This window comes from Cucumis melo, chromosome 11, assembly GCF_025177605.1.
Source record: "Cucumis melo cultivar AY chromosome 11, USDA_Cmelo_AY_1.0, whole genome shotgun sequence".
In the NCBI taxonomy this organism is placed as follows: domain Eukaryota; kingdom Viridiplantae; phylum Streptophyta; class Magnoliopsida; order Cucurbitales; family Cucurbitaceae; genus Cucumis; species Cucumis melo.
In genome coordinates, this window is record NC_066867.1 from 10,507,706 (window position 1) to 10,579,794 (window position 72,089).

The 72,089-nt window shown below is 32.8% G+C and overlaps 1 protein-coding gene across 4 annotated transcripts; it reads left to right on the forward strand.

The window, feature by feature from the left end:
• Positions 1–20,650: 20,650 nt before the first annotated feature.
• On the forward strand, positions 20,651–35,745 carry LOC103495961 (NEDD8-activating enzyme E1 regulatory subunit AXR1). Of its 4 annotated transcripts, none has more exons than XM_051079655.1 (15): positions 20,651–20,753; positions 21,044–21,171; positions 21,797–21,969; positions 22,334–22,497; positions 24,058–24,168; positions 24,716–24,795; positions 24,989–25,139; positions 25,213–25,306; positions 32,484–32,572; positions 33,382–33,455; positions 33,540–33,702; positions 34,240–34,325; positions 34,694–34,777; positions 34,881–35,061; positions 35,360–35,745. In XM_051079655.1, exons 2-15 carry the CDS (start codon positions 21,134–21,136, stop codon positions 35,441–35,443), a joined length of 1,572 nt encoding a protein of 523 aa, XP_050935612.1. In that variant the 5' UTR covers positions 20,651–20,753; positions 21,044–21,133; the 3' UTR covers positions 35,444–35,745. The 4 variants fall into 4 exon arrangements, with proteins under 4 accessions (XP_050935612.1, XP_050935613.1, XP_050935614.1 ...); XM_051079656.1 differs by having other exon boundaries at positions 32,490–32,572; XM_051079657.1 differs by lacking the exon at positions 21,044–21,171 and having other exon boundaries at positions 20,664–20,753.
• The last annotated feature ends 36,344 nt before the right edge of the window (positions 35,746–72,089 follow it).

The window sequence follows — 72,089 nt, forward strand, 5'->3', positions numbered from 1 at the left end:
AATGATTTTCTTTTGTTCAGAAGCTTAATTTTGGAAAATGATGCATTTGTTTTTTGTTAAATTTCAAATGACAGTCTTATTGTTTGGTATGATAGTTTTTTATGGTCATTTCGTAATTTGTATATTGCTCAATATGAGTTTGGAAGTTAGGAAAAAGATATGAATTATTATTTTCATAAATTGAAGTGAGTGGAAAATACAATGATTATCTAAGACAACTACTTTGAATTTCCTATGTGCATGTTTTAATATATTTACGTTCATGAAATAATTTATTCTTAAGGTACATTAACATGTGAATGAGTGCAATTTTGATATTTTTAAAAAAAAATTAAGCCATCACATGAAGTTGGAGAAATACAGTAGTAAATATCAAATTGGTTGAAATCATAATAGATAATGTGTCCATAAAATTACATAATTGAAAATTCCTTTGTTTGTCAGCAAAATGAAACAAAAAACCGCATTAATACAGACAATTTAATTTACACATAGAAGGAAGACATTAAACCCTCTATTCTAAACGCATACTAGGAAGAAAATGGAAAATGGCATATGAAGAGCAGACTATGTTACCTCACAAGACAATGGAGTTAGCGAATGAATCCTTGAAAATATGAAGACGAAAAAATGAAACAAGTTAGGTCGTACAACATAAATCTGTAAATAGGAAGGAAAGCAAAAGTTTGGGAGACGTACCATTTTCTTAACCGAAGTATATATATAAGCATATACTACGAAGGACGAACACATAACTAAAAAAAAGTTAAGTAGTGGAATGGAGAAACCTCAGAGTAAGTAAGTTCGCTATCGTGGTCAAACTTCATTTTTATGTTCATGTAGAAGACAAATTATGCTTTTAAGCAAGGCACACACAATATGGGAAAATACAACATTGTTTCCTAAGTATAGGTGTCAAAAGAAATAATGTGAAATGTGTATGAAAAACTAGGAGAGAAGTAGAAAAACAAAATTTGCATAGCAGGTCAGCAAGCAAAGTAATTGCATTCAGTGGAGGTAGTAGCAAATATGCATAAAGAAGGAAGAAAGTAGGAAAAGGAAGGTGATGAATGCAACATAAAAGTAGGAAAAAGTATTTTAGTGTGCACATCAAAGAAGGTAGAAATAACAGAAAAAAAATGGTGATCAATGTCATTAGTGAAATGTATGTATAAGTGGATGTATGCAGAGGAACAAAGGACAACAAGCAAATTGAGAATGGTGACAAGGAAGCATGGTGGGCATACCAACGAAGTGAAGCCGTGCATAAATGAAGAACAAGTGAAGATGCACCCAATACAAATGTGGGACAACAATTTAAATGTAGAAAGGTAGCAATTAATGATGCAAAAAAGTATTTTCATCAATAAAGAACCAACGAGATCTTAGGAAAAATGGTTAAGTCATCAAATCGGGCAAGACATATGAAGGGGAAAACACAATTAAAATATGGTACATCTAAGGAGTGCAACATAGGTGTTTAAAAAAATCCAGCAGGGGTCAAAGGATGTGAAGAGTATGTTATGATATTAGAAGAATAAGAAGTAAACATGCAATGACATACAGTGAACGAATTAGCCATGATAGGGACTTAAAAGAGGGGTCGCATTGATACTTCATTCAAGTTTTATACATGATAATGTTTGGTTTCATAAAAATATAGAGAGTATGGAAACAACCAAATACATAGAACACACAAAATTATTCATAACAACACAGAGAACAAAAAATTATTCAGAAGATTATTCATAAGAACACAAAAAGAGCTTCATAAGAACAGTATAGAAAATGATTCATACAAAGTATTTCATAACAACTCAGATAATTTGCAAATAAGTTAAGAGAAATGCATAAAACATCCAGATAGGAACCTCATCATCGGTTTAAATGGGAATTTTAGAAACTAGATAGAAGATCGGCCACTCTGTTGTGCTCCACCGTTACCTTTACTAGACTCACGTGTAGCAAATGTTCTTTGAGGGCTAGATTGGAATAGGTTATTTGCATTGAAGGTCGTTTCGATCCAAATGAAAATTGAGAAGATGGACGTTGGAGCAGCAAGGGCATCAAAGCGGCTAGGGGAAATCGAACCAGTGTCAAAACAACAAAACCATGCAACAAATGCGAGAGTGGAAGGGGAAAAGTTTTAGAGGCTACGCATTTCACACAACCATTCAACAAAACTTTTTAAATCGGAACCCTAAAATCTTTTGAAGGTAGCAACAAAATGCAGCCATCAACAAAAGGACTTGTGGTTTTCAAGATCTGAGAAGTCGAAAAAGAAAAGAAGTTCGAAGACAAAGATATAGAAAACAATAGTCGATTGAGAGAGAAAAAATTGGGGAAAATGTTGATCTATACTTTTTTCTGAGAAGAAGAAGACAACTGAAAGGAAAGGACGACGACGATGAGGGAAGACGATGATTTGACAATTGAGTATGAGAGAAATTGAGATGAGTTACGACTGACCAAAACAAGGGTTATGGAGAAGAGTAATAAGGGAGTGAACGATGACTTGAGGGGTATTAGGGTAAGGGTTATGAAGGAAATAAAATGGGGTAAGAGGGATTAGGTAACCTAATCCCCCTCTTATCTTTACCCTTGCTCCAAACAAGGAGTGTGCTAAGCCCACTTCTAACTCCCTTAATCCCTCCCCTAAACATACCCTTAATAGTTATGAAGTGAAGAACAATCATTATGCTACAACCATACTTTGTTTGAAAAAAACATATATATATATATATATATATATATATATATATATATATATATATATATTGTAATCTAACACTTCAAAATTTATATTAAAATACAAAAATCAATAATGTGAGAAGACATGTGCTCCCGCGGCCTCTTAATAAATCCACCCATGTATACAGGGCACTTGAGCTTGAAATTTCTTTAAAGCATTTTTACGTATTCACTGAATGATGGTGTGTTTATTGCAAAGAATGTTTAGATCATTAATATCCCAACCAAATCCATTCCTTATCCCTGCTTACTTTTAATATATTGTATTCCCTAAAAACTATTATTAATTTATGTTTAATTTTCATAAATATAACAGAACACTAAAATATTTACGGTTAGTGTGTAACAAAATCGAAAAGATTTTGAAGTCAGCCATTTTTTAAAAATTTCTCAGGTTTTCCCTTACCGCTTTTGAATTTCCACGACTTCGATTTCTTCCTTTCCATCTTCTTCCTTCTCTTCTTCTTCTGCAATATTTCTTTTATATTTTTTTAAAATCACGATCATTGTTCTACAATTATTATTATTCTTTCTTTTATATCTTTCTTTTTTCACTTCTTTAAATTCCCACTTGGTAACGATCTTCATCGTCTCTCATGTATTTCATCTTCCAAATCTAAAACGATCGTGTATCAAAGTTAAACGAAAATCTTGGTACACGATATTTAAACAAAAATCATTTAGAGCATGGTATGCGATCGTGTAGGACTTGATATACGATCGTGTATCAAATCTAAATGATATTGGTACAATATCGTATACCAAATGTTAAAGATCTTCGTAGAGTTCCAATTATATTTAAATCATCAACATATACAGTTATAATAGCAATCTTGACTATGATTTCTTTATAAAAATACATGGACATATTGGATTATTTTGATATCTTTCTTTCAATAAATATTCGCTCAGACAATTGTATCATATTCGTCCTACTTGTTTCAATCCATATAATGATTTCTATAACTTTATTAAATATAGTTCTCGAGAACTTGATTTATATGTTTCAGGTATCTTAAATCTTTCTAGGACTTTCATGTAAACATCATTATCAAGAGATCCATATAAATATGTTATGACTACATCCATAAAATGCATGTCCAGATTTTCATACATAGTCCGACCAATTAAAAATCTTAATGTGATTGCATCCACCATTGGGAATATGTCTCCTCAATTAATATCATGTCTTTGTGAAAAACCTTGTGCACCTAATCTTGCTTTATATCTTGTGATCTCATTATTTTAATTTCTTTTTCTCTTAAATATCGATTTACATCCTATAGATTTGACACATTCTGGTGTTCGGACTACTAGTCCAAAAACTTGACATTTAGAAAGTGAATTTAATTCTGTCTCAATTACTTCTTTCCAAAAAAACCAATGTTTTTTCTATTGACATTCTTCAATAGATTTTGATTTAGAATCCTCATTTTCGAATATAATATCAAGAGCAACACTATATGCAAAAATGTTGTCAACAACTACATCAGTTTGGTTCTATCTTTTTCCTGTCATGACATAGTTTATCGAAATCTCATTATTATTCTTGGTTTTTTATTTTCTCCGACATTTTTGTCAGAAGTCAAATTTGGATTCTTCTGGAACATCCACATTTTTAATCGATTTATTGACTCGATTTATTTTTTGAGGATTTTTATCTTTGGAACCAATTGGTGTACCATGCTTCTGGCATGTTCCAGATTCATTAATGACAGCATGTTGTGTAGGAATATCAATCTTTGATCAGACATTTGTAGCTGCTATAATGTGATTTAGTTATTTTCTTTGCATCTACAAATGCATTTAGTAATTGATTTTCTATATTTTGCAAATGAATTATTTTATGAACTTTAATTCACATTGATTTATATGATGATCTAAATGAGACAATAATGATACATTTCATGTAATTTTTTTTCCAACTTCTTAATTCCTCCCTATAATGGTGGAAAATTTGTCTCATTAAACTGATAATCAACAAATCGTGCAGTAAACACATCACTTATTAGGGGTTCAAGATATTTAATAATTGATTGGGAATCAAATCCAACATATATTTTTAGCCTCCTTTAAGGACCTATCTTAGTATGTTGTGGTGGATCAATTGAAACATATATTACACATAAAAAAAATCCTCAAATGAGAAATACTTGACTCATGACCATATGCTAATTGTAATTACGAGTATTTGTGATAAGTTACTGGCCTATTAAGCACAAGTGACGCGCAACAAGCAAAATAGCATGTCCCTATGCAAATGTAGGGAGTTTAGCTCTCATAAGCAAGGGTCTCGCAATTAATTGCAAACGTTTTATAAATGATTATGCTAAACGATTTTGTGTATAAACATGAGCTACATGATGTTCAACAATTATCCCAATAGAGACATACAATAATTATCAAATATTTGGGATGTAAGTTCACCAGCATTATCAAGTTGAATATTCTTAATTGTATAATAAGGAAACTGTGCTCTTAACTTAATTATTTAACCAAGTAATTTTGCAAATGCAAGATTTCAACTTGATAATAATCACACATGTGACCATCTACCAGATGTACATTAAGACCATAAAATACTTAAATGGTCCACTTTGTGGGTTAATCGGTCCACAAATATCACCATGAATTCGTTCAAAAAATGTAGGTAATTTGATTCCCACTTTAGTTGGTGATAATTCATTAGATTGAAGAATCTTCTAGTTCTTCAATAGAGATCCATGTAAATTTTCAATGATTCTTCTTATCATTATGGATCTTGAATGATCCAATCGATTGTGCCAAATTTCAAATATGTCTGGACTCATGAGAAGAAGAAGCATTTGGGTCTTTGATTTTCACAAAATAAACTCCAACACCTTCCACCCACTTCACCCCCTTTTCTTATCCAATTTGTAAGCTCTACCTTTGTTTCCTTGCTTCTTTCTTTTTTTCCTTTGATCATTGTTGTTTTCTTTTACTTTGTAGTTTTAGCCTTATGCTTTTCTTGGCACCCACTCAATTTTATGGTTTGAAATAATTATTTTTAGAACAATCTTTATCAGAACAATACTTCAATTAGCTTGTGATAATCTTTCCAGAGGATATTCAAGTTTTTACTTTTATAAGTGAGTGGTTATTCAGCTTCTACACTATATATAATGGTAGCATAATAAATTAAGCTAACAAATTCATTTTCAGTTTCTCTAACAATAAGCAAACAAACATTCAAAACTATGATTGTGTCCTCACCACCGTTGTTAAATCATGCATAAAAAAATGAATAGTACCTTTGCATAGTAATGTCTTGATTACTGTTTAGAAATTGAAAGATGAACATCTTCTTCGATTAATAGCATAATTAGCTTCAATGGAATTTTTATTATTCTTGTTGTTATTATGTTTTTTTATTTTTTTTGTTATTGTGTTTTCACTTTCATAAATGAAGTTGTGAGTTTAGATTGGCTTCAATTATGTTTTTGCATTTCTTTGTTATTGCTTTCTGCTACAACCCTTTTCCCCTTTTCGATTATTTATTCATGCCTATGCTTGACTTGATCTAAAGATCTTGATTTTAGGTTTTGGCAATTGTTGTTTTGATTGCTCTTTCTCTCTGTAAGTGTAATTTTCGTTCTTTTGGATGTGTTATTGATTGTATACTTACTTATTAAGCAATTAACATATGACTTTGATTCTTTCACTTGGATTTCTAACTTTGGTACTTTAAGCGTTGTACTTATTATGGATCGAAGTTGGATAAATTTAAAAGATCGAGCTTGTAGTGAATATTCTGATGGTGTTTTTAACTTTATCGACATTGCAACTAATCATTTAAACGAAGAGTAAAGAGTAAGATGTCCTTGTTCAAATTATTTGAACATCAATTGGGTATATTAGATGTCATATAATGTCATTTGTATAAATATGGTATGTCCCCGACTTATAGGCGATGGATATTCCATGGAGATACTGTTGATCTTCTCCATTTTTAAGATTTTCTCCATTTTTTATTGTGCTTTATTTTGGAAAGATTATGCATCACTTGGATGTCCGCATTATGGAGAGTCTAGATATAGGTTGAATGATAGAAAGGGAAAACAAATTCCATATAAGGTGCTAAGATATTTTCCACTAAAGGCAAGGTTGAAAAGATTATTTCTTTCAAAACATACCGCAATGGATATGAGGTGGCACAAAGATAAGAGGTGTGAAACTGAACAATATCCTCTTGATGCTAAGGGTTGGAAACATTTTGATGAACAATATCCTTATTTTTCTTCAGACGCTCAAAATGTCAAATTAGCACTTTCTTCTGATGGGTTTAATCCATTTGGAAACATGAGCACATCATACAGCATGTGGCCAATTATACTCATTCCATACAACTTGCTTCTTTGGAAGTGTATGAAAGCACCATTCACTTTTCTATCTTTACTCATCCCTAGTCCAAGGTCTCCTAGTAAAGAAATTGACATTACTTACAACCACTGATAGATGATTTATCTAGTTGGAGGACAAAAGGTTATAAAGCATGCTCAGTTTACAATGTTGATACAAGCTCAATGGGACTAAAGAGCAAAATTTGTTATATGGGGCATCGTCGATATCTACCTTTTAACACATGCATGGCATAAAAGTAGACAACATGATAGAAAACACGAAATATGAGCAGCTTGAAATATTTTATCTCGACAAGATATTATAAATCAATTGAATTCTAGGAGTTTTCCACTATTAAGCAAAAATCCTACAAGACATGATATCAAAAGAAAAAAAAACAAATATTGAGCACATTTGGACTAAAAAAACATTTTTTTTTTCAATCTTCCTTATTCACAAAACCATAAATTACGTCATAAACTCGACGTGATGCATATTAAGAAAAATATTTGTGATAACTGGGTTGGTATGATATTGAACATTGATGGAAAGACTAAAAAAACTATTAAAGCTCGTGAGGATCTAAGCTAACTTGAAAATAAGAAAGGAGCTTCACATACAAGATATTGGAAATAAACGTGTAAACTCTCATGCTTCCTACATGTTAACTGTTGCTGAAAAAGTTCACTTTTGTACGTTCTTGAAGTCTGTGAAGTTTCCAAATGGTTCTGCATCCAACATATCTTGTTGTGTTAATTTGAAGGAAGGAAAAATATATGGTTTAAAGAGTCATGATTGTCATGTTTTATTACAAAGACTTTTCCCAATCGGTATTCAACCTTATCTACATAAGGACATTTCTACTACTATATCGGAGTTGTCAAATTTCTTCCATGCTCTATGTAAAAAAACTTTGAGCATATCAGAATTAGACAAAATGCAAGATGATATAGTAATCATCTTAAGTAAGTTGGAAAAGATCTTCCTGCCAGCTTTTTTGACGTGATGGTCCATTTGCCGTAGGAAGCAAGAATTGTTGGACCTATTGAATATAGTTGGATGTATCCAATCAAAAGGTATATGAATTATTTGTTGTCATTACTTTTATGATGTAGGATTCTGACAGATGTAATTTGGTTCATGTTGTCTCAGGAGTTTGCGTTATTCGAAGCAATATGTTAGAAACGAAACTCGACTTAAGGGTTCAATTGCATATGCTTATTGTCATAAATGAATCCTTGAACTTTTGTTCTATGTATTTACTGAAGGAACAAAAACATCAGAGAAACATGCAGTGGAAGACTATGATCATGCTTTACTTTATATGCATCTAAACGATTTAGAAAAAAAAACATGTTGCAACTAAATGACTCACCTAAACGAAGAATAGAGAGGGTAAACAATGAGCTTACCTTTGTAGTTCTTAACTTCTTCTTACCTGAAGATCACAAGCAAAGGACAACTACTATGTTGACCTACTAATCTCAAGACTAATAACCGAGTTGTGGGACTCATTTTTTGTGAAGGAAATCTTAGAGAGATGGATGGAGGAAGGTGTATCGTTTAAAGATTTTTCATGAAATTTTCATCATCATCTTCTCATTCTGTAAATGGGAGTTTATAAAGAAAATTTCATGCAAAATGCATGCAATTTACTGTATGAAATCTCAACACCTAATTAATCCATTAACTATTAATGGAATTAGTGGCTTATAAATTCATTACAAGCTGCCACATTTCCCACTAACACTTAGTAATAAATATATTAGTCAAAAGGGCAATTTGGTCATTTGACCAATTAAGTCAAAGTCAAACTTTGACTTTTCTTAGTCAAAAGTCAACTTTTTTGACTTTTTGCTATTTTATCTGTCTTGAATAATTTCAACCTTCCGAGTATGAATCCGCATTTATTTTTCTAAAATTCAAATCATATTTGAATATAAATCCGGTCAAAGTTTTGTTTTTCAAAGTCAAAAGTCAACATGTTGACTTTTACAACTTTGACCGTTTCAAAACTTTCCAAGCTTCTAAATATGAATCCATATTCATATTTTTATTATTTAAATCATATTTAAACATAAAGCTTAAAGTTTATATTTACCGACTTATATCATATACACTTGTCGGTTTCTCTCTATTTACCTAATTGGAACAATTCGAGTTATTCCAACATATTGTTCTAAGTTGAATCCATATGAGCTAGTAGGGGAACCTAATGGACCTATAGATCATGACCTCCAACGATTCAAGATTAATTGGCTAAACTCTTAGACGAAACTTAATCAACATTTGTTAACCAATGAGTCATTCCACTAAAGACTCGTAGTTGCACTCCCCTCACTATAGATATATTTCTATCCACCTGATATAACCATGATGGGTAAGTCGATCCTTCACAGGTTGTTCGTAATCTTGGTTGGGTCAAAATACCGTTTTACCTCCGAGATTACAGCTTACTCCTTAAGACCCACTGATCCACTATTGAACAATTGGTTTAAGGTCCAACCTATAAACCTAAATCCTTCTCGGGCCAATGAGAAGGTGGGACCCCTTGTTCAAGACTTGGATTTAATCCTTAAGGGAACAACCTATCTACTATCCCAGAAGTGGGTAGGAGTGAGTTCCGTCTTGCATCCTATGTCTTTAGCTATCCACTCGGTCTTATCCATAAAATGGGAGGCTTATTGGGCCAGTGATGATGAGCTGCCCTCACTTATGCACATCTAAGGATACTACCGAATGAACAAAAGTTCATAGTTAGCTCAGGATTAAGATCAAGTTACGTAGGTCATTATAATTGAAATAGTCAGTTTATATAGTTTACGGCGTTATAACTAAAAGTGACGATTTCGTGGTTCCAACCTTATGCAAATCATTTACATAGGATGCCCCCACTTCTATGTCTCCACATGAACGATTCAGGATTACATTGTTTGTACTAACTACGGAGCGGGTTGCATCCATAGTGTTTCTCCAAAATAAGGCGCCCAACCTTATACATACACTATAGACTATATGGGCTATTAACTCGAACTTAATCCATGTTTATGTCTCTACATAAAGTTCAAGTGTATTGACAAACTTAGTAAAATAGACTCTGGACCTTAATTTAATGGTTTTAAGATTATAGCATTCAATAATAAACTTATTGAATCAAATAACAAAGTACAAGTTTTAGGACATAAATTCCAACATTTACGTGGCATTGAAACAAGGTTTAATAGAGAGGATTGAAATAATGATGACATTGATGATAAGGAGATATACAATTGTGGTCTATCAATTTTCTCTCAACACATAAGGTGGTTAGGTGGTGCCTTATTTTGACAACTAACCCCTGATGAGTTAGAGAAATCACATTGGTTTATTATAAACAAGTGTGATGAAGTGGAACCTTATTTCTAGTATGTATCGCTTTGCTTATATTCATTTTTAATATTTTATATATGACTAAAAAGTTACACAAACTTGCAAAAAATAGGGAGCATATGAGAATCCTAGAGTCAAGTAATGGACATGGTGATATGCATAAGAGATAACAATTAGAATTTCCTACTTGATTCAAAGTAAAGGTATGTCTTTTTTTGTGGTCGTACCTTGCTTTATACAATTTTTTTTTTTTACATTTAAGCATTTCCTTTGTGATTAGGCCCAAAGGTTGCATTGTGATAAATCCATATCCGATGATTTGTATGCCCTTGCGTATGGTCCAAATGATTGTGCTCGCTCTTAAGCGGGTGTATAGCAAATAGAGTTCGATTTCACACTAAAGATCGCGATAGTCGTCGGACCACTCAGAATAGTGGAGTAATGGTGCTAGGTGATGATGAAACAGAACAAATCTCTTTTTTTGGTGAACTACATGAAATTATAAGGATACAATATATTGCATGAAGGCAGTTGTGCTTTTTAGGTTTGAATGGTATAATACTAGTTCAAGGAAGAATAGAATTAACATAGTTAATGGCTTTACATCAATAAATACTCGTAACCAATGGTACAAAGATGAACATTTCATCCTTGTAAGTCATGCAGCACATGTGTTTTACGTAGATGATTATAAACTTGGTTAAGGTTGGAAAATAGTTCAACAAATTAAACCAAGACATGTGTTGGATACTCCAGAAATAGAAAGTAATGAAATAGAAGTAACATTAGATGAAACCATATCCACATGTTATCCTAGAGTTGAACATAACCTTGATTCATAAAATTTTAATAAAGAAGATGTTGAACCTTTGATAATCGGAGACCAAGAAGACTTTACTGCAAAAAGTAATGAAGAAGCATCAACCGATGAAGCATTGGTTGATGAAAAAGATTTGTATTCATTACTATGTTAAATCTTCTAGTTTTCATACAACATTAGATTTATTAATATCTAAATTTCTTATGTAGGTTCTAGTACAAAAATAAAAGGACGAGGAGCAACTAGAGAGGTTGGACTTGAGAAATATGTCCAAGCAAATGGTTCCATTCCAATTAGAATTGACTTTGAAGATAGAAAATTGATTTGTAAGGACTCCTTATAGTTAAACTCTCAAATTGGAAAAGAGGTACGAGTGATAGTACCTCTTGAATGTGAACGTTGGTCAGATGTATCGAAAGAGGTGAAAAGGGAGATAGTAGATAAACTTTTGGTAAGCTATTTAAGTTTAGTTTTAGGAAAATACTATGTAATTTGTTTTAGACCAAGTACAAACTAACTTGTTTTATTTCTTAATGCTAGAATTACTTCATTCTAGACATAAATGAACCTTTGGTACAATATTATCTTGAACATGAGATGAGTGTGTTGTATAGAGATTTTCATTTGTTCACTACACACTAAACTTCCATTCAGTCATCAATGTGGAAGTTCAACATTTTTACGCCCTAAACATAAAATGGTGTGACACTTATTTTTATATTGTACTTATAAATACTTTTCATATCTATAATGTTGGTTGTCATGTATAGAAAGAAGAGGGTAAGGAAGTAAGTGAGTTTGAATTATTTCAATTCACGCATTCCAATGAGAAGAAGAGGTGGGTGAATAAGGCTAAAGTGAAATATGTAAGTAAAGTTGTATGTTCATTGTTGAAATTTTTCTTAACCTAGAACGAATTGATATATTATATAATTATGGTGTAGGATGAAATGATGGAATTAAAAACCACTTCATCACAAGAAGGGAGTGAACCTCTTCTAGAAAGAAAAATATGTGAACGGATATTAGGTAAGTGGTCGGGACATGTGAAAGGACAAGGTTGGGGACCAAGACCCAAGAATGCTAGAAATGAAGCAATTCAATAAAACACAAAAGAAACAAATGCACAGATTGCCTACTTGCAAAATGATAGTCAACATGTAGTTTTTTCAACTTAATTAGTTTGATATGAAATGTAAGATTAGAGTAGTATATAGAAACATAGTATATTGTGAATTGATATGACTATCCTGCAGTTATGGTAGTCATAGATTCGTTCTTGTGATGATTTTGGTCTTTGTGATTAGAACGACGTTATGGAGTGTCATTATGATATTGTTGATTGATGTAGAAATGCCCCTCTAATCATTGTTTGAGTTTTTAATTTAGACAACCCCTCATTCTTTTAGCTTAATTAGTTTGATATAAAGTGTCAGATTAGAGTAGTATATGCAACCATAATATATTTGTTCTTGTGATGATTTTGGTCCTTGAAGTAGACATGCCCCCCTCATTGTTTTAGGATGTTTGAAATTTCATCTTAGACATGCCCCCCCCTTTCCGTCATTGTTTTAGATTGTTTGGGTTTTATCCGTTTGAGTAGTGTCATAATACTTTGAAGCCGTTTATTAAGTTCAATCATATTGAATTTGTCGATTTTGATGTAGACATGCCCTATGTCCTCATTATGGAGTTTGTTCCTTTCGATTTAGACATGTCTCCCCTCCCCCCCCCTCCCCCCCCCCCCCCCTTCTCTTAGAAAGTTTGAATTTTATCTATTTGAGTATGTCATATTTAAAGTGCCTAAGTTTCATTTTTTGCTTACATGTTTTACTAATTTATTTTGTTATGTTGCATTTCAGATTTGACGCACAAATAGACTTCAGATGAATATTAAAAGAGTTTTTGATTCGTATCTTATAATTTTTTGGTATGCACATACTTTTAGTCCAAGACTTGTAGGAATTTTTTGTTATGCACGATACTTTTGGCCCGATGTAACTTCTTGATGTAACTTCATGGTTATAACTTGGAACTAACTTTGGACATCCATTTACTAGATGTAACTTCGTACTTTATAACTTAGGTTGACATTGCTTGAACTATTTATGAAGTTATTGAAGTTTCTTGACATATATTTCTTCTAATGAAATTGATGTTATTGCATGTTGCTTAGTGGTAAGTTTTTAAAATTATTATGTTTGCATTTTATAACATGTTTATATAATTAATCAATTGGATATTATTTTTTTTATGTAATAAGATTCTTTTACTGGCGCTTTCAATAACGTCACAAAAGCATTACTTTTTTTAAAAAAAAATTGTAGGACTTTTTAGTGGCGCACTTCAATACGTCGCAAAAGCTATTTGTAACAGTCACAAATTAACTTTTAGCAACAATAATATTTGTCACTAAAACAACACCTTTAGTGGCATGTTCAAAACATCACTATAGAAAATAAATAGTGACATAACTTATGTTACTAAAAGTAAGCCTTTAGTAACGCGCAAACGTCACTAAAAGTATATCTTTTGTGGTGCAAACTCTTGCGTCGCTAAAACTTTAACCAACGCGAAATCGGCAACAGTCCTAGCGACGAATGGCTCTTCGTCACTAATACTTTTAACGATGTGTTTTTGTCTTTTAGTGATGTTTTCTGTGTGCCGCTAAAAACGCAATTTCTTGTAGGGTGGTCATTGTTGCATATGTTTCAACTACTCGTATATGAGTATAATATAATCTAGAAGATAAAGTAGGCAACTTTTCTAATATACGTTTTTCATTTGAGACAATAGATATAATATAAAGATATTCTATCATTTTTTCTGTGAGTCTCAATAGATTTCTCTTTGATTGACTAGGGAACAATGTACTATCAATTGTGAATTTTGTTCCTCTAGACCAAATAATATTTGTTTTTCCAAACCCTTCAATTAGGTTTGCAAAACCTGATATTGTATTGACTTTTGCTTCTAGCATTGTCGATGTGGAAAAATATTTTTTACTTGTCAGTATTGTGTGCGTAGTTGCACTATCTACTAAACATAAAAGTTCATTACTCATTTTTAAGTTATTAAGCATAAGAAAATTATCCATGTTTCTTCATCAAACAAAATAATTACAATTAGAAAAAACTTAGAATATATATAAAAACGAGAGATAAAAAAAAAACTTTAATTATTAATTCATAAATAAAGCACTTGGTATTTTATCAAATATGATAATCTCTACAGGAGATTCAAAACTTTACTACATCCAAATTTGTCATATTTGATGGACCAAATATATTATCAGTTTGATATGCAAAATCTGCTTCCACATTGTTCTTTTTTTTAGTGGAGTTTTTCTTTTATGATCATCATTTCATGCAGTTCTTTTGAGATTTTGATGATTATAATAACCAACCACGAAAAATAATTACTCCTTATTTTAATGTGGTTATAACAATCGTCAAATTCACAATATTCGCTTCAGGGAATGAGATTGTTCCAGTTGGTCGAGATTGATTATTTTCATCCACCACTACTAAAATTTACAACATTCACTTCAGGAAAATGTTGATTTTTTCAGTCGACTGATGTTTATGATTTTTCAGTCAATAACTCATTATATCATTCAACCACGAGAAGAAATAATTAAGTACATAATATTCTTAAAAAATTTCTTTTGATATTGCTACTGTAGGAGCATATCCGAAATATAGAATAATTGCTTCTTGATGATCATATTCTTTATGACATTTTAGTGTATCAAACTTTTAGGATAAATAATTACTACTATTAGTATCAAATAATAGATATTTAATATATATCAAACATGCAAAATAATATTTCTTTTATTAATTATAACAAGTAGGGGAAAACTGACATACCGTTAGGACGATCATAGAAGGCGACCTACCTTCGACGAAGGAGACGATCGAAGCTCGTTCTAATAACGTGTGGTAAAAATGAGGCACAATCGAAATATGGAAACCGATAAAATATAATATTAAAGTAATAAAGTAATAATATATAATATAAATAATATAAATAAATAAGAAAGTTAAGAAAAAAATCTCTAAATTTTTACTTACTCCACTTTCTCCAATTTCTTTTGGAATTTTTCCCAATATTAGTACTTCTTACAACTCCACAAAATGCAATTATTTATAGGCAATTTGACAAACATGAGGTGGGTCACATGGCCACTAAGAACTCATGTTTACTTGACACATGACATGCGTGTTGGATGATAAATTGGTTGACATGTGTCTGTGACTACTAAGCACACTAATGGATAATGGAATGGACATCTATATTTCATTTTAATATTTATAATATTCTATTCATCTAGAGGCCACTTATCAAACTTTACTAGATCATTACAACACTAATTACCAAGCAACTAAGACAAAGTATTATGCCACCAGTGACTATTAAGTCCCATTGATGATTCTGGATGTCATATTGATTGTCACGATGCCATCAACTTTCTATCTCCTAGTTTGACACACATATCAACCCATGGGCAACTTTCCTACTGGGGACTTACGAGACATCCATCTAACCAAACATATTGAAGCAAGAACCCTCTCGTGTCCACAAACGAGTCAAAATTGCTTATCAAATACTATTTTTTTTTTACTATACCAAAACCTCTTACCTATGGGAAGGGGCATACTGTTGGTATCTATAACATCCGATATTATCCATAATATCTCATTCTTGATGGAAGACACCTAATATACTTTTTCTGTAAAGTTCGTAACACTTTGACGCACGCATGCGTCATGCAAGAGCTCACTTAGAACATGAGGTCTAAGGATGGTGGAGAGCTGGCACCATGTCTCCCCATATATACATTATGAGCAAAATCACTTGTGGTAACATTGCACATGAATTTAGCAAGGAGTCACTTATCAACATAATGAACCTATTTGAACTTCAATTGATATGAAATCTATCGTGCATGCTTATCTCATCAATATACATCTAACTTCAAAGTAGCTCATCAAAACTCTTGACAAAACCTTGACTTCCAAGATCATGGCTTGGGGTCGTATTTGGCTCCACTAACTTTGTGAGTAACACCATTAATGACTCTTATGCTTGTATAGCTCATGTTGGGATATTTGTTTAATTATTTTAGGTGAGTTAGATGATGTACCATCCTCTTGTTGCACCATCTCACTTTTCTTTAGTACCCCTTGCCAAGGACAAGAGCTCTTGATTGAAGGGAGAGAAAGGATTTGATTTGCCTGGCATGCTGGTACTTGCGTGTTGCCACTGTGTATTAATAGGTCACAACTCACAATCTACTACTTTCAAGTGATACACTTTAAGCTTCTGTCGCTTCATATTCCAATTTCAAGTAGAATTCTTCACGTTTTCCTTCCATTTTCTACTTTGTTCTCCTTTCTTCGTATTTCGATTTGGTTTTCTAGTGCCGGTACTGGTGCCTTTCGCCGCGCTACGCTCTCTACTTCATCTTACAGACTTCTTTGCTTTGTGTTATTCATTTCGCTACGTTCTCCACTCCACCTGTACAATCATAAGTTATTTGCTTTTCGTTTGAAAAATAGTAAGTTATTTTTGTAAGGTATCTTTATTTTCGTTTGGTCATAACCTGTTTGAAGTAGATTTTCTTCTTTTTCTATTTATTTGAAATTGATTCCTTCATTTTCTGTTTGGTTGTGCTCTATTTTTCAATTTGTGTGTTGTTACTTCTTAGGGTTAAGGTTTATCAATGATATGTTTATATATCACTGATCTATTTAATTGGTTTCTTTGGCATGCTGATTTATTTAAGGTTTGTGTGTTATTGTTTAGGGTTAGGGTCTATCAGTGATATGTTTGTATCACTGATAGTTTTGAGGGGTGTTTAATTTGTTTGCATTGGGATGTTAGTAGATAATTTAGTTTAATGTATATTTTTATGTGATGTTGTTTATGTTCTATCAACTTGAATGATGTTTTATTTGTTTGTGTTTGATTGTTATTAGATATTTTAGTTTAATGTGCACTTTTTATATATTGTTGCCTAGGATCTATCGATGATATGTTTCAATCCCTGATAGTTTTAGAAGATGTTTAGTCCGTTTGACTTAGGAAGTTAGTAAAAGCTCAAGTTTAATGTGGATTTTGTGTGTTATGTTGTTTAGGGTCTATTAATGATATGTTTATATCATTGATCGACAGATTTAGAGGATGTTTAACTTGTTTGTGTTGGAATGTTTAACTTGTTTGTTTGGCATTCTGATCTGTTTTAGGTTTGTGTGTTAGTGCTTAGGGTTAGGGTCTATTAGTGATATATTTGTATCACTGATAGTCTTGAGGGATGTTTAGTTTGTTTGCATTGGGATGTTAGTAGATAATTTAGTTTAATGTATATTTTTATGTGATGTTGTTTATGTTCTATCAATGATATGTTTCTATCAACTTGAAAGATGTTTTACATGTTTGTGTTGGATTGTTATTAGATGTTTTAGTTTAATGTGCACTTTTTATAAACTCTAATTCAATATTATCATTTCAGGTTGTTCAAGAAAAGAAAGAAGTGAAAACTATGGAAATAGCGAAGAATGTTAAAAATGTTAGGCCGAAGAGACAACTTAACCGATAAAAAAAAATGTTGGAGAATGCAAAAGACTAGAATATTGCACGAGACCGATTGATTTATCCCTAGTTTTGATTTGCAACTCTCTCATTGAGTAAATTTATATTGTACTATATTAGTTTGTGGATATTTCATAATAGAAAAGACCAATGATAGATTTCACATTTTATTTGATTTTGTTCTATTGATACAGAAAAGTGTTGGACCACAAGTTGAATATTGCAAATTATTCCCCTTTACATTATTAGATAATCGTGACTCTTCAATGTATGTTGAAGTTTATTAGTGATAACGGTGAAAAACTTCATGGTGACATTACCTCTTCACATTTAGTTATGTGCCTTTGTGTTTCCATTGAGAAATTAGTATTATACATGTTGAATTACAGGTTGAATAATTGCAAATTAATATTAATTGGTGCATTTTATCGAAAAAAAGTTTTGTTAATATACATGTAAAGTCTATCATTGATAGAAGCTATCAACAATGGTTGACTAATATCAGTGATAGAAGTTATCAACGATAAACTTCATAGTAAAGTCTATAATCGATAGAAACTATCAGCTAAAAATTAAACTCCATTATGACATTACTTCATATTACTACTTAATAAAGTCACCTGAGTCAAACAAATAGAAAGTATTTACTGTTACACTCATAACATTGATTAATCATAATTTTGAATTACTGCAAAAAGAAAAATATACAGTTATCATCCTAGTGTTACACTTATAGCATTGATAGAAGATATAGTCTATTACTAATTGACTAATATCAGTGATGGACTAGGATACGAGTCTATCATTGATAGACTACTATCAGTGATAAACTAAGAATAGTACAAGTCTATTACTAATAGACTACTATCAGTGATAAACTAAGATTAATACAAGTCTATCATTGATAGACTAATATCACTGTGCTCATATTAACTATAGTCTATCAGTGATAGATTTCAGAAGAAAAAAAACTCAATTTCTTTTAACCTAAAAACGTAATATTGATAGAAAAATTCATAATATGTTCAATTTTGACGAAGTCCAATACAAGTAAAATAAACACATTTTTTACTATAAAATTCTAGTAAAATCATCAAATTGAATTGAACAAAATCAACCTACAGAGATGAAACTCAAATTGTAAAAATGGGATGAAGTCAAATGAAAAATTTAGGGACAAATTACATTTGAAAACAAATATCAAACTGAGATGATGAACATAAATTGAATGAAAAAACTAAGAAACAAATCTCAGCTTTTTTTTAAAGAAAATTTGATTACATACCAATAAGATTGATATGAAAACCCTAACATTGACCTAAAATAGAAGCAAATGAAAAATTGTTGAATGCCGAAAATTGTTGAACGGCCAAAATTGTTGAACGTCTAAAATTGTTTAATGCCAAAAATTGTTGAACGCAAGACGAATGGTTGGAGGAGAGAATTGAATGGAAAATCGACCCGTTGGAGGTGGAGACAAAATCACAAAAGGAAAAGAGAGAGGATGAATCATGAAAAAAAGAGAAAATTGTTTAGATTTGAGAGAATGAAGAGGATGATATTAGATATTGAGGAAAAGATCATATAGAAAACAAATGTAGTAGAGAATGAAGAAGATCATCGTCAAAAGGGAAAAAAATCCTGCGACGTACTTTCCATCTAAACTGAGGGCATTTTAGGAATATATAAAAAAGAAATAAAAAATTTGCTATATTTGCAAATTGTTTAAGAAGTTGCTATAACCTTATTATGTTATGCCAAAAAAGTCACCCATTATAAAAACTCTAGATTATTTGAGCGTTTAGTTTGATAAGAAAAATAGTAAACACGAGCAAAAAAAAAAAAAAAATGATAATGTCAAATAGTAAAACCAATAATCTTTGCCCCAAACGACCCTTAGACTTATTTTTTTTATCAAGCGTAAATATAATTCATTTTACTTTTTAAGGGATTTTTTTAAAAATATAACAAAACGCGCGAAAATATTTACACCGTATAAAACAAGTTTAAAAAAGGAAAAAACTTACAAGCTCACAACGTGAAATAACAAAAATGACAATCAGTTACAAACACGTGAAAAAACGATTAAAAATGATTTTGTACCAAGTCTAAATGATCTTATACCTATTTAAACGATCTTGTACTTATGTAAACGATACCCTTGTAACCTGTCTAAACGATCTTGTACGTAGTCTAAACGATTTTTTACCTTGTCTAAGCGATCTTGTATCTAGTCTAAATAATCTTGTACCTAGTCCAAACGATTTTATACTAGTTTAAACGATCTTGTGCCCAGTCTAAACAATATTGTACCAAATTTAAATAATCTATTAGTGATATTGGTCTATTTTTATTTATATGAGATAGGTAGCTGATCGTCTAGTCTAGATATTGGTACACGATCGTTTAGATCTTATGCCAATATCGTTTAGATCTTGTACTAAGAAGAAAAAAGAAGATAAGAGATGAAGAAAAAGAAAATTTTTTGGAAGAAAAAACGAAGAAATCACAAACAAGAAGAAGTAGGAATATTAAGAAGAAGTAATAATATGAACAAATTAATAATATAAAATGGATAAGAATAAATTGCAGAAAAAAAGAAAAAAAAGTGAAGTGGATAGAATGATCTTCCGATGCTAAAAACAAGAAAAAGACAAATATGAAATTTATAAAAAATAATTTTTTTTACAGCGTCGTAAATATTTTTGGGTTATATTTACGTAAATTAAACTTTTTTACTCTTTCCCCTAAATTAAAAGTAAAAATTTTAGTGAAAAGAAGCAACAAAAGGCAGCGCCACAGCTAGCACCGACCAGTTGCGAACCAGCCTGAGTCGGGTCGTCGTTCGCCGCCGGTAAGCTCCTCCTCTCCGTTCTCTCTTCTCTCTTCTCTCTCGATAACCAACAACCGCAACAACTCAGCCCGCCTTCCAGTACTCACCCACTCCTCTCTGCTGACCGTCGTTCCGTGACACTACTCCTCTTTGAATGTTTTTTCTACCAATCTCTCTCTCTCCCCATCTCTTTTGATTCCTTTTTTCCTGCGGCGATGATGGTGAAGGTCATGCGGTACTGTTCACTTGTTCTATTTCGTCTAAATTGAACTAACTTCTTCACCTGTCTTCACTGCGTCGTTCCCACGCAGATTCAGAATAGCTTCATTGACGCCAAGATTAAGAAACAAAGATTATAACAACAAGGGGAAAGTGAATACACAGCGTGCCAAGCAAAGAAAATGGCGGAACCCAAAGTGAAATACGATCGCCAACTCAGGTCCTGCTCATTATCTCTCATGCCAGTCTCATTCCTTGATGTTGAACTTCAGTTCATGTTTCGATACTTTGTATCCATCTTCTTGGTCCGTTTTTTGTCCCAACTCTGTGCCAGTAGTATACTATTACTCCATCTTCAAGTCGTTTCTACTTCTCCTCTCGGTAATTTCTGTTTAGGTTTATCTGTTTTTTCGTCTACGGAAAGAGAAGAACCGCTGATGTGTAAGAACAAGTCCGCATTTGAGTTCACGCTCTTTGTAATTTCTTGACGTCATAGTTGCTCAACAGCTGATTAACTACTGACATTCTGTTTTTCCTGATTTCTTGATTGGAATTGCTGGAGTTTCCGTGATTGCAGATTTTTTTTTTCCTTTTATTGTAGATATATATTGCTCAACGATGTCTAACTTGTTGGATAACGAATTTACTTCCAAGCTTAGGATTTTCCCACTTCATTACGCCACTTGGTTTTTATGAAGTATTTTCTCTTTTGAGAAATGGGTTATCTAGAGCATTTCTTTCTTTCTTTTTTGGGGCAAAGTTATCTATTAGATAACTCATTCGACTAACTTTAATCATCTTTATTACCTTTAAGTTCTGAAAGCTTTTATCCCGTGATATTGTAGGATATGGGGTGATCAAGGGCAGGCAGCCCTTGAAAAAGCGAGTATTTGTCTTCTCAACTGCGGGCCTACAGGTTCCGAGACATTGAAAAATCTTGTTCTTGGAGGGATTGGAAGCATCACTATAGTTGACGGTACAAAGATAGAAGAGGGCGACCTTGGCAATAACTTCATGGGTACGTTAATAGTATGCCACCGTTGCTTTTGGCAATGGAGCCCTATTCGTTACTAGTAATTGCCTATGGATCTAGGATGATTTTTTATCTTAATTTAACCTGCTCAATAAATCTGAATGTGAATCCATCATGCTGGAGCCTAGAGCACTATCAAGCATTGAGAAATTGCCTTTCCGAAGTAACTTTTTGAAAAATCATTTTGTTAACAATAAAATGAATCTTCTCTCCAGTTCTGCAGTCCATATGTATTTGAATAATTTACTGCAATTCTAATTAGTACTTCTTGAGCTGTCTACTTTTGTCCGGAAAGAAAACATGAGTTATCAACTAAAGCTTCCCTTGTTTTGTGTAATTATGTTTCTAGTGGATGAATCAAGTATCGGGCAGTCGAAGGCAAAGTGTGTCTGTGCATTTCTTCAAGAGCTAAATGATGCTGTAAAAGCAAAGTTTATAGAAGAGTATCCAGAGGCGTTAATTGAAACAAGGCCATGGTTCTTTTCTCAATTTACATTAGTGGTTGCCACACAGGTGCTGTAATATTCATACTTATTATTTTTATTGATGTTGCTTCGTTTTGCTGGATTTTTTGGTTTTTCTCACGCCTGTGACCTGTCATCTTTATAACATTTCCTTGGTGATAGTGGTTTTTGATATCACTCAGATTGTGTAAGAAACACAAAGTTTTCAAGGATGGAATACCTTTGGATAGTTTTGGGAGAGACTGAAAAACTGCATAAACCTTTATTGGTTCAAAGCTTTCTTCCCAATGTTACGTTTTTTTTTTTCCATGAGAGATGTTTTTCTTTCTTCCATATCAAATTCCTTGAATCATAAACTTAACAATGTGAACCAAAGGGTTCTTGCTTCCCCTCCACATGATTACAAACAAGAGGGGAGATAGTTTTATCTTTGAAATTAGTAACCCAAGACCACATAACAAATTCAAACCTGTACGGTGGATGTTTTTTGGTTGAATCTCTTATTAGCAAATTGAAGTTGATTAAAGGGCCTTGGAGTCGATTCTTTTTCCTTAAGGTTACGCTTTTTTTGTTGTGGCTGGCACTCAACAAAATTTCATTGTCTCTTTTTGATGTTGTTAAAGAAATTCATCATTTATCCCCTCTTGTTGATCTAAGGTTGCTTGGAAGAGAGTAGTTCTATTCTTGTTTGCTGTTTTTGGAAGATCTAAGTGGTTGCGGTTTACTATCTCTTGTTGGGCTTTATTTCGTTCTCTTGTTGGAAGGTATCTTAGCGTTAAGTAGGAGTTTCTTTTCAAGATTCTTGATGTGGATTCTTCAAAAGCTTCTCTTCGGGTTTTTGTTTCATGCATTGTCAATGTGTTTTTAGTTTGCTCTTTGTTGGTTGATGGTCTTTGTTTTTGGGTTTCAATGGTAGTTTTGTAGTAGCCGTTGTTTGTCAATATTTGAAGGAGACATATGGTTTGTAGTTGTTTGTAAGCTTATCTTTATGGGAGTGTTTGCCCTCAACTTCAAGTGGATAGAGCGGGTTAGCCCACTCCATGTTTGGGGCTCCTGTTGTAATAGTTGGTGTTTGCAACTATTATTACCTCAATTGACTTCAATGTTACGGTTTCAAATCTCTCTTTGTTACTGTTTTTACTATATACTACTCATCCTCTATTTCTTCTTTTATTATGGTGTTTACTATTTCTTATTTAGATTAAAATAGTTTGCATCTTGAAACAGACTATTACAACCTACTGACTATGATATTCACTGACACACTATGTGGTTGTATTTGTTGTTCACATCTTCTCTCTTCTTTTGGGAGCATGTATCTTTTAGTTTTTTAATCCTCTTCATTACATTAATGAGAAGCTGTTTCTTGTTCTTTTATAAAAAAAATAGTGAGTTTTTGGGTTATTCATGTTCTCTTATCAGTTATGGTATGCAAAATTTTTCTAAGGTTTTATTGGGAAGAAAGTCGTATATGGGGTAGTTTTTTAGGATTTGCTTGTATCTATGTTGCAAGTTTCCATCTTTGCTACTTGTATGTCAGGTAGAAACTTATATAGCTCTTCACTATCTTAGATTGCCCTTTTTAATGGTCACTTTTGAATTTATTCAGTTGGTTGAGGAGTGGATTGTGAAGCTAGATAATATCTGTAGGAATGCAAATGTCATATTGGTCGTTGCACGCTCCTATGGCCTCACTGGGCTTGTCAGAATCAGTTTGAAGGTAAAGTATTGCTAATGGTATTTCAGTTTCCCAACCTTAGACAAACTGCGATCAATGGGAAAATTATATTAGATACACAAAAAAATCATGTGGTATGTGTAGAAGTGATCAAAGTATTTACAATAACATCTATTGGATAAAAGAAAAAAAAACTGACACATGATAGTTAACTAATCTGGGTCCTTTACTAGCCCTTCTTGAACTTATCATTTTCAATTATTATGTATATTTACCTAATTTGTGGCTAAATATCAAATAACTAGTTGTGAAGCTTAGCTTGAACTTGGAGAAATAGAGGCTCATGATTGGGAGCTTTCCAGGTCAAAATGGTAAAATGCTGACCCAAAACAGCTTAACTGTGACTTCTTTGAGCGTGTATGTGAGCTACTTAATATCTATCGGGTCTTGTCTGTCACAAGTTTCAATATGGTTGTACTTACACAAACAGTTTCGATGTTTAAAATAAGTTCTTCATACACGATTTCAAAAGATAAAATATTGTATGTTCAAGTGTGCTAAATTGAGATATTTTATCCATGCACATCAGGAGCATACTGTCATTGAATCAAAGCCTGATCATTTTCTGGATGATCTTCGGTTAAATAACCCATGGCCAGAGCTGAGGAGGTAGGGTTTTTAGTCACAGCCTTTCCATCTTTTTAATATGATGGCTTTCAAAATGTGAATATTGTCTGTTTGTATTGGCTTTTGGTTTGTTAAGCTGTGAAATTTACTATCAAGTATGGCCACTGGTCGGAGAGCTGTGAAAATAGAAGTTTCACTCTCAGATATAGAATGTACTCACCTATGGCTATGACAGGTTTGCTGAAACTATTGATCTCAATGCTTCCGATCCTGTTGCTCACAAACACACCCCATATGTTGTTATTCTTGTCAAGATGGCTGAAGAGTGGGCCAAAAGCCATGGTGGCAGTTTACCATCAGGCAGAGAAGAAAAGAAAGCGTTCAAGGTTTCCTTTCCTTTGGCTTTTTGCAATCGTTGATTGGTGATAGTTACTGAAATTGTTGGCTCGGACATTGTAGGATCTCCTCAAAGCCAAGATGATTGCTATGGATGAAGATAACTACAAAGAAGCTATTGAAGCTTCCTTCAAAGTCTTTGCTCCTCGTGGAATCAGTAAGCAGCCATTTCTTAAGCATTTAGGCTAATTAATCTAGGAAGTCAAACCTGCTCTTGGTCTTAGATATTGATCTGTGAAAGATGTTCTATCAGTTCTTTCTTACTTTTGTGTACAATTTCCTTTTGGAGTTGTTTCACATTCTGCGTCTTTTGTTGAAATTTCATCTCTTTTTGTTAAAGCAGTGTCTAGAAGGCTCGAGGTCAAGATGGGTTATTTGCTGAATTATTTAAAACATGTTGAAACACTTACAAGCATGATATTATGGAGAATGGTGACTTTTCAAGATTGCTTGAGAGTGGTGTCATTCTTCTAGTCCTCCATGGAATTTTCAATTGTGCCATTCTGTAGAAGGTTGGTTCTGAAATGGTCTTCAACTTCATCCCTTATTCTCACTAATGCTTAGAGACATTGCCAAGTCCGTTAGAATTCTTAAGAAGGCTCTTCTTCAACGTCTATCCCCCAATTTGCTTTTGTTGAAAATCATCAAGTTTCTCCCTATAGTGAATGTAATTAGCTTATCTTATTGATGAATAACAAAGAACTAGAACGAGAGGTTTTTTTTCCTTGATAAATTAGACCTCAAGCCTTTGGTAATGTAGACCTGTACTTCTGAGAAAAAACCTTCAAAGTTAAAAGTTCCAGTCATTGCTGGGAGAACAGAGAAGTGAATTTGTTTCATTCCTTTGCATCAATTGTTCGATTATCATTAATGGTAGGTGAGGGAAGATAAAACTGTGGTGGAATTGGAGTGTGGATTCTCTCTCTTCTGCTTACGCAAATTGTCTGAGTTGATCTCTTAATGGAGGGGCTCAATTTGGCTTAGTAGAATGGTCTGTTTTGGGCAGAAATTTGGACAACTTTTCCGGCATTTCCCCATCTTGGTTTTCCTTTAAATGGTAAGCCAGAACCTTCATGGACTCTGTATTGGGAAAAATTGTGAACAAGCTCCAATTTTCTCTTACTAAACTTAGCTCTTATATATCTTCCCTCTTACTTCATGTGTCTTTTTCCTATGCACGTTGAAGTTGCATGGGTTATTGGGAGACTAGAAAATTTCTGTGGAAAGGCATCTCGTACAGTGTCTCTTATAGAATCCAAATGTATTGGTAAATAATGGATAATAACTTAACAGCAAGATTAAATGTTCAAGGTACTTGAACCCTCCCTCTTTGAACATTCTTTCAAGCCCTGAGTCAGTCGCCAAAATATCCCCCTTTTCTCAATCTTTAGTCCCTCTATTTATATCCAATATCCTTACAACTCCTTCACTAATTACTAATATATCTTGAATAATGTTTCCTTTCTATTATGAACCACCCTTAGGCACACCTTTTCCTCGAGGTGTAGTTAGAAAAAAGAAACAACCGTTAGAAATAATAGGCTTAGTTCATGTTAAAAGCCCAAGGGTAGTTACATAATTTACTTTGCCTTATTTTTTATTATGTTAATTAGACTTGTGTTGCCTATAAATATTTTCCTTTTGTGCCTTTATGAGTATTAGAAAATAATAAAATTATCAGCATTGTGGTTTTTTTCTTGCACTAGGGTTTCCACGTAAAATTGTGTTTGTTCCTCGTCTCTACTTTCAATATGGTATTAGAGCACGATATTGAAGAAACTCTAGATGATCTTACTCATAATGGAACCATAGTAGAAGAGACAGCCTGCAACATTAGCGCCATTGTCGCCGCTACCATTGAAGCCTGGATTAGTGCTGCCATGGACGAATGGTTTTGGCAGCTACATAACTCACTGGTCAACCTTACTCAGCCGTACTCCTTCGACAATTCCATTTGATTAGCCGCACAAGATTTGCATGCGCCGCCAACTCCGATTCCTCCATCAAACGCGCTGTCAGCTCCGGCCCAGCCCAACCCTCATGCAGTGCCACCTGTATAGTTGCACTCTTTATACAGACCTGCTTTTGGTATTGCTCAGTCAGTCCACGCACTACCACACAGGCTATCGCACGCTCTGCTATCAGGTTATGTCGAGTTGCCAACTTTTGGTTTAGTTGCAAATCTCAGTGTTTGTCCCGAGGCTGGAAACCCTCAAGCCCACTTAACTTTTGAGGTAAGTGAATCCTCTGCGTAGTCATGACCACATGTACAAGGTTCGTCTCCCAGTGTTGCTCAACATCAATTGGACATGCTTCTGCACCAAATTGCAGCACTTGAAGCACTAGGGGCCCCTTCCACCACCCATTTGACCCCACTAATGTATTTTGAGAATCCAATAACCTGCTTTGCCCTCTTCTTATATGTCTAATATAGTGGCATAGTCTCCAGGGTACTTTTTAGGGGAGAAACTAAATTATCAAAACTATTTTTCATGTTCACAATTCATTAGAATGATTCTTGAAGGGTGCCACAAGTTTGAGTTTTTAATAGGAGAGATATTTTGCCCCTCGCCAGGAGACCCATAGGAACGATACTGAAAAGGGGAGGACTCTCTTATTCGGTCCACCCTGATCAACAGGAGCCTCAGATTGGCAAGCGATTACTGTATGCTGCAACTGCCAAAGATATTTGGGACACTGCCCAGACACTATCTCCAAGCGTCAGAATGCCTTTTCGCTTTATACTCTGCGGACAAACAGGGGACGATGGATGTGACTTCTTATTTTAACAAATTCTCTCTTATCTAGTAAGAAATGGGTATGTGTTGGAAAATTGTCTGGAATTGTTCTTGTGATGGCATACAACACTTGAGGATTAAGGAAATTTATAGGATCTATGACTTCCTTGTTGGTCTCCACTCTAAGTTCGATGTTGTACGAGGGCATATACTGGGCCAGAGACTTGTTCCTTATCTAATGGAAGTTTGTTTTGAAGTCAGTCGTGAGGAGGATCGTACAAGTGTCATGAGTATTCTGCTAACCCCTGCTATTGATTCTGCTACCTTTAGTGTGAAGACCCCCTGTTCTTGATAGTGAAAAGAATAGTGGAAAACCGATCCCCATTTGTGAAACATTGCAAGAAACAGTGGGATACCATACTTAGAGACAATCTTCCACCGACGAACAAAACACAGGATGAGCCTATATGAGTGAGACTGCTAGTTCGACCATACTTTATTGTCTAGTCAGGTGTACCTCAATTATTTAGTCTCATTAGTATCGATGGTAAGAATCCCCGGATCTTGGACTCTGGTGCCATAGATCATTTAACTGGTTCCTCTGAACACTTTGTGTCCTACATTACGTGTGCTGGGAATGAGAAGATAAGAATTGTTGATGACTCCTTGGCTCCCATTGTCGGGAAATGGAAGATTTCTCCTTTTGACGGGTTATCATTACACAAGGTGTTGTACGTGTCACAAATTTCATATAGTCTTCTTTCAATAAGCAAGATTACTCGTGAATTAAACTGCAAAGCAACATTCTTACCTAATTCTGTTTCTTTTTAGGACTTGAGCTCGGGGAGGATGATTGGCACTGCCTGACATATTAGGGGACTTTACTTGCTTGATGATGATGCTTACTGTAGTAGCATTTCTAGGACTAGTCATTTATCTTCCTACTTTACTACTTCCGAAAAAGACTGTATGTTGTGGCATTTCTGTTTAGGCCAATCCAAATTTAAATATATGAAATACTTATTTCTTCACCTTTTTTCTAAAGTTGATTTTTCTTCTTTACCTGGTGATGTGTGCATACGAACTAAACAACACCAAGTCTCTTTTCCCTCGCAATCCTATAAGCCAACCCAACCTTTTACTCCTGTCTACAGTGATGTTTGGGAACATTCAAGGTCACTATCTCCTCTGGGAAACGATGGTTTATGACCTTTATTGATGACCATACTCGTTGCTCCGACAAATCTGAAGTCACTTCCACATTTCGGAACTTCTATCACACCATATAAATGCAATTCAATACAAAGATAGCAATCCTACGGAGTGATAATGGTCGTGAGTTTCAAAACCACCCTCTTAATGAGTTCTTATCCTCTAAAGGAATTGTTCACCAAAGTTCCTATGCTTACATCTACCAACCTTTTGTTTCCTTCCTTTTTTGCTTGCTAAAAACCCTGTAAAAGAAACCCACTAAGCCAGCCGAAACCCAATATGGTATTATTGCCATTTTTCTGATTTTGTAGAACACTGGGCCTCAAATAATTCTTTTTTAATTCCAGCCTAAAAAGATAGTTGTCAACACACTTTCTTCTTCCTCACAACCCATGGGTTTTCATTTTTTTGTCCTTACAACCAACGATCCTCTTCTTTTGTTGTTTACATCAACACCTCTCAACTGTCCCAAATGTGTCACATGTCTGAAACTAAAAATAAACAATTGAAAACAAGATATGAGAATTTGTGTGTCAGACACATGTCCAGAGTGTGATTGAACGTGTCTGTTTCTGCCATGAACACTCTCCCTTAAATGGAGTATTCTGTAAAGATACTACAATAGTATCTTAATATATCGATATTCCTCAACGATTACAATATGAAAATATTCAAAAGATAACTGAACAATGATCAAGATTGATCAAACAGCAAGTCAGCAACAATAAGATCACTAATTACTCCAAAGGAATAATAATGAAAGCTTCAACGCAAGAACCTGAACCACTGCCTTCCCTTCCCACACAAGGAAGAATGCTGCCACCCTTCTTCTTCAGAAAATACTCGATACCTCCTCCTTTTCTTTCCCACCTTTTATTCTGTTTTGCTAACTAACTAATGGGCCACACCAGAGTGGTCCCCAACTTCATTGCTACCTCCTGCACTCCCATGTGTGGCTTCACTATTATTTTTATTTCTTCTATTATATGTAAATAGTATTGGAGGTCTAGCATATTCGTGGTTCATAGGTTGCACGACTTCATCTCCAACCAACCAACCCTTGTTGCTAACAATGGCTTTCGTCCATCGTTTCTCTCCTCAACTTTACCAAATCTGCAGCACCTTTTCCAAATCTTCTACTTAGTTCCTCTCCTCGAACGTTGTCGATCAAGACCTCCATCAGGCACTTTCTCCTTTTAGTTCCATTTTCTTCATAACGATACACCCTCACATGAGCTTCATGACTACTGAAATGCCTCCTTCCAGAATTTTCACTTCACCAAATTTACGATGTCTCCAGCAATTCCTTTTTTTTGATCATACTTGGGAATTGTTGTCTCCCTCGAAGCTTCATCTCCAGGCATACGCATGGGTGTCATTGGTAAAGACCTCTATTGATTTTTTTTTCTTTTCTTTCAAACTTTCCTTTTGTTTTCATCTGTCGCATTTTTTCTTCCATACATGTTGAAGCTAGAACAAAATATGGAAGAACTTCTTACCTCATTCTATAAAATAGAATTTAATATATATATAGGCATATATGGAAACCCTAAATAAAGACTAGTAAATTACCATTAAGAACTTGACTAACAAGCTCCTACAATTACATATATGCTATAACTCTCGCATATATATCAATCATGGCCAACTTGTTACCCGTGGCGATGGATCCTCATATGCTTATCTTTGGATTGGTCTACAGGTGCAAAAGAGTGTCTCATCTTTTCTCTTTTTGCCTGTTTGCTAGTGAAATCTAGGGGATGACCCTTTCTGTTCTTTCTTTGGGTTGCAGCTATTCCAACTAATATCAACACCATGTTCTTGGAATCTGTTCTTTTAAAAATGAGAGAAAGATCTCGTACATTATGAGAGACTCTTTTAAGGCTTTGTAGTAGAATATTTAAAAGTTCGAAACATCTTTTTATGGATATTATTATTATTTTTGCTCTTACTTAAATTCTACCATCTGTTTTGTATTTAGAGCTGTACAATCTTGTGCCGGTTGGAACTTAAAAAGGATAATATAAAAACAAATTATAGGTCTTTCTTGGAAGTTGGAGCTGGATTTAATTTCTCTAGCTCTTCTGAGAGTTAAGTTTCATTTTACATGGTCCAGCTATTTCAGAAAGTCATGGAAAGGCTTGTGGAATATCACCACTTATTCTATCTAAATGTTGAACTCTTAACTTTAGAAAATTTGAACCTATACCGTTTCGGGGCTGGGTACATGGACACCACAGACACCATGGGTAGCACATGGCAAAGTCTATCAAATAAGCTTTCTTCTCGTCGTGTCCTGTCCTACTTGTTGAAGACCTTTACTTAAAGAATGGAAAGGTCCCATGAAAATAGTTAAAATTTTCCTATAGGAACTCAACCACATATGCTTCTATAGTGCCCCAAGCCTAGGATTTGGAATTTGAATTTAACACTTGATGGTCCCGAAATTCCTCTACGTCTCTTGCGACTTGGCAACGTCATCATTTCTTGTCTTGAACTGCTTCTATGAGTAAAGAATACTATTCCTTTCCCACAAACCGATACAAGTCATTTTAGCATGCTTTGCCCTCATTGTGCATTTTAAAATTCTCAAGAGGTCACCGAACATAGGATTGACCCAAGCTAAGCATGATTAACTTTGGAGTTCCTATAATTGAGCACCAAAAAAGGAAGGTGCTTCTCATTGATATAGTTAGTACCTTTCAATTCTCTTAAGTCTTTCTTAACCATACTTCATATCCTTGGGATCTATTATGCACAATAACTGCGAGTCCATTATGCACCTTTTTGTCACTTGTGATTTTGCTTTTGTTTACTGAAACCAGATGTTGGTTGCCTTCAACTACCACATGGTCTTGCCGAATGGGACTCTCATCGTTCTCCTGAAACTATTCTTAGGACATCCTTTCAGTAAGAAAAAGCGGTTTTATGACAAATTTCCATCAAATGTTTTGTACGGAAGTTGGAACAATTGGCTTGAGTGAAACACATGCATCTTTGAGACAAAGCAATGAAATTTTCATTTGTCTTTGAACATCTTACTTATATATCTATCACATAGTCTAAATTTGCCCTACTCTTTTATGATTACAGTTTTACATCACTCACGGCACAATTGAATTGTTTAATGTAATCATCATGGCATCACATGCCTTTTTGTAACTTCATCTTAATTCTTATCAATGAAATATGTTAACTGCTTCTCATTAGGGGGAAAAAAAGGACGGGTTTAGTTTCAATGTGATTACAGTTGTCAATTGGAGTGTTTGATGGTGTATTTAAGGTTTATGTTTAAGTCTATTCTTTTTTGTACCTAGAAGGTGACAGATCTATTTAGATGTTTAGATATATGAGCCCTATTATTTATCATTTCCTTCATGTCAGGTTCAGATTTGAAACAGATAGTTGATGATAGCTGTGCTGAGGTTGATTCTAATTCATCGGATTTTTGGATATTAGTGGCTGCTTTGAAGGTTACTGAAATTTTGTATTTTTTACTTTAGCTCTATTTCTCATGAAGCCAGGTTTTCTAATTCTAAAGTTCTTCAACTTGTTACATTCCAACAATTGATCTTCTTAGGCGTTAGTTCTTATGATGGCAATCAGATTTGTAACATAAGGTTCTTAAAAATGACCAGTTGCCACCATTGCTTAATTATCGTATTCTTCTAATGAATATGATTGCTAGGTATTTAATAGATGAATAGTTTGGGTATTGCTTGATTCTATTCTTAACAATCCTTAGGGCGTGGAAGATCTTCATGTAGATTTTTATTTGTTCGTTCTCATTATCCCTTCTGAGGGATCAGGAAGTATGTGTAGACTAACTTGAATTAACATGCTGTTAAATTACGCTAGTAAATTTAACTCCAGCCTCTGATTTATTTTCATTGTCCAAATTTTTCAAAATATATTGTGAAAAGAAGTAATTTTGTCATATGAAATTCTGAATCAATTTTTGCAATTTTATATTATTATTATATTTAAACTAAAGGCTTAAAATGATTTTTAGGAATATTATCAATAATAATTAATATATTAATATTTATTTCTTTATATTTGTTAACATATATTGTATTGCTATCACTGCTATTCTTCTCTTTTGTGTAGAATGAAAATTATTTTGGATTGGAAGTTAAAAAGATCTCAAGTATTTTTAAAACAATTGGATGTTTAACCATTATTATTGATTTGGCAATTCCTCTTCTATTTTAGGCATTCCGAACTTTTAGCCTGAATTGTTCTCCTTTTTTCTTTAAAGTGTTTATTAATTTCTCTGCAGGAGTTCATAGTGAATGAAGGAGGTGGTGAGGCACCCATGGAAGGATCAATACCAGATATGACATCTTCAACCGAGTTAGTGACTCAATTTTCTCGGCAGTGCTGTGAAATTTAATCATCTTATTTATTGACTGAAGGGCTGGATTCTGCATCTTGTAGGCACTATGTGAATTTGCAAAACATCTATCAAGCTAAGGCAGAGGCTGACTTTAAGATAATAGAGGAAAGAGCAAGGAACATTTTGAAAAAGATTGGCAGAGATCCAAATAGCATCTCCAAGACGACTATCAAAAGTTTCTGTAAAAATGCAAGAAAGCTGAGAGTATGCACTATTATTATCATAATCATTATTATTGTTGTTCTTTTTGTACAATCTACTGGTATCCTAAGTCGATAAGACAGTCCTCCCAATCTAAAGCCGTTATTCTCCCCGATGATAAAATAATCTTCCTTTAAAGAGCCTAATTATGATTTCGCCATCATGGCATATGTGGTCAGAGCTTAAGTTCACTCTAGGTGGAGTTTTGGATGTATCACAGGACAGATTTCTTCTCAAATTGACTTGATGTTTTATCTTGTTTGACAAATATTCCATTTTTTTCCTTGATAAATTAAAGAACTACCTGCCTGGAACCCACCAATGTATTTTTATTTGTCCTCCACGTATACAAAGCTCCCTTGGCTCAGAGAATTTTTACGTGTATGATTGTGTAGTGCATTATAACTGAATATAGTACTCTCAAAAAACTTTATTTTTATTCTACTTCAACTGAGTCAAATGAATGGGAATGGATAGATGGATGCATTGCACATATTTAGCTGTATTCTTTTCTAATGGATTTAAGGAAAATTTTTGTAGGTTTGCAGATATCGTTCACTTGCAGATGAGTTCAATTCTCCAATCGTCCCTGAGCTTCAAAAGAATCTAACTGATGAGGATTTCAGGTTTTTTTTTTTTAACAAGCGTTTGCCGTTTAAACATGCATTTGCCGTTTCTGGTTTGTTTGTTTTCGGTTGATAGAGTTGTTTCATGAAATCAATTGCACTAGTGAGAGTTGTCTGCTTACTATTTCATTATCTATTTAAGCACCCAAAATTACTGCAACGAATTTATTTGTTGCATATGATGGTTTCCTTTCTTCGCATTTGTTTACTAAAGCTCTTGGAACTTTTCTTATTTATGTTTTTCATTTCAAAAAAGAATTAAACGCTAATCTGCAAAATGTAACGATTTGAAAGGCATAAATGTACCCACATCTTATTATCCAGTACAAATAGCTGCAGTTTATTGATGTTGATTCCTCTTATTCCAGTGTTGCAGTTGGATTTTATCTTCTGCTTCGAGCTGTCGATCGTTTTGCTGCCAATTACAACAGTTTTCCTGGGCAATTTGACGGGTACTGCCTGATGGTGTTTTAAATTGGTTATGTATTCCACCATTTGCCGCCCTTTATTCTTCTTAATTGATGCGGACTCTTAATCAATTGAGATGCATTGCAGTGGGATCGATGAGGACATATCTCGATTGAAAACTACTGCCGTTAGCCTACTCAGTGATTTGGGTTGCAATGGCTTGACCTTATCAGAGGACCTCATTAACGAGATGTGCCGATTCGGTGCTGCAGAGCTCCATGTCGTCGCTGCCTTCATTGGAGGTATTGCATCACAAGAAGTAATCAAGGTAAAAGTTCAATACTTTCTGGGCCTTCTCTTCTACTTCATCTATCATTGCCCGTGGAAGAATTGAATTTTTCAAAATGTTAAGTCTTCATTTCCAGTCTCATTGGTCATTCGGCTGCATTTGTGTAAAATGAAATTTGATAGGTTGACTTACAAATTACAAACGTAGCCCATGTGTTTATTTGGTTTCTTAACTTTCATTGTATAAAATTACCTATAAATCTACTAGACGCATATGTTTAGAGTTTGACTAAACATAAAATTTCTCTTAGAATGACGACGTGTTCTCTTTTTTTCAGCTAATCACCCGACAGTTTGTACCCATGTCTGGAACTTTCGTATTCAATGGCATTGATCACAAGTCACAGTTGTTATCGCTCTAGTGGCTTCCAGAGTCATACAATATGGCATCCATCACCTTCTCCCCAATACCATTACCTCAAGTTCTGGATTTCCATTCTCCAGATTCGTCTCTCTTTGGTTCCTTATTGGAAAAAAAGAGCTCAGTTCTTTATTGGAGCTATGGTACATGGCATGATTATTCTATACTTGGTGGAACACAATCTTTGTTGATTAAATTGAATTTTTGACCATATAATTGCTTTCAGAATATGAATGCCGTTGACATATTTAAGACTTTGCAGTGGCTGAGGAAAAAGGATTACAGGAAAGTTTCTGACGGCTATATCTTATTTCTATCTTGAGCTTGACCCTTCATTTTAATTATCATATCATCATCATCATCATCATTTTTTTAAGAAAGAAAATTACACCCGTGATAGCTGTCGTGATGTTATTTAAGGAAATTGTTGCACTTCCACTTTCCACCTTCCGCGAACCAGCGTATTGGGTATTAAATAGTTATTTGATTTAACATATTGCTTTCTATTTTGAAATATACCGACTCTTGAATCATATTCATTATGTTAAAATCCCATTAATCATGGGTACTAGTAAGTAATAATTCTTGGATTTTTATAGAACTTTCATCTTTATTGAAGAGGTTGTTACAAATGTAGGGAACTCATTTAGACCGACAAAACTACCCTTCATTTTAAGGATTTTGATAATGGCAATAAATAATTGGTGCATATGTCAGTAGGCTTGTAATTATAAATAGGATTCTCATATTCTTCATTCATCAATCATTTACTTATTGTAGTATGTGAATTTTAAGTTTCGTTTCTACTCTATTATGTTACCAAGTTCTAAAATGTCATTACTTTTATTTTCTTACTTTTAATTCATTTTATATTGGTTGACCTAGCATTGAAGATTTAATACTATAATTATTCTTGAGCTTTTACTCATTTTTACTTGGGGTCTTTTCAAAAATATAAAAAGGTGGCAGATATTTACACTCTACAGAACAATTATGAAGACGAAAAAAATCCAGAGTCCTACCGTATAAGATTTTTTATACACGATATTTTATTTTTTTACACGATTGTTTACTTTTTTTATACGACCGTTTACATTTGGCTACTCCAATCTAAATGATTTTTTATACACGATTATTTATTTTTTTACATGATCGTTTACTTTTTTTTTTAAACGATTGTTACATTTGGCTATTCCAATCTAAATGATTTGTTTTCAAGATTCTTTATACACAATCGTTTACTTTTTTTACCTGACCGTTTACATTTGGCTACTCCAATCTAAATGATTTTTTTTCAAGATTTCATTCTACACGATTTTTTAGATTTTTCTATTTTTTTGTACACAGTCGTTTAGATTTGGTTACCCAAATGTAAATAACGTAAAAAAAGAAAAGAAGAAAGACGCAAAAAAAGAAGAGGAAAAGTAGAAAGATGATGGAAAGAAATCTAAGAAAAAAAAGGAAAAGAAGAAAAACGATAGAAAGATTAAACGACGTAAATAAACAATTGAAAAATAAGAAAAATAATGGAAATAAATTGTAGAAAAAAAGGAAAGAATAAATCGTAGGGGAACACGGGGAAGACGAATCGTGAGGAAGAAAAGAAGGTTAAAAGGGCAAACCTGGAATATTTAAAAAATGGCTAACTTTATGGACTTTGTTACATTTACAAAAGTTTCCCTTTTTACTTCTTTTTTCTTAATTATTGTTTTTTTGGTTAAGTTTTGGCCCTTGTTTAAAATTTCAGTTGAAAATTGGAGAGGTTTGATATTTAAATAAGGGAAATTTTTGTACTTTTCTCGATTTCAACCTAAGTTTGAGTTTTTTTTTTAATTCTTCCCTCATTTTAATTAGATTTCAAGATTTTGAAATTTTTTGAAGAAAATTTTGATATCTTTTAATTAGACATGTTAGTTTGGTTTATGCTTCATTTGATCTTCATTTTGTTCTTTTATTTTTTAAAATTACATTTATAGATACTACTTTCACCTTCAATTTCTTTATTTGTTATTTGTATTTTATCAATGGTTTAAAAAATCAAGTTTGATTTTGAAAACTAAAAAAAATAGCTTTCAAAATGTTTTTGATTTTGTAATTTAGCGAAGAATTAGACTAAAAAGGTATAAATCATTGCACTTATTTTTTACCTTAAGCTTTTTCATTAAAACTTTTCCATCATTTCACCTTAAAAATGGAATTGGTATCCGTTTTTTTTTTCTTTTAACATTTAAAATATTCATCATTTTCACATCAAATTTTACTTAAAAAATATTTCTTAATTTTATGTTAGTAATCATTTTCTAGATTAATTTTTATAAATATAACAAATTACTAAGATAATTACGACCTGTGTAACAAAATTCATGAAGTTAATAATTTTTTAAATATTTCAAGTTTGCTCTTCCGTTTTTCTTCCTTTCCTCTTATTTTTTTCGCTGCGATTTCTTTCCATCATCTTTTATCATCTTTCTTCCTTTCTTCTTCTTTTCTTTTTTTTACGTCATTTATATTTGGATAACCAAATTTGGTTTCTTTCTATTGTCTTTCTTCTTTTTTTTTCTTGTAATTCCTTTCCATTGACTTTTTCTTTTCCTCTTCTTTTTTTACGTCTGTAACCAAATCTAAAAGATCGTTTATAAAGATTCTTTTATTGTTTTTTTTCGTTGCGATTTCTTTCCATCGTCTTTTTTTATTTTTTTATTTTGCGATTTCTTTCAATGTCTTTTTTTATTCTTTTTTACATCATTTAATATTTTTTTCGTCTTTTTTCTTTTCTAATTCTTTTTTACGTCGTTTAATCTTTCCATCGTCTTTCTTCTTTTCTTTTTTTTTTTCATTGTGATTTATTTCCATTATCTTTCTTCTTTTCCTCTTCTTTTTTTACGTCGTTTGAATTTGGATAACCAAATCTAAACGACCGTTTACAAAAATATAGCAAATTTAAAAAATCATGTATAAAAATTTTTGAAAAAAATCATTCAGATTGAAGTAGCCAAATGTAAACGATCGTGTAAAAAAATAAATCATCGGTAGACAAATCTAGACAATCGTGTACCAAAAGAATTTAAAAAATTATTTAGTCAAATTTAAACGATCGTGTAGACAAATCTAAACGATCGTATAAAAAAAATAAACGATCGTGTAGTAAAAGAATGTTAAAAAATCGTTTAGCCAAATCTAAACGATTGTGTAGCCAAATCTAAACGATCGTGTAGACAAATCTAAACGATCGTATAAAAAAATATACGATCGTGTAGGAAAAGAATTTAAAAAATTCGTTTAGTCAAATCTAAACGATCGTATACCAAGATTTAATAATTGTGTTGTAATTTTAATATTTTTCAGTTTTATCATTTTTAATAACTTTTTAGTAGGGTTAACTTAGTCCTTTTATAATGCATCGGGGTTTTATTGGAAGGCTATTTAAGCCTTGCCCTTTGGTTGTTTCAAAGCAGTTGATAATCGAAGTTTTGGGGTTTGTTCTCCATAGAAAATCTTTGGTAGATGACAGAGTCTCATCACTACCTTTTTGCAATTTTTGATTTAGGGTTGCATGCCAAAAACATTCAGGTAAGTTTGATCACCCTGTGGAGTGTTTGAACGAACTTAGAATGAGAAACTAGTTCTCCTTGTCTCTTGGTTTTCGATTAAAAGGTAATTAATTCAATCCTAGTCCTTCCTTTTTGGATTGTTGTCAAATTGATTTATGGATTTTAGAATTGGATATTAGGGGTTCACCAATGAGGTTCCTAATTTTCAAATCCTAGGGTTTTCATATCAATGAGGAAGAATATTAACAAAGAAAAAATCGAGGAGAAAAAACCATATGGTGTCTAATGAGGAACTAGAAAAAAGAGCTACAAACTAGAACAAGAAGCCAGAAAGAGAAGCTATAACGAGAAATTAGAATGCGAAAATATCAAAGATAACTATCTAATGAGAAACTAGAAATAAAAGAGTTAGAAGCTAGACGAGAAGCTGAAAAGAAAGGTTGAAACAAAAGTGAGAATTCAAAGGTTGAAACAAAAAGTGAGAATTCGTTTATGCTATAAGCTCTCACACATGATTTTAGGATAAGATGGTATTTTCACATGTGACTGACATAAGCAACACATGTGACTGACATAAGCAAGAGGACTATTTTTCATTCAAATTTGTATCTTGAACAAAATTTTATACGAAAGCCTAAAAATGGCAGAGCCAAATGTCCTCGTAATATAACCAAAACAAGTTTGTCTTAGTTACATCCAGACTTCAGCTTACCAAATGAAAAACAAGTTCTTCATCAAAGGAAATGATACTTTGGATGGATTATGAAAGCAAAGAAGATATAATCAAATGACTATGGAACTGTCCTACGCTTAAAATTTTGAAGGGTCTTTTTCCTTTCCTTTTTTTTTTCGGTAGAATTTTAAATATTGAAATGAATTTCTCTCACTCACGATCTCAGCTACGTGAACTTTTTCCTCTTAATTTTCTTGAATTCCTTGAGTAACTTATTTCAATCAAAATTATTCTTGCCTTGTTAGCTCTGGCTAACATTATAAAGAAAAAGTTTCTTCCTCCTCATCTTGAACTTCATGGTGCATTGAGATTGTTGGATGGAAACATTAGTACAAAAATTAGATTGCAATGTCAAGTAAGAGAGTCACTACAAGAAAATTGGTATTTAGTGACAAATTTTTAGTGACGTAACAAATTTTTGTCAGTAAAAGTCATTTATAGCGACGCAAAAAAAATATGTCACAAAAGATTATTATTAGCGACACATTTTAAATTTGCGTCACTAAAAGAATTAGCAACACAATAATAATGTCACTAAAAGTGTGATGGCTTTAGCAACAAAAATAGATGTTGCTAAAAGTCTAAAAATTTCCCCCCTTTATCTCCCTCCTCTTTTTTTCATTAAACATTTTTAATTAAAAAAAACTCTTCCCCCTACCCATTACCAAACCGAAAACCCATCTCCACCTCCTCTCTTCCACCCCTCTCCTCACGGCACTACCCATTAGCACGAACTGCGGCGGCCGACGACTTATCTGCACGACGAGGACGCTTCACCAAGCCGAATCTGCACGACACTTCACCAGGCCGGACGAACCACGCTGAACCACGAAAGAATAGATACTTGACTTATTTTTTACATCTCAAGTAAAAATAGATACTTGACACGAAAGAATGGATAACTCTTGACACGCTTTTAGCGTCATGTATACCTTTTATTATATATTAAATACACCGGATTTTTCACTTCCTATTTCCTACGTTACATTCATTTCAATAAGATAGATTTATCAACAAAATTAAACAAATATTGCACATTTGAAGTCTATATATCATGCTAATACATCCAAGTAGCAATTCCATTATTCTATTACCTTTCATATATATATATAAAATTTCAAAATTTACAAAAATATTTCTATCAACCCCGACCTAGCTAAAATGACAATTCCAAAATTACAAGACTAATCCAACTATGCTATTTCAAAGATTACGAGACTAAAATTCTATTTCAAAAGAAACAAACTTAATTAAAGAAGCTTGAAACTTAATGGCCATTGGATGATCTTGGCTTTAAATACAAACTTGGATTCCACAATCTAAACCAAAATACAACAATGTCAAGTTAAAATGGGTTCACATAACAACATTTTATCAAATAGTTGGATTCCTAAATCCACTAAAGAAAAACATATAAATTGTATATTCCAGAACAAAAAGGAAATAAAAATAAGGGATCTTTTCAATAATATAACAAAGCGACAAATTATTTACACTATAAAGAACAATTTTAGAAACCGAAAAAACCCACAGGCCTACAATGCAAAATACCAAAAATACCCCAATAAACGTGAGATTAATCGTCCGCGCGCGCCCGATTAATGTTAGTAAACAATTATTAGACGTCATCGTATAGAATAATATATAATTGATACACGATTTTGTAAATTAACAAACATGTAAACGATAACAAAAATAAACACTAAAAAATAACGAAAGACTTTAGATATAAATGATCGTGTAGATTATCTTTAATGATTATCTCATATGTACTTCTGATCAAGTACGAAAGTATAAACGATCGAAACGATCATCATACATGATCTTGTACATAACCATATATATAAACAATAAAGTAATAAACAAAAAAAAGATGGCGAAAAAGTTTAGACATAGACGATCATGTAGAGTAGCTTCAATGATAGTATATGTAAGTATAATCGATCATTTATAGAAACTAGCTCCAATTACTCAAAATTACAAAAATGCCATCAAAATCAAGAAGCTATAAAAAGGTGAAGGAACTTGCTCAGACTTTTTATCTTCTTTACAATATTTTATCTTCTTCACTACTTTTTTGTCCATCATTTTCCTCGTTAATCGTTTATATCCTTGTAACTACTTCAAAAGAACTGTGTCGATCTATCATGATTTGTCTCACATACAAAGAGGTCTGAATCTATATTCATTTCGCTCTATCTCCATAATATATATATATCTAGCACGATCTTTCCCGCATATAAAAAGTTCTGAATCTCGATCTATCTATATCTATCACGATCTTTCCCGCATACAAAGACGTCTGTTTCTATACTCGTATATATTTCATTGAATAATTTATATTAATTTTTTTTACAAATAAATGGTAAGCAAGAAGCAACAAGCATCATGTAGCAAATCAATAAAGTCTAAAGTAAAGGCAGAAGAAAGAAAAATTAAGAAAAATTAAGAAAGAAAAAAAAAATAAAGGTAATAAACTAGAATGTGAATACCTGTAACATTGTATATTTGTGTATCTTTTTCTGAATTGTGCTCTGTATTTGTAAATTTGTTAAAACTAGCCCTTGTTTGAAACATACTGTTTACTATATCTTTCAACATGTGAAACACTATCCATTAGAATTACTGTATACTACAGTTTAGAAACATTGAATCAGATCAAGTCCAAAATAGACCAAAGAATTCTTTCTCGAGTTTTGATGAACAGTCCTTTTGGCTAGTTCCTCAACATTAAAATGGCCAAAATACCAACATAATTCTTGAATTTTCTATTAAGAAAACAATGCCATAAAAAAAAAAACTAATGTCCTTGCTTTCAACTTCAATGGACATATAGCATAATTTGGACTGAAAGAATTTTGTTTTGTGACTGGACTAAAAGGTCACAAATTCCCAGAGTTAAACCTAGGAAAAAGAAAAGAAAATGGTTTGAAAATTGTCATTTTCCGTCATGATGACATTATAACAAGAAGAGATATAGAAAGAACTTTCAAAACGTTATGCAACGAGGAAGACTCATTGAAAGAAAAACTAGTTAACCTCTATATCTTAGAAGCATTTTAAATTCCCAAGCAACAACACAACCACATAAATATCCAACATCTAGACATATTGGATAATGAAGAAATCTTCAAACACTATCCATGGAGAAGGTTATCATACATCCTAACATATCAATTCTAGAAAAAAAACATCCTATAGTGACAAGGATGTTGTATACCTTCAAGGATTTTCCCTAACTTTAGTCTATTGGGCTTTTGAGACAATATGAAGACTTTCCAATTTAGATGTTGGGTTTAGAAGAAAGCTAGCAATTGAAGGGCCAGCAATTATAACATGAGAATGTTTGGAAACAAGTGACTGGAAGACTCTAAACATCAACATTTTTTAATTTGAGAATATAAGTAAATTTAGAGAATGCTTTATATATGTCTATCTAGATACATATTTAAACGATATTTATATTGCACAGTGATCTACATTTTTTTGCACAATCATTTTGAAAGCACATTCTCTTTTTAAATTCAGACAATTGAAGTTGAAGATGGAGAAAATGAAGAAGCTGAAAATAGGAGGCAAGAAGACAAAACAAAACGAAGCCAGATTCAATTGGAAAATATTGTAATCATTGAAGAAAAAAATAGAAAAACAAGATGACAAACAAGGGGAAGAAAATAAAAAAAGATACAGCAAAAGGAAAACAAAAGTTGACTGAAGATGATGATGTTGATAATAAGGAAATTGAAGAAGAAATTGACACTGATAGCAGTGAAGAACATGTAGCACAAGAATCATAAACAAAAGGAAATAAAATAAAAATTAAAGAAAAGCAAAAGGAAAATAATGGTGTTGAGCAAAAGGATAAAAGTTTCAAAAATGATATGGAGACAACCAATCTCAACACAAGAAGAAAACTGTAAGAAAAATGAAAGAAGAATGTCAAGTCAAGAATAAATTGATTCCGCTCCATCATTTGATCTAAAAATTTCTCAATATTTTAGAGATGATTTATAGTGTTTCTAAAGCTTCAAATCTTTAAATTTACCTTTTGAAAATTTCTTTATTTTATACTCGAGTAATTTGTATTCCATTTCATTCTTTATATCCTACACTATCCTGTAAAACATATAACGAGGTCTATTACATTTATTACACGATCGTTTAGATTCAACAACACTATCGTTTAAACGTATAACTACACCATATTACACAGTCGTTTAAATAATATCCTTCACGATCGCATAACTTGTATAAAAGCATCGTCGATATGTAAAATGTATAACAACATATATTTGTTAGATTTATTTTAAATATAATATTATTATTAATGTGGCCTAATTGCATTATATGTTATTTATCTCTTTTGGGTCTATTATTTTATTAGGCCCATTAGGTTAAAAGATAATGTCCTAATTAAACACCATGATGGGTGGTGTCTATAAATAGAACCTTAGGGATTGGTCCTCTCGCTGCCTCATTAAGTATTTTATTCTTCCCATCAAGAAACCTAAATTAAGTCCTAAAGGAAGGCAAGTGAGAGAAACACAATTCCTCAAGAAGATTATGGATCAAGATATGTTATTCTTTAACTAAATTCAATTTGTAAAATTATCTAGTTCAAAGATCTTGGCAATTATTGTTATATACAATGTTACGATTTTATTGTATAATCATGAAACTAAAGTTTACAATATTAAAATATTACCATCACATATCATATAATTGGGTTGTTTAGATAAACTAGAACGGTTGTGTATGTTTAACAAAATGATCGTTTGCGTTATCGTTAGATCAAATATCTATAAAAAATGCGATCATTTACATCTTTTAAAAGATCATCTTGACATAATTACACGATCGTTTATATATATTAAACAGTAAGTGTAAATAATCGTTTAGACATATCGTTTTAAAATACGCGTTGACATGTTAAATGTGGTTCAACATTTTAAAAAAGCATATGAATTTACAATATTGCCAATTTGGTAAAAACTAACAATATACGTACCACCTTCTTCGTTTTCGGTCACTTCACAATATACAAACGCACTAATCACTTAGATTTTCGTCTGAAAGATTTTCTATTCCCTTACTCCTTTCCTCTCAAACATCCATTTTTTTCTTCAATGTCAAAAGGTATGTTTCAATATAACTCTAAATTGTTGTTGCTGAACTTGTCGTACTATAATGTTACATTTTGTTTTCTTTATATTTCAAACGTTTTCACTTATGTCTTGAACATGATCGTTTTGTTTTTAAATTCTTACTCTCAGTGTTTCCGATTTGTTTAAACTTTTATTCTCAAGATTGTTAAACGTTTCAATTTATCATTACTTGTCGATTAATTGTATTACGAATGTCTTTCTATTTGGATTAAACGATCCGCTACATCAAGTAAATGATACTTTAACTTAGACTAGAGGATCGTGTATATTAGACTGAACGATACAATATATAGTCCAAACGATATTTAGCACTTACATATTAATTTTAGGGTTTAGAGTTTAGTGTTTTATAAACGATCATGTACGTAACGAAAATATATTATGATCATTATTTTTAGGATGGCTGTACCTGACGACAAATATTTTCCTACCACTGTCTCATGCCAAGTATATAAGATTGACACTCTTACTAAGGATAAACTGACCAAGGAATAGCTGCAGATGTTGCATAAAACAATTTTTGGTCCATTATTAAATGTCAACATGGTCTTCAACGACCAGTTGATCCATCATTTCTTGCTGAGGTAGATACTTGAAGAAGCCAGCCTAAATGGAATCTATTTTTCTGTTTTGGAGAAAAATGTCTGTTTCACCCAAAATAAATTCAATATCATAACCGGTTTGTGGCCACCAAACATAACATTGGATAAATGTTATGACAATAAGCGCCTACAAAACCTATTATACGGATCACAAAACAATAAGATAATAACGTGCTTGGAAGTTGAGAGAGTTTTCAAAAATTTTGACTTTACGAATGATGATGATGCTGTGAAGGTTGCCTTAGCCCTCTTTATTGAAATAATGATGGTCGGGAAGGATAAAAAAACGCAGTTTGATATGGATATTTTGGGAATAGTAGATGATGAAGAAGTTTTTAAGAACTTTGATTGGCCAGCTTTCTTCTACACTCGTTTGATCAACAGTTTGAACACAATTCTACAAGGGAAAAAAAGAAGAATACGAGTTAAAGAAGGCAAGAAGTTCGAAAGTAGTGGCATACTACAACATCAAAGGCTACGTACTTTCTTTTCAGATGATTTTTATTTGTTTATTTACTTTAGTTAAATACAAACTAAACATCAAAGATTAACATATTTTTTTTACTGTTTTAGGTATGAGCTTATGAAACAGTCTCAACTCTGAGTGAGCACCTGGCCACAAAAAACAGTAAGAGATCAATGCCTAGAATATTAAGATGGAATTGTACACAAGCTCCATTATCGTATAAAATGTTGCAGAAAAAAATATTCAACAACAAAAATGTAAGTAAAAGTTGTCAGCGATCGTTTAAAAAAATTTCACAATCATTTACATTTGAAACATGATTGATCTTGTATCATTTTATAGACGATCGTTTAGCTTAATATAATATCGTTTACATTGAATACCATGTCCAGTATCATATGATTTTATAAACGATCGTTTACTATCTTAGTTTGATATACAATGTAATAACGTATTAACAATTCTTTGATTATAACATTTCAGACTATTGTTCAACCTAAACTGAAGCTATCAACCCAAGAGAAAGCTTTCACAGAGAGTCGAATTCGAGGGGATGATAACATGGAAATTGAGGACGATGAATCCATGCCAGATGGTACAACAGTAATACCAATCTCCTACTGATACTATGAACAATCAATCATCGGATCACAATGACTTGAATAACTTGCGATCAACCTCATCTCCACTGCTTCAGTACGATGAAAATGTTGGTGGGCTTAATTTTGCTGTGTAACGGTCACCACGAAGAAAAGAAAGACAAACAGTGGTTGACAAGCCTGAAACGAATCCAATAACCAACAAGAAACGTTCCAGATCCAATGACAAACCAGAACGAAGTCATTTGAAATCCTACAAACTAAAAAATGTCATTAACGAAGTTCGTAAGGATTTATCCACGTTAAGTTCTATACTATGTAGGATGAATGACGCAATTAAAAAGCAGTAGTCATTGGAGCTGTCTGAAATGAAGCACATACCGGAGAGATTGGTCCAGGTAAACTTTGGTTTTAGAAAGTATTTTGTTTATCAGTTGTTTAAATAAACGACCGTTTAACTGAAATATCCAATCGCCTATCACATTTCAACGATTACTTATCACAGTTACACGATCGTTTAGATATATACATCATCGTTTACTTTTGTATACATGATCGTTTAGCAATCGATTTTTTTAAATTTCATTTTCATTTTTATTTATTTATTAGAATCAGAATCAGAATCAAGGAAATGATGATACACATCACTTCTAAGATGATCTTCATGATGATTTTTGTAAGGACCCAACTCTTTATACTAAACTGAGATCATTACTACTTAGAAGGAAAATAAAATTTCTTAAATTAAATTGAAAGATAAAACAAATGTTCATGGTCAAAACTTCAAATACTCATTTAAAATCATAAATAAATAAATAAATAAGAATAAATCTCAAAATAACAAAATTCTAGTTTAGGCTCTATCTAGTTTTAAAGAGTAATAATGAAAGTACAAGAAATACTAAAATCAACTAAAATCATAATAGCGAAAGCAAAACATTCCCTATGGCATCTCACAGTCACTCTTGTTATTCACCAGCTTTCCTCTACCTCTCCCTTTGACCTTGCCTGAAAAATTAAACATAAGAGATTGGGTATAAAAATATACTCAGTAAGGAACCTACTACTAGTCCCGCTAGGTGGCTATTAACTTCCTATTAGAGTTTTGTTAAAGTGATACCCCTAACTGGTACGTTCTCGAACACGTGCAATCTGTGATCCCATAGGAACATCTCTGGTCTTTGATGAACCCAAAGGAACACGTAAGAAAAAATTGGTCTTTAGTGAATCTCAAAAGAAATACTAAGACAATCGGGCTGTGAGTGACCCCGTCGAGTCATCCGTAAATATATCATCTTATACTAGACTGGTGATCCCGTCAGACAACACAGTCATAAAAAGGTGGTCATTCTAAATCATGAAACTAATACTTCATGCATAAGCATTAACATCATCAAATATCATCATCATAAACATAACTCAGTCGAATCTATCAGTCACCATAACCTAGACTAGTCATGACTAGCAATCATTATAAACATAAACACGTTATGCATATTAGCTACATCAGTGCATAATGGAAAAGTTACATGCAAGCTCTAACTTCAATTCGTAGGTCTAGTAGGAGAATCTCTTACCTGGAGATTAGCTTAAACCAAATTTAATCTTGATGGTAAGGTCAACCTTCCCAAGGAAAATCCTAAATAATAAGGGTAAATAACTAAGTTTAATAGTTTAATTAACAGTTGCTTAAGGATAAAAAGTCTACTTGATTCAACTTACCCAAAGTCGAGGTTGAATTCAATTTACCTTTAGTTAGAAAAATTCTACAGCTCAAACTCTCAGATAAAATCTAACTAAATAAATCCAAAAATTATTTAATTAATTAGAGTCCAAAATTAATATTTATTGGGTATGCCCAAAACTCAATTAAACTTATCAAGGCTTAACAAAAAATAGGTCAAATAGGATTAAAACAAGCTTGGTAGCTTAAACGGCTCGACTAGAGGGGAGAAATTGGCTAGTGGCTTGGCTGAGGGAGGAAACCGATTGGGACAGCTCGAGCGCGGCTCGCAAGTGAAGGGCGGCTAGGCAGATTGTGCAGGTGCGGCTTGCTAAGGCTAGAAGCGACTTGCGGGTCAACGGCTCGGGTCATGACATACACGGCTCGGACTGCGCGTGACTCGGGTTTACGGCTTCAGATGACTCGACGAAGGTGCGACTCGATTTACGGCGATCTCTGATGCGGTTGAATAGAGCTTCGACGATGGTGCATGAGACGATTGACGGAGACGGCTCGGCTACACGACGATTGTCGATCGAGGATGGCTCGTTGACGACACTACTGCACGGCAGACGATGACGTGGTGCGAATGATTAGCTGACGACGCTACTGCACGACGAAGGCTTAGCGGAAAAAGATGGAGGCAACGGCAGCGGGTTGATGGAAATTGAGACTACGGTTTTTAGGGTTTGCTTGAGGAAGATGATGAATAGTGCTTTTCCCAAGAAGCCTATTTAATGCATTAATAATAAAATTATTATTACTTTTCTCTTATCTTTTCCTTATTTAATTCCAAATAAAACAACTCTTTCTCTCTCTTCATTTAAACCACTCTAATCTATTTTTTTTAAACTCAAATCTCCTCTCTCTCCAATCCAATCACTTTTATCTTTCCCAAAATAAATATCCTGACATAATTATATTATCTACATAATATAATTATTTCAGCTTCAAATTTAATTAATTACATAATCATATATAATTAATCAAATTCTCCCAAATACAAATCTCTTAAAACAAACAACTTTAATAAAATATTCCAAATTTAAACAATTAGATATTTTCCAAAATATCTAATAAATTCCAATCTCCACAAATCAAATATTTCAACAATTAAATCAATTAACACCCAAATTAATTCCAACATTAGTCAAAATTAAACTTAAGATAATTAAAATAAATTACCTTAATTTGGGGCGTTACAATTTTAATTATGACAATATGGACAAAAATAATGATCATCAGAATAGAGAAGATATGATTAGCAATGAGCAATCATATGTTGAAGAACAACATACTCAAGAACTTACCGTGGAAACTCAAAGGTTAACATTTCATTCATTATTTACTGCTTTATATTGTTGAAAATTGCTTACATTCTAAATAAGTAACAATTGTATTTTTTGTTTTCTCATTCTTTTTTTTTTCTCATTTTGTTTAAGGAACAAAAAACATCATCACCTTAACATTAAGAGGAATCAGGCAGTGATATTAGCATAGACAGCAGGAATGCAGACTTGTTATTAATTATAAGAAATATATCATATAATATAAATGCTCAAAGTCATAAAGAAAAAGACCTGCTAGAAATGATTACTACTCTGCCACTTATGAGCCAACCACTTCCACTTTGTGAGATACTACCATTAAGTACTCTCAAACATCTTGCAATAGCTCTATTGGAACAAATTTTACGAAGTGCCACCATCAATTTTAGATGTAAATGAAGAATGTCAACTGGTATGTAATACATAACAACTGTGTAGTCCTTTGAATTAAAAGTTTGTTTCTCATCTAATATTATGCATTGTAAGAAATACAAAAAAATGATCAAGCAGTTACTTTGGTTGAGATACAAAAAAAAAAAAAAGCAATAACTGAGGAACAAAGTTTAACAATCGACAATGTGCTATTATCTGCTTTGGTTGAAAAAAATAGAATCTCAATTGATATGTATACACAACAACTAGAAGATAAAAAAAAGTTAAAAAAGTAAAAGATAAAAAAAAGTGCCTGATCAACAAGTTAATCCACCCAAAACATCTACTGAGGTCATATTAAAACCTATAATACTTGTCCCAGATGTCAAATTGTGAGATGTAGATAGTTATGATCCCGTATTGCTAGTGGATCCAAAATTGTGGAAGACATACTTATTTTGGAAGAGATCTAGAAAAACAACTAATGAAGAAAGGACAGTAGTGTTCACAAAAAGAAAGAAGGAATTTTTCAAAAAGCTTGAAGAAAACACGTGGATACTAGGAGACGTAAGTACTCTTTCCATATTTCATTTTATATATAAAGCTACACGATTGAGTACAATATTCTTCATCTAACTAAACGATCGTTTATATATAATACACGATCGTTTGATTCGATAAGCGAACAAAAAATGTTGTACATGATTGCTTAGTATAGAAAAGAATGCTATAAACGATCACTTGTAATTGCTAAACGATGGCTTGAATTTTGATAAACTATCGCTTCTATTTATTAAACGGTTGTTTGATTTTTTTGTAGACCATAGATTTGTTATTGTACCACGAGTAGAAAAAAATGTTGCATATGAAGTATATTTGCAAATATACTTTTACAGTACTAGATTCGTCATTTATGGTAAGTTATTATTCTTTAATTTTTTTTTTGTATAGAAGTTAAACTGCATAATTATATTTTAACTAACTCTTTTTATTTGTTCTTCAAGACTGTAATCAACAAAGAACACTTCATAATTAAGCAACGACTTTTTTATAATCATGTGCTGACAGCAGACAATAAGGAAGTTAAATGGACAGACACAACATCACACATAGCACTATGGTCAGAATTAGATTTAGATTACTATTTTAGTTCAGCTGTTGGTGAAATTCAAGATAAAGTAGGGTGAGGAGATGCCAACTACGTGATAGGCTGCATCAACATAAAAGAACATTTGTTGGCTGTTTAGATGATATGAAGAAATGTAAGATCTATGTGTTTGACTCAATGCCAAAATACGTTAAAAAAGACTTGTTGATGCAACTCTTGCAATACCTGCAAGATGCATCCCCTCACTGGCTATTGCTATTGGAATACATGTGCATAGAAAACGTTTCACATATGGCCCTTGACCAGTAGTAAGATCAAATACAACATTACAAAAAGGCGCTTCATTAGATTGTGGGACTTTTTGTGCCAAATTTATTGAATGCCTTGTAACAAATGCAGACTGTGATTGTCTAATTATGGACAACATGAAACTGTTTAGACAACAATATGTAGTAGAATTTTGGGCAAATAAATTCTATTGGTAAATAAAATGTTTTGTTTTGGTTGATGTACATGTACAATTTTAATTTTTTAATTTTAATCAACTTTTGACTAAATGTTTGTATTCGTTTAGATACATATAAAGAAAAAAATTGTGTAAAGATATAAAAACATTTGTGTAGAGAAATGTAAAAGATCGATCATATAGCTTTAAGCGGTTGTTTATACATACCATACTAATGTCTAAACGATCACGAATTTTTCAATTGATCTAAACGATCATGTTAGACATTATAGACCACCACGTACTTAAGTCAAACCGATTTCCTAAACTATATGTAAACGTTCAATTATCAAGCATAAACGATCAAGCGATGCAAATCACACGATCATTTAGTAAAGCTTAAACGATCTTCTTAATACATATAAACAATATTAAGTGATCGTTTATATATACCACAATAATGTCTAAATGATCGCAAATTTTTTGATTAATCTAAACGATCATGTTCATTATAGACCACCACACACTTTTGTTAAACCGATTTTCTAAACTATATGTAAACGTACAATTATTAAGCATAAACGATTAGACGATACAAATCGCACGATCATTTAGTAAAATCTAAATAATCTTCTTAATACATGTAAACAATATTAAGCAATCGTATATATCTACCACACTAATATCCAAACAATCGCGAATTTTCCAATTAATCTAAACGATCATGTACGACATCATAGACCACCACGCACTTAAGTCAAACCGATTTCCTAAACTATATGTAAACGACAATTATTAAGCATAAATGATCAGGCGATACAAATCACATGATTATTTAGTAAAGTCTAAACGATCTTTTTAATACATGTAAACAATATTAAACGATCGTTTATATATACCACATTAATATCTAAACGATATTAAATCTCCATAAACTTTAATATCAAACCTTTATACATAATAACGAAAGAAAGAGATTACACATTTTCATTAATTTTTCAAACCTTGCTTACAAGTTCTACTATTATGCCCTTTACGATTACAATTGAAACATCTGGTTAAACTACTAAATTCACTAACAGATGAAATTCTTTGTTTTCTTGGTCTTCCAGCTTTCCATTTAAAGACTGGAGGTAATATTTTCATGACAGAATCTACAACTTTTCAATCGAAATAAGATCCAATAAATTGAATATAACCACTATATGTTGCTGATAGTGTTTCTCTATAGTAAAACTCATATACATAAGAATAGGTATCTAAATTAAGCACTCGTAGAAAAGCAAGAGAATGCGCACAAGGAATTTCTTCAACATCCCATACATGGCAACTACAACTTCCCCTGTTTAACTTCACAATAAACTGTTGATTTCCATCCGTTACTTGGTATTCAATCATACTAATTGGATCAACCTAATACATAAGAAAAATAAGGACAATTAATAAAATAATAACAAATAGATTTCAATCTCTGTATACATCAGATATATATAGATAGCAATCTATCTGTGCTTATCTGAGACAGAAACAGGAAAATTACTATCTTTATCTATCGAATAGAAAAAGATAGCAATCTATCTCTAACTATCCGAGATTAAAAAATCTTACCAATAATTTTCTCGACTTTCCATGTTCTAAACATAAAACATTCTCAACCCAAGACGTCAAACGACTCTTCATTGTAGAAGCAGCTTTACTTCGTTAATAAAACAACTTTTGCAATACATCCCTAATTGAACTAAGCATCATAGCCATAGGTAGTTCTTTAAGATCTTTAAAATCTAAATTTACACTTTCTACACAATTTGATGTCATCATTCTATACCTTCGTCTATTTGAATATGTTCGAGACCACTTCTCAAAACCAATACTACTAAGATAATCTCTGATATTTGGACAAACGGACTCCATGCATCTCATGTGGTACTCAAATTCATCAACGGTGTAGGCATAAGCACATTTAAAGAAATATTTATCAAGTAATGGATCCTTAAAATGGAGTTTCAAGTTACTTAATAGATGTTTTGTGCACACACAATACTCAACATCAGGAAACACTCTTAAAACTCCTTTAAGGATGCTAAGATGTCTACTAGAAACAATGACTAAATTAGCTCGCTTTGAAAAACTACCTCGTATGTTCTAAAAAAACCACGTCCATGATACATCATTTTTAGATTCTACAATGGCAAAAGCAAGAGGGAAGATTTGATTGTTACTATCTTGTGATAAAGTTGTTAATAGGATGCCACCAAACTTACACTTAAAAAATGTCCCGTCAACAGAAATAATAGGTCTACAATATTTTCACCCCTCAATTGATGCACCAAAAGTCATAAAACAAAACTTGAAATGACCACTATCATCCATTTCTAAAGCAGTGCATGTACCAAATAATTACAAACACATTTCTATTAGCACAAACAAAAAAGAATAGAAAGAATATGAAATATGCTAATATTGGTCTATCTAGATAGAATGTGATATTAGTCTATCCACATATATCTGCAAATAAATTTAAATTTGATATACAAAACTAATCATACATGGGTTTGACTAAACCAATTTATCAAAGAATCTTGGAATCAATGCATACGATTCAACTGCATCACCGTGCAATACCTTTACCATATGTTCTTTCACCCTCCAAGCTTTTTGGTAACTTAAATTAACTTCAAGATTTGTACGAGCCGTATGCACAATCTCTTTAGGAATGGAACGATCAGTAGACATGAATCTAAAATTATCTATCAAACAACTGCCAATTACTGTTGAAGAAGCTTGCAAGTGAGAACTTTGGGCAGTACTCAATGAACAATCATGGTTAGAAGTGTATGTTTTTTAGCATCCACAAATCACTCATCTTATAACGAGATGCCCGAACATACCATTTGAAGCCTTCTTGTAGACATCTAAATTTAAAAGATCTCAAATTTGATACCGAAGTCCTAAATTGAAATTTGTTCTTCACTGCTATTATGCAAAAACACTTTAAAAGCACTTCTTCAATTACGTTCAGATAAACATTTTTTCTTCAAATCAGAATAATAAGAGATGTCTCTTATAACTTTATCATTTGAAACAGAAGAAGAACCTATATTTAATGAAATATCAGCATTCTCCCATACACTACTAGATGAAGAAGACATTCCTAAACAAGTAACACTTACATGGGCAACTAATGGATGTCTACTAGTTGCATCTTTAGCAAAAGCTAAATACCAAGCAACATCATTGTCTTTCTTTATTGGCACCACAGTTTGAACATTGGTTTTACCAAAATCAAGTAAAACAGTAAATTCTACTGATTCATCCATTTCAATTTGTTCACATGTCAAAGCAACCAAATAATTAAAGTTGACTCGCATATCTACCAAAATTTCGGACACTAAGTAATTCTCATAAACATTGCATCCATTCCATTGACTTCCATAAAAAACAACAATAGGAATAGACATTCTAATTTGGAAAAAAAGAAAATATAATTAAGTATTTAATGGTGAAAGGAAGAATTAGATAGATATCTATCACTGAATAAGAGAATAAAATGTACTAAACAAAAAAAATAAACACAATGCAAAAAATAAATAAACGATTGTGCAAAAAAGATAATAAATACTAAACGATCATTTAACAACAATAGACGATCATATAAACCATCGTATATAATAAACTAAATGATCATTTAAAGATGCTGATTGTTTAAACCATCGTATTGACTTAGATACACAATCGTTTAAAGACGTTGATCATACAAAATATTGAAAATTTTTGTATTCATAAAGATGAACGATCGTGTTCATATAACAAAAAAATCATCTCTATATTGATAAACGATGATGTTGATAGAGGTAAACGATCAAGTAATTCAATGAAAATTATCGTGAAAAACTTCAAACTATTGATCTTCATACTGAAATACACAATTCTTACAGTGATTCTTAAAAGTTCTAAATGAAAAAAAGAACTTTAAATTCTTACAAATAACAAAAAACAAAAAAGACATTCATACTGAAATATAAATTCTTAGTTCGACGTCAACAATCATCAAAATCTTCAACGATCTTCATAACAGAATACCGGATGTCTTACATTAATACCTACATATTCTAAACATTCTATCTTGAGGACAAAATATGTAATTCTGAACGAAATTTTATAATTAACTAAATAGTTCAAACAAAAAACAATATTTAGAATACACACCAAAACCAAAATCACTGAGACGTTATTAACATAGCAATATTGATGATCTTGATTGTCCAAGATGACAAGAAAAGAAACGATGTTATCGAACATGATGAATATGAGAGCGAATGTTGTCGAAAATTACGAAAAAGGTAAAGAATGATCAAGATGAAAGATATATAAAAGATGAAATGAATAACTCGAAAACGATGATCGTGAAAAAATCGGGAAATAGTTTATAGTTTTGTTATATCCATGAAAATTCTAAAAAAAATGATTTGCCTTAATGACCTTATTATACGAGTTGTAAATAGTTTATAGTTTTGTTATATCCATGAAAATTCTCCTAAAAATAAAGTTTTGAGTTTGATTTAATTTAGTTTATGAGTTTCAAAATGTTACTAACTCTATCTTTTGGCATTAGGTTCAAAGATTTACACTTTTAATTTCATTTTTTTCATTAAATACTCCCTTTAATCTTTAATGTTATTATCTATTTAGTTAATTTTAAAAAATTATGAAGTAAAATTTTAAATTTATGTTTAATAATGATGAAAAATAGTGAAACCTAATTAATTATAATTCTTACAATTTTTTAAATTAATAATAGACATTAGTAATTTAACACTAAAAAATGAAGGTTAACATTTAGTAAAATATCTAAATTAAGAGTGTAAATCTTGAAAACAAGGATCAAATTGATACAAAATTCAAATCTTACAAATAAAATTGCAATATTTTGGAAACGTAGGGACCAACATAAAATAAAACTCAAAATTCAATGAATAAAAAATATTACATTTTAAAGACCAAGACGGAAACCATCCCAACCAAAAAAACTCCGCTAAATTTTAGCAGTTTATCATCATTAAAAAAAAAAAAAGTTTGTATTTTATCCAATAATAAATAGTTTAAATTTTATTCTAAGATCCCTTTGGTTTTTACATTATATTAAACCCTAAATCATAACAATCAAACCTTAAAATAAATGGTTATAATCAATAGATTAAAATATAATTGCGAAAATAAAGATAGCATAAAACTTTTTAATATTGCCTTTGAAATTAGAGCTTGGATTCTCCTCCTATAAACAAATTATTCAAAGTATAATTGTAAATTTGTAATTGTGTATATTTGACTAAAATGTTAGGGATTGAAATATCTTTGTTTTGGTTTAAGCAGTTAATTACTAATAATAATAAAGAAAAAAGTGGAGGGCAATATGGTACTTCAATCTTTGAAGAATTATGGGGAGAGAACCATCAGTTTAGTATTTGGGGGAATATTGTGTAAAAAGAAAGAAATTAAAAAGGGATGAATAAAACAGGGATTATAAATTCCCTTTGCTCACAACATTTTTTCAATGCTCTTTAACTTTCTGTCCTGACAAAGAAACAGAACAACACACTTTTACCTCAACTATCTTTTGACCTATCATGTAGATTCCATATTTTATTACTTTAATTTGTTGGCAAATATTAATTTATATTCTTTCACTTTATCAAAATTCTCATAAACTAATAATGGTATTCATTCAAATTTTAAACTAATAACTATATCCATTTAAATTTTGAACTTTGGGGATTGTATCAATTTAAACGCTAAACTAATAGTTGTATCAATTTAAATATTAAACTTTTATAAATGTATAAATTTAAATTCTAAATTTTTATACATGTATTAATTTAAATCTTTAACTTTTATAAGTATGTCTAAGTAAAACATAATGGTGGGTTTAAATTTATACATTTATATAAGTTTAGGATATAAATTGATATACTTAGAAGTTTAGGGTTTAAATTAATAGAATTATTAGTTTTGGGTTTAAATTGATATAACTCGTAAAGTTGAGGGGTATAAATTGAAATTTTTCATATTTAAACAATAAATTAATAATTATATAAATTTAAACCTTAAATTTTGGTCGTACCAATTTAAACCTTGGACTTTTTTTTTTGTAAGTATATCAAACAACTTTTAATTTTTTTTGAAAAATATCTTACAAAAATATCTAATTTTTTAATCTAAATTAAAATTATAAAAATTGAACTAATTTTGAACTTTTGTAAAATAAATGTTATTTAATGCATGATAGAACCTGCTACACACGATGTTATAACATTTTCAGGAACATCAAAGATGAACGTAGAAAACTAAAGCTAGAACAGAAAAAAAAAAAAAAAAAGTTTGGTAACCTAGTTTAGTGAAGGATAATGCGCCTGTGGAAAGATATATTCACTAATATAAAGTCAAACAATTACAACAACGTACTTATATGTAAATAAACAACATGAACTCAACTTAGAGAATGATTACTTAAGCTTCCCCTAAGTGTGAGACTCTCTCAATAAAACTTAGGTTTCCTTAAGGGTGAGATCGCCTCATTTTCAACAACTTAGGGTCCTTCTGAGTGTGAGACTCCCTCTCACCAAAAACGCTTGTTTTTCCACGTACAAATGAAGTCCTTTCACTTGAATGACTTAGGCACCCCAGGTTTTAGAATCCCTTCTCAAGTTGTTGAATAATAGACCACCATGATCTAGATCAGGAAGTCTCAAATCTATAAAAATAAAAGACAATTTTCTTTTATGATAAATGATGCACTTTATGGTTTAAGAGAAAATACACACAAAACAACCAACTTCATATAATCTTCAAAACGACCAACCCTAATATTGAACAAAATCATAATATATGGCTAGATTAAGGAAGATGTTCAAGGATGGAATAAATCAACTATCTAGGAAAAAAAATACAATAGGGTCATTAAATTTGCACAATAATCTTAATAGATAAGGAAAAAACATTATGATAATTTATGTTGTTATGTTACAATTATTGGGATTGGCAAGTGTGGGATGTGAAAATCCCCCATTAGTTATTTTGTAGGAAGATGAGTGGCTCTAAGCCTATGAAAAGAGCACACCTTCTCTTGTTTATAAATGTCTCAATCCAATACACTTCAAGTTTTTGTGTATGGACTCAAATTAAATTTCGTCTTTTTGTACTTTCTAATTTGAAAGTGAAAAGGGGTAGAGTGTGAGCAGTCAAAAGCTTTCAAGAGAGTGGCTTTGTAATTGTAGACGGGGAGTAGAAAAATGGAATTGGGGATGGGACCACTACAAGAAATCAACGTTTTTTTGATGCACAAAATAACGTCAGAAGAAATAACGTCGAGACAAACACCTTTCCTCGACGTCATTATTCACATGTCAGGCAAAGGCGAACACATTATTTTATTAATACCTTTTCCTGACACTGTGAAAGGGTTGTCGAGAAATAAGAACCCATTTCCGACGTCTGGTGTAGGACGTCGGGAATAGTTAGTAATTAAATAAAATATATAATTTCTCCCAACATTTCGTGTATAATATCAGGAATGGACACCCATGTTGTAACGCTCTAACAGATTGGATTTTTTTTCATTTTATCGTCTTAAGTGTAATTATGAAAAATTTCGAATTTATTTGAGAACTTGGTTATTTTGACCTTGTAATTAATTAAGGTTTAGAGTTAATAATTTTGATTGGATATTAATTATTTTATTTGGAAATAAATTGGTGAAGTTATTTGTTAAAGATTAAGGTTGGGTGGTTAAGGAGAGAGAGGTGAGGATTTAATTAGGGAAAAGAAAGAAAGAATTATTTTAAAAGGAGAGAAAAAGGGGGGATTTGGTGAGATTTGGAGGAGGAGAGAGAAGGTGGAGTTATTGGGTGTTTAAATGAACCTTGGGACCCGTGCACCAAAAGTAAAACCTTTTTTTAGGAAAAGAAAAAAAAGGAGAGAGCAACCTAAAGAAATTTGTTTGGAAACCCTAGTAAGTCCCGTCACCGCCGCCTTCCGCCAGACGTCGAGCGCTGCGTTTCGCCAGACACCACCGTCGGGCGTCGCAGCCTATCAGTCGAATAGTTCAGCCAAGCCGCGCCGCCATCCGCCCGATTCAACCCGCGTCGCTCCGCCCCGATCCAACCCACGCAGCCATCCACCCGATTCAACCCGCGTCGCTCCGCCGATCTGTTCCGCATACCTCTCCGCCTCGAAATCAACCATCGCCCAGCCGCGACCGTCCGTTGGAGCCGAGCGCCGACCACTGAAACCGAGCGTCTCGATTGACGTCGCGAAGTCGAGCCGCACCTAAGCCCCGTGCCCAGTCGCTAGCCGACCCGCGTCCAGCCGCTAGTCGAGCCGCGCCCATCAGCTAGCCGACCCGCGCCTTAAGCCGCGCCGCGCCGTGTTTGCGAGCCAAAATACTTCAAGTCGAGTCGATCCCCGCTTTCCCAGTCGAGCTGGCAAGCCGATCTCTGCTCTTCCAGCCGAGCCACCAAGCCCTTTTAAGCCACCTAGTTTTTGGTCCTTTCCCCGCGTGTCAGTGGTAAGTTTTTGGCAAGTTGGTTGGGTTTTTGGCATATCCAACGAAGAGTAATTTTGGTTTTAAATAATTTAATTTTGGATTAAATTAAATTATTTTTCTAAAAGGGCCAGGTGGACCAATTGGAGTTGAAGCGTGGGATTTCTCGACTTAAAGGGAATTAGTGCAACCTTGATCTTGGGTAAGTTGCTTCGAACGACTCTTGGACTTCTCTTCCTTGAAGGTCAGGTTATTAATTGTTGTTCCTAACCATTTAAGGCCCCGCTGCTTGGAAAGCACATTTTTTCTCGCTGTTAGGACTCGTCGAGCAAATCTCCAGGTAAGAGATTTCTACTACTAGCTTTGTGATTAGAACCATGAGATCGCATACACCTCCAGTTATGCATGTTAAGAACTAGATTGTATACCACATGTAATTAATGAGAGTATGATGTGACTGATGATGTGGTTATATGATGGCAGGGTAATGTGATGATGTGATTTGTTATGACTGTATGTTGGATTTTGAGATGAGATGTGAGATGATGATTAGACTGATATGATTACATGATGATGTTATGTATATGTATGCTATGGTTAGGGTACCTGTTAGCTTAGCCTATTAGAGTCGTACCTGCATGGGTGTCCTTCGGGATCACCACTTATTTAGGACTGCGTGGTCCGACGGGACGCCAGTCTAGCATGGATATAGATATGATTTGAGTGATTCGACGGGATCCTCGCAGCCCGATTGTCTTAGTGCTCCCCCGGATTCACTACAGACCAGTATGTCCTAGGTACTCCCTCGAGACACCGAAGACCAGATTTTTGTTCTTACGAGAGCGCATGTTGCACGTGTTCGAGAACGTGCCAGAGATTTGGGTACCATTTTCAGGACTCTAATAGGAAGCTAATAGGCACCTAGTGGGACTAGTAGTGGGTCCCTTAGTGAGTATTTTATACTCACCCTCTCCATATCATGTTTTTCAAGTAGAGGCCGAGGTAGGAGCAAAGGCAAGCTGGCGAGCGACCAGAAGTGACCGTGGCGAGCCATAGGAATTTCTGCTTCCGCTTACACCCCGTTTTAAACATTTAGTACTTGAGTTTTATTTTCTTCCTTATTTACTATTTCATTTCTTTAAAAATAGATAGGGCCCGAGTAGGATTTTAATATTTATTTATATTTTGCACATTACCCTGATTTGATTTTATAAACAAAATTTTGAGGTTTTATTCGTTTTAACTAAACTTTATGACTTAAATCCTGTTATTTACATTTAGTAATGACTTCGGCTCAGTATAAGGAGTTGGGTCGTTACACATGTTCCCGATGACACTCGCCAAGTGTCGGGAATGGTTAAAATCATTCTCGATGCCATTTATTGGTCGTAAAAAATCTTTAAACATTAATTATATCAGATAGCAATTCCCGACGCCCCATGCATGGCGTCACAAATGGTTTTAACTATTTTCTATTTCATTAGTGATTCATCGTGAATGTTTCTAGCAATTCCCGATGGGTAACTATTGACGTCAAAGACAGAGAGATTTTTCGATGTTTTCGTGCTGCGTCGAGAGTTCCTATATGAAAAAAATGTTTCTTTCACAAAACTGAAACGAAAGAGGAGAAAGGAAGATCGTTCAGTGAAATGAAGAGAGGAGAAAGAGATGTCGTTGTTGTCACCGTCGTGAGCCTGTTGTTGTGCCTCTCCCGCCGTCTATCGCCACTCATCCCTATTTGAGGTAAGTTTAAAACCCTAAACCCTTAAATGTTAGTTTAGGTTAAGTTAGTTTAAATAGTTTAGTTTTTTGTTTTTTGAAATTAGTTTTAGGATTTTAATGAAGAATTAGTTTTAGGATATTGTTTAGGAATAGATTTTGGTTTTTGAAGTTAAATTTTTTAATATGGGTTGAAAATTGGGGGGGGGGGGGGGGGAGGGAGAGAGTTATTTGAAAAATTGATTTGGAAAATTTAAATTTGAATGTGTGGGTTGAATTTGAAAAGGAGGAGGGTGGTTTAATTGAATATTTGAAGGGGGTAGGTTGAAAATTAGAGGGGAGGGGGGGGTTGAGGATGAAATTTTGAAGGGAGAGGGAAGTTGAATTGAAATATTGAAGGGGGGGAATGAATTGAAATTTTGAAGGGGGTGAGGGTTTGAATTGAAAATTTGAGGGGTTAGGGTTCAAAATTAGATGGGGGGTCGAGGACTATTATTGTTTTAAAATTCTGTCATTTGTGTTAAGATTCGTTTTGGCTATCTTGCAGTTATGGTAGTCTTTAGTTCAATTCTAGTTGTTTATTTCTTAGTAGTTTTGAATAATTTTGTTATCGATTTGGGATGACTATCTTGCAGTTATGGTAGCCTTTTGTTTTGAATTTGTTTGTATTTCTGAGGGTTTGAAGGGGTGGTAGTAGGGTAGCTTGTAAGGTAGCATTGTTGGAAAGGGTGGGTAGGATGCAAAGATTGAAGTCGTTTGTGGTTAATTAGGTTATGTGGCTATCCTGCAATTATGGTAATCTCTGTAGTTTGAAGTTAGTTTTAGTAAAAATTTGGGAGATTGTATATTCAAGGGAGTAAGTTTAGGATGTGAGAGGAGAGGAATATGTTTCTAATCAAACTTATTTATGTTTTAGGGACTGAAACGATGGACAAGGGTTGGATAAAACTTAAGTTTTTCCTTGAGTATAGAGAGGGAGTGACCCAAATTGGAACTCACTAGAGGGTGTGGAATGACATCTACTAATTATTGGAATATCCCCCACTGCACAGAATGGTGTATCATGGAGAGTCAGTTAGCTTTAGAGGTACATAAAACTTTGATGAAGGAACTAGTAGTAGGCAGTTTGATGAAGAAGATGATATGTTTGGTATGCTGAATGATTTACGAGTCCCATTGAATAGGAAGAGGAAATGGAAGAAGGTCGTTTGAAGGATGAAATGTCAAGAAATATTGGGGTAGATATAGATGAAGATACAACAAACATATTTTAGGACTTATTGAATGAAACACGTAATGAGTTATATGTTCTTATAATTTATTCAGCAGGTGCTTCTCAACCATCTGTGACTACGACTCCTAGTAGACGTGTGCAGTCTCGACTCTTGGAGTTGAAGCTCTACATTGCAGCCAATAGGCGAATTTTGATGATAATTGCCCCTAACGCAGAGAAGCATATTTCCCCATACATCATTTGCTTCAGCCAGGCGATAGGAAAATGTGTGCGAAAGACATTTCCCGTATGATGCCTAAGTGGGCGGACATAGGTAGAAAATAGCTCATTTGTCATCAAGGGCGACCTCCAGGTAAGTCCACTACACATCTCTGCTTTTATTTGAAATATATTTAAGTTAACGAAGCTCATTTGTAACGGTTTTTTTATACTTAATTTCAATGATCAAGCATTAATAGGTTTGTTGAGCATTAAATGTTCAACACCTTTAAAGAGTTCCGAGGCGACTGTCACAAGCGCTTCAAAAAGTATACCAGCCTCGAGGAGACTCGTGCTAACCCACCACACATATTGGTAGGAGTGATTAAGATTGACACTACCTCTGTGGCCACTACATGAGCCGTGCTTTTCAGGTGAGAAACTGAACCCTTTGTTATGTATAAGAAATAAAAAAATATAACTTTATTCATGTAGGAGTAATCACGGACGAACAAGGATGTTAGACAGAAGCAACCTTATAATCATAACAACAGGTCGAAGTCATTTCTACAATGACAGCACGAGCTTGCTGAGTAAAGAGGGGAGCTGGTCGACCGTATGGAGTTATTCTGAGAAACACACATTCAAGACAGGACGTTTGTGTCGCAGTCCGCGGAGGATGCACATGTAAGTTATCCAAGCAACACTTCTGCCCTTATTTGTCCTCTTTAATAATATATTTTTTACTTACTAAGATAGTTTTTAGATTTATTGCAAAATCAAATGCTGGAACTTCAGTCCCAACCTACCCTAGAGGGTACTCAGCCACTCTCTGGGGACAAGATATGTGACACGGTGTTGGGTAGATGACTAGGCTACTCAAAAGGCGTTAGTTGGGGACCTAAGCCCAAGGCCCGCAAGACAGCCAGTGTGAACAGTTCCATGACCTTATGTTCACAGTCCATAGTAGAGCTTCAATTACGGGCTCCGCTTGATCAAGCTATGCAACAGATTGAAGAACAAACAAGAAATCACAATGCATTAGCTTCAGAAGTGGAACGAATGCGAAAGCTCATAGAAGACATGAGTCGAGTACTGCAAGGACCACCACATGATCCCTAGCTTTGTAGTACGTATATATGTTTCCATTATTCTTAAATTCTTGAAATAACAATATTCAGTGATGATATGCAAATATATGTACTAAACTTAGCCACTTTTGTATCATTGTAGGACCCGCGGTGTAGAATGGCGTATGAGGCTCATTAGGAGACATATGACTTTTTTAAATTTTACATTTTTTGAATTTCTTTGTATTATGAACATTTTATTTTTTGTTGAATTTATGTTTGTATTTCATAATTTACTAATTTATTTTAAATTTTCTTTAATTGGATCGAACATGAATGCAAATATTTCAAGAAATAAATCTTATAGGAAAATATTTTAGGAAAAAATAAAAAATTATGTATTTAAAATATTTCCTGACACAGTATATACGTCGAGAATATGGTGCAAACGTCACGTCGGAGATGGTTATTGTCGATGCATGGATGGCGTCGGATATACAAATGTTAAAAATAGTTATTCCCGACGCATAGCTGATGTCGAAACTGTGGTCATCAGGGATGCCTTGTCATGATGCATTAAAGACGTCGGTGACGCGTGTACCAAATATATTACACACATTGTTGCCGACGTGGTTGACGGGACATTTTTTGTATATTTCATTGTGGGCCTATGAGCTTTTTCTGTTTTTGAAATTGTTCTATATAGTGTAAATATTTTGTCGCTTTATTATATTTAAAAAAAACCCTTATGTTTCTAGTTTTTCTCTATATATATATATATATTATTAGATAACGTTAAGAAAACTCATTCTTAAATTGGAGTATTCCATCAAGTTTGGATGAATTAGAGTTGTAGGGACAAAATGGGAAGCAATCAATGATTTACTAATTATTCTTTGTTACATTGCATAAATATATAGAATCCGAAGATTCAAAAATATAAAATAAAATAATACGGATACCTTTTTTTTTTTTTTATGATACATCAAATTAACCTATTTACAACAAATTACAAGGCACAAAATTACTAAAGTTGGTTAAATCTTGCAAAATATTCAACCTTAGATATGTTTCAATTATGCATTGATGGAAAGGATAATGTATAAAAGTTAAAATACGTACCTGACATCATTTATAAATATAATTGATATGTAGTTTGCGTTGAAAGAAGTTGAGCGTAACTTTATTTATAAATGTATTGGAAATTAAGGCGGTTGGTATCATTTATTTTATCTCAAAATACCCACAATTCACCAACAAATCCAAGAAAATTTTTAGAAAGAAATATCAATGGTAAAAATATAAACTTTTAAAGGGCTAGTTGGAAGATGACCAAAATAAGTTCTTCATATTAAATCCATAGTAGTCTACACGGTTGACAAGAAGAATATTAAAATATAAAGTTTACAATCAAAGCTCCATGTAATTTTTACAATTGTTTCATATCTTCACATTGTGCGCGTTCAGGCATTCAAACGTTATCTATCTCTTCACATCTTTCAAACCTTTCAAACACTCAAGGCATTCAAATGTTGAGAGAAAGAGGGTCATCGAACAATATTCTTGAAACCCTTGAAACTCTTCACAATCGAAAATATTCCAGCTTCCCTATCTTCCGCTTCCATAGATTCCATCGAACATTATTCTTGAAACTCTTCGTCCCCTTCAAACCTTCAAGTCTTCTATCAGTTGTAGAAATGATTGCAGCTTCTAGCTTCATTCCCTTCAACCCCTTCAACGTCTTCATACATTTGGAGCAAATTAAAGGATTTTCTTATTGTCGGCTATCTTCTTCATCAAAACAATTCAAGATTCAGGTGAGCTTCTTTATCGACGCAAAGGTTTGTTTTTTCTATTCTTCTTTCGTTTGTATGTGCTCAGTCAAATCTTGCACCGCGCATCCTCTTAGGAAAATTTATTCTCAACACCATTATACTTTTCAATTGTGGCATGCACAACAATATTGACTAGAAATCATTCACTGTTATCAAAAGTATATTCAGGTTATCTCTGAAATTTTGCCAAGGTAAAAAAAAACATGTAAAGTGTATAATACTTTTTTTGTTTTTAATTATAGGTTATTATAGATATAATTGTGAATATAAATTATTTATTTGTTTATTTAATTATTCCTTTAAATTACATAAACAATATATCAAAAGATATCCCCTTGATTTTAGGAACAACAACACAAATCTGTTTTATATTTATAAACGCTTATTGTTTTTATAATTCATAGCAAAATTTAAAATGAAAAAAAGAAAGGGAAAGGAAGAACAAGAACCAGGAATAGATTATGAGTTGTTAGAATCATTGGTTCCAAAAAACCATTAACAAAGGAAGTTGAATATCTGTCAAATTCTTCTGAGATGGTATTAATGTAATTTTTTTTCAATTATACAAAACTTGAAAATGTTGATAACTTCTTGTATGAATACTTACAATAGAGACCGGAAGATCCAATGGTCGATGAGTCGAGAAGCAAGCATGAAAGTCCAAACACTTCGAAAAGAGGGGGAAGAATGAGCCTCCAAAGGAAGATGCTGCTGTGAAGAAAAAAATAGAGGATAAAGAGCTTGGTAAACTATGTTATTAAAATTTATTTTTTAGGAATACAGTCAAATTTTTTATATTAGAGTCTATATGCTACACTGTGATTCCCAAATCCGCGCAGTGTTCTCAACTTGTAATAAGATTTATACTATAGTTAGTCGAATATTCCTACCACTACAAGAAGTGGAGAGATTCTCGATGTACAAAAACGTCGGCGAAAGTGGAAAAGACGTCGGAAAAAATTTTGGATGCAGAAAGGAACGTCGAGAAGATCGTCAGAAGAAACGTGTCGGGAGACCTTTTCCCAACATGTCACCAACAAGGCGTCGAAAATAACCTTCTTCCGACGTTTTCTTCACCGACCTTCTTGATGCATTGGGAGTAAGTAATCCCTGACGTCGACTTTTTCGACGTCATTGGTGCATTGGGAATAACCACTCTCGATGTGTATATATCCAACGTCGGCCATGCGTCAGGAAAAACTATCCCCGACACAACGGTTGCAGCATATTCCTGACGTTTGTAGTGCGTTGGGAAATATTTTTACTATGTATTTTTTATATTTTTTATATTTTAAATATGTAATTTTTATTTTTTCCTAAAATATTTTCCTGTAATTTTTTCAATCAAGTCTCTATTTCCTAAAATATTCACATTCGTTTTCAATTAAATTAAAGAAAATTCAAAATAAATTAGTAAATTACGAAATACAAACACTAATTCAACAAAAAAATTGATGTTCATAATACAAAGAAGTTAACGTTCATAATAAAAATTATTAATATTCATAATACAAAAAAATGCAAAGAAAGTCATACGTCTCCTAACGAGCCTCGTACACCATTCTACACTATGAGTCTTACAATTACGTCTCCTAACGAGCCTCGTACACCATTCTACACTACGAGTCTTACAATGATACAAAAGTGGCTAAGTTTATTACATATATACGCATATCATCACTATATACTATAATTTCAAAAACTTAAGAATAATGAAAACATATATACGTACCGCAAAAGCTAGGGATCATGCGGTAATCTTTGCTATGCCCTAGTTATGTCTTCTATCAGCTTCCGCATTTGGTCCACTTCTGAAACTAACGCTTAGCTTCATGATTTCTTGTTTGCTCTTCAATTCGTTACATAGCTTGATCAAGCTTAGCCTGTAATTGAAGCCCTATTGTGGATTGCAGACATGACGTCGTGGAACTTCTCGCACTCGTCGTTTTGCGGGCCTTCGGCTTGAGTAGCCCGATCGTCTACCCAACACCATCTCACATATATCATCCTAGAGAGTAACTGATTACCCTCTAGGGTAGGCTGGGATTGGAGTTTTAGCATTTGATTCTACGGCAAATTTAGAAACTATCTTAGTAAGTAAAAAATATATTATATATTAAAAAGGACAAATGAAAGCAGAAGTGTTGGTTGAATAACTTACATTTGCATCCTCTATAGTCTGAGACACGAACATCCCGTCTCGAACGTGTGTTTCACAGTGTTAAATTTGAATAAATTTGAACAAATATTATATGTACCAACATATAACCTGTCTGTATTAAACAACCAATAACAAAAAATTGTTATGATCCTACTATGGTCATTGACAACTAATGATAAAGGATGTATGGTAAAGATTGAAATTAATCGACAAAAACTGTTAAAAAAATGTTTAATGTAAAAATTGCAAATAACATGAATATTGGTATTTCAAACAAATTTAAAAGATGCACATCTTCGCACTTTTTTCTGCAAAATTTCAAAATAATTAATGTAATATATATATATATATATATATTCTATTTATTTTTTTAAATCTATATAACGGCCAGAAAAATATAATTTTTTTAAATAAAAATCAACTAAAAACCTGTGCATAATCGTAATTTGGATTATTTTAGAGGGAGGATCTAAAATTTAAATTCGAATTGTTATTAAAAATAATATATTATGAATGATTAATAAATTGTTTAAAATATAAAAAAGGCGAAAATCTTGTGTATATATATTTGACATTATTTAAGGGGAGGATCTAAAATTCAAATTCAAATTGTTATTAAATATTATATATATATATATATATATATATATATATTATATTATGTATTATTAAATTGTTTAAAATATAACAAAGCAGAAAATCTTGCATATATATTTGGTATTATTTTAAGGGGATGATTTGTATATATATTTGACATTATTTTAGCTCTGATTAAGTTAAGATTTACCAAATTTGAATGTTGTTTGTAAAATACACCGTCTTTGTGAAATCTGCGATATTTTACTTTGTTTTTGGAGTTATTCAAATACATTATATTTGGAATATATGGATTATTCTATATCTAGGGGTATATTTGAGTTTACTATAATTATATATATATATAATGGTAGGTGGCAGTTTATCCATTTTTCTTATTTTTTTCGGTTTTTTTGTCATTTTTCAATTTGCTATTTCCATGGTTATCTCTAGTCTAAACCTTTTAGTTTTGCAAAATAAAAAAAAAAAAGGCGAAAAAACAAGCCCAATCCCCAATCTAAAATAGAAAATGTAAATAATGTCTTGGTATACTCGATACATACTTAACACACTCAATACACTTAATACATTCGATAGACTCGATGTCCCTTGAAACACTTGATTCTCTTTATACACTAGTGATGTACACTAGATACCCCTTTATACACTTTGAATTAAAATGATACACTTTGAATTGAATTTTTTTAAAAAAGTATCAGACCTCCCCCCACATCTCGCTTTTAAACAAACAACATTACTCCAAACTATCTATCGCTCCAGCTTCCTTGTTGTTTACCTTCATTGATTGTCGGATGTGCTATCATCAATCGACGTTTGTCATCTCTTCTCTTTCTATCTCTATCTTTCTTTTTTCCAACGTGTCTCTTTCACACAAACTCCACACCATTTATCGACGACAACCTACTACAAGAAGAAGGGGCTATGCCGACGTAGATATGCGTTAGCATAATCCATAAATGCGTTGGGAGAGGCTACCCCCATGCCAAAATTGAGGTCGTCAAGGATGTTGTGAGAAAAGTGTCAGTGTTACCTCTCCCAATGTGATAATGGGACGGCGTCGACAAAGCCTACTGTTGACGCACTTTTCGCCACATGGTCAACACATTGGTAGTACAAAACTACTGACGAGTGTTAACAGCGTCGCAAATACCTCATTGCCGACGTCGATATGTGCATTAGCGTCGTCTATAACGTGGCGTTGACAGTGCTATCAGATTTAATTTTATATTAATTAGCGTAAAATTTATAAAAAATTAACATAATTATAACTCTTATTAATTAATTTGAACTTAATAAAAAAATATTAAAATTCTAAATTGAATTAGAATTAACATAAAATAAAAAATTAGTAAAATATCAGATCGAATTTATTATTAATTGAAATGTTAACAAAGTATAAATTCTCAGTTAATTAAAATATAAATTACATGAATAATACAAATTAAAAATGAAAACTTAAACATAATTTATATTGTCGACGCCAATTTCTCAACTTCGAGACATTGCATCAACGTCATTGGGGCTAGTATGATCATAGGGACATGGGCAAAATGTGCAAAGAGAAAAGTCGAACATTATTACGAGTTACGTCGAGAAAACACGAGGTTGCTTCAAATTGAAAGAACTCTTACTTTGGTGGTTCCAGAAAATTAATGAGGAAGAGAAGAGCAGAAAATGATAAGATCGAGAACCAAACAGGTAAGCCATAGAAAGTTTCTACAATCTCTACAATCTAAACATTTATGTCGAAACATTATCCTAAACATAAACTAGAAACAGAAACAGAAACATTACTCTAAACATAAACTACAATCTCTACAATCTAAACATTTATGTCGAAACATAAACATAAACATTTATGTTGAAACTTAAATCTAAAATCTAAAGGGCTTGAAACTTACCACAAAATGGAAGAACGACGACAAGGTAGCGAGAGAGACAACGACGGAGAGGCAGACGGTGGCAAGGGCAAGGCATGGAGGTAAGCGACAAACTTTTCTCCCCAACTCCTCCTTCTCCTCTCTTTCTCTTCGGAATTTCAACTTTGTCTTTTAGACTATTGAAACGAAATATATAGGAAAACTCCCAAATTCATTAGTTACTCGTCAGGAATAGTTAGATATTGCCCCAACGAATCATTAATGGCATAAAGAGCAAGTAAGTTTTTCCTGACGCCATACATGGAGCGTCGGAAATCTTACTTTGACATATAATTAATGTTCAAGTTTATCCCAACGTCTCGTGCAATCCATCAAGACCTATATATCTATTCCTGACGTCATGCATGGAGCATCGAAAATATGGCTCTGACACATAATAAATGTTTGAGTTTATCCCGACGTCTCGAGCTACACGTCAGGAACTATGTTTCTATTTCTGACGTCGGTTGAGAACCACCAGAACTAACTTGTTTTGTCCTGAGATGTCATGAAAAACGTTAGGAAAAGTTGCTATTAAAATAATGTCTTCGTCGTTTTCGGACGTATGTGACGGCGTCGAGACTAGTAGTTTATCCTGATGTTGTGTCTTCTAACGTCGATCTGTGTGTCGAAAACCCCCTTGTTTCTTGTAGTGACCACTTCATCTCCGTACCACTTCATCTCCGTACCACTTATCTTCATCGACCATTGCATGTTTTGTTAACTAGTCACTCGTTGTCACTTTTCTTTCTCTCTATTGATTAATTGTTTAGAGAAATATGCAATAAAAAAAACAATTTGAAATTCAAATGTGATGGTTTTGGCATATATGTAAAAGATCAAATATGTGTGACACAATTGCTACTAAATGCAATTTTTCATTTTTAAACTCTAGAGATATATTGAAACATATCCCATACTCTTGGGCTATTTGATATAATTTAAGTTAGGCTAAAAATATTAGTTTGATCCATTTAATTTGAGATTTGTTTAGTCTTAGTAATCATTGCACCTCTCAATATCTAATTGTCCATGCATTTGAAAAAATTTAAATCTATCTCTCTCCAAAATTAATTTCAAATTGCCTAAGTAATAATAGTAACACTAATTTGGCTAAAGTATAAAAAGTTTGTTCAAATTTGGTATATGTATTTTCAAATTTTTCTACTTTAATTTTGCCACGTGCCCTCCTGGATCACCTACTCTTAACCCGAGAGATGGCGTGAAGTCAATTGGCATCGTTCCCCTTTTGAACAACTTCACTTGCCCCTTGATCATTATCCTTT

Excerpts from the sequence above, each read along its gene's own strand:
- LOC103495961 (XM_051079655.1), top strand. The coding sequence starts at position 21,134 with ATGGCGGAACCCAAAGTGAAATACGATCGCCAACTCAG. Across the intron at positions 22,498-24,057 it reads CATTAGTGGTTGCCACACAG|TTGGTTGAGGAGTGGATTGT; the intron begins GTGCTGTAATAT and ends GAATTTATTCAG. Across the intron at positions 24,796-24,988 it reads CCATGGCCAGAGCTGAGGAG|GTTTGCTGAAACTATTGATC; the intron begins GTAGGGTTTTTA and ends TGGCTATGACAG.